The following is a 72,089-nucleotide window of genomic DNA, read 5'->3' as shown; positions in this document are numbered from 1 at the left end:
AGAGTTGGTCTTGAGACCCGACTCAGACAAGTGCAGAAGGTATTCAAGCAGGGTCTGTGTAGGACAAGAGCGAGGATCTAGGGCCTTGCTGTCACACCAGACGGCAAACCTCCTCCATAAAAAGAAGTAACTCCTCTTAGTGGAATCTTTCCTGGAAGCAAGCAAGATGCGGGAGACACCCTCTGGCAGACCCAAAGAGGCAAAGTCTACGCTCTCAACATCCAGGCCGTGAGAGCCAGGGACCGGAGGCTGGGATGCAGAAGCGCCCCTTCGTCCTGCGTGATGAGGGTCGGAAAACACTCCAATCTCCACGGTTCTTCGGAGGATAACTCCAGAAGAAGAGGGAACCAGATCTGACGCGGCCAAAAAGGAGCAATCAGAATCATGGTGCCTCGGTCTTGCTTGAGTTTCAGCAAAGTCTTCCCCACCAGAGGGATGGGAGGATAAGCATACAGCAGGCCCTCCCCCCAATCCAGGAGGAAGGCATCCGGTGCTAGTCTGCCGGGGGCCTGAAGCCTGGAACAGAACTGAGGGACTTTGTGGTTTGCTCGAGATGCGAAGAGATCCACCAAGGGGGTGCCCCACGCTTGGAAGATCTGGCGCACCACTCGGGAGTTGAGCGACCACTCGTGAGGTTGCATAATCCTGCTCAGTCTGTCGGCCAGGCCGTTGTTTACGCCTGCCAGATATGTGGCTTGGAGCACCATGCCTTGACGGCGAGCCCAGAGCCACATGCTGACGGCTTCCTGACACAGGGGGCGAGATCCGGTGCCCCCCTGCTTGTTGACATAGTACATGGCAACCTGGTTGTCTGTCTGAATTTGGATAATTTGGTGGGACAGCCGATCTCTGAAAGCCTTCAGAGCGTTCCAGATCGCTCGCAACTCCAGAAGATTGATCTGCAGATCGCGTTCCTGGAGGGACCAGCTTCCTTGGGTGTGGAGCCCATCGACATGAGCTCCCCATCCCAGGAGAGACGCATCCGTGGTCAGCACTTTTTGTGGCTGAGGAATTTGGAAGGAACGTCCCAGAATCAAATTGGACCAAATCGTCCACCAATACAGGGATTCGAGAAAACTCGTGGACAGGTGGATCACGTCTTCTAGATCCCCAGCAGCCTGAAACCACTGGGAAGCTAGGGTCCATTGAGCAGATCTCATGTGAAGGCGGGCCATGGGAGTCACATGAACTGTGGAGGCCATATGGCCCAGCAATCTCAACATCTGCCGAGCTGTGATCTGCTGGGACGCTCGCACCCGCGAGACGAGGGACAACAAGTTGTTGGCTCTCGCCTCTGGGAGATAGGCGCGAGCCGTCCGAGAATCCAGCAGAGCTCCTATGAATTCGAGTCTCTGCGCTGGGAGAAGATGGGACTTTGGGTAATTTATCACAAACCCCAGTAGCTCCAGGAGGCGAATAGTCATCTGCATGGACTGCAGGGCTCCTGCCTCGGACGTGTTCTTCACCAGCCAATCGTCGAGATATGGGAACACGTGCACCCCCAGCCTGCGAAGTGCTGCTGCTACTACAGCCAAGCACTTTGTGAACACCCTGGGCGCAGAGGCGAGCCCAAAGGGTAGCACACAGTACTGGAAGTGTCGTGTGCCCAGCTGAAATCGCAGATACTGTCTGTGAGCTGGCAGTATCGGGATGTGTGTGTAGGCATCCTTCAAGTCCAGAGAGCATAGCCAGTCGTTTTGCTGAATCATGGGGAGAAGGGTGCCCAGGGAAAGCATCCTGAACTTTTCTTTTACGAGATATTTGTTCAGGGCCCTTAGGTCTAGGATGGGACGCATCCCCCCTGTTTTCTTTTCCACAAGGAAGTACCTGGAATAGAATCCCAGCCCTTCTTGCCCGGATGGCACGGGCTCGACCGCATTGGCGCTGAGAAGGGCGGAGTGTTCCTCTGCAAGTACCTGCTTGTGCTGGAAGCTGTAAGACTGAGCTCCCGGTGGACAATTTGGAGGTTTTGAGGCCAAATTGAGGGTGTATCCTTGCCGGACTATTTGCAGAACCCACTGATCGGAGGTTATGAGAGGCCACCTTTGGTGAAAAGCTTTCAACCTCCCCCCGACCGGCAGGTCGCCCGGCACTGACACTTGGATGTCAGCTATGCTCTGCTAGAGCCAGTCAAAAGCTTGCCCCTTGCTTTTGCTGGGGAGCCGCGGGGCCTTGCTGAGGCGCACGCTGCTGACGAGAGCGAGCGCGCTGGGGCTTAGCCTGGTCCGCAGGCTGTCGAGAAGGAGGATTGTACCTACGCTTGCCAGAAGAGTAGGGAACAGCCCTCCTTCCCCCAAAAAATCTTCTACCTGTAGAGGTAGATGCTGAAGGCTGCCGGCGGGAGAACTTGTCGAATGCGGTATCCCGCTGGTGGAGATGCTCTACCACCTGCTCGACTTTCTCTCCAAAAATATTGTCCGCACGGCAAGGCGAGTCCGCAATCCGCTGCTGGAGTCTATTCTCTAGGTCGGAGGCACGCAGCCATGAGAGCCTGCGCATCACCACACCTTGAGCAGCGGCCCTGGACGCAACATCAAAGGTGTCATACACCCCTCTGGCCAGGAATTTTCTGCACGCCTTCAGCTGCCTGACCACCTCCTGAAAAGGCTTGGCTTGCTCAGGGGGGAGAGCATCAACCAAGCCCGCCAACTGCCGCACATTGTTCCGCATATGTATGCTCGTGTAGAGCTGGTAAGACTGGATTTTGGCCACGAGCATCGAAGAATGGTAGGCCTTCCTCCCAAAGGAGTCCAAGGTTCTAGAGTCCTTGCCCGGGGGCGCCGAAGCATGCTCCCTAGAACTCTTGGCCTTCTTTAGGGCCAAATCCACAACTCCAGAGTCATGAGGCAACTGAGTGCGCATCAGCTCTGGGTCCCCATGGATTCGGTACTGGGACTCAATCTTCTTGGGGATGTGGGGATTACTTAATGGCTTGGTCCAGTTCGCAAGCAATGTCTTTTTCAGGACATGGTGCAAGGGAACAGTGGACGCTTCCTTAGGTGGAGAAGGATAGTCCAGGAGCTCAAACATTTCAGCCCTGGGCTCGTCCTCCACAACCACCGGGAAGGGGATGGCCGTAGACATCTCCCGGACAAAGGAAGCAAAAGACAGACTCTCGGGAGGAGAAAGCTGTCTCTCAGGAGAGGGAGTGGGATCGGAAGGAAGACCCTCAGACTCCTCGTCAGAGAAATATCTGGGATCTTCTTCCTCTTCCCACGAGGCCTCACCCTCGGTGTCAGACACAAGTTCACGGACCTGTGTCTGCAACCGCGCCCGGCTCGACTCCGTGGAGCCACGTCCACGATGGGGGCGTCGAGAGGTAGACTCCCTCGCCCGCATCGGCAAAGCTCCCTCCGCCGACGTAGTCGGGGAGCCCTCCTGGGAGGTGGCCGCAGCCGGCACCGCACGCGGTACCGACGTCGGGGACCTCACCCCGGGCGATGGGCCAGCCGGCGCCACGCTCGACGGTACCGGAGGCACAAGCACCGCCGGTACCGGAGGGGTAGGGCGCAACAGCTCTCCCAGAATCTCTGGGAGAACGGCCCGGAGGCTCTCGTTCAGAGCGGCTGCAGAGAAAGGCAGAGAGGCCGATGCAGGCGTCGACGTCAGAACCTGTTCCGGGCGTGGAGGCTGTTCCGGGCTGTCCAGAGTGGAGCGCATCGACACCTCTTGCACAGAGGGTGAGCGGTCCTCTCGGTGCCGATGCCTGCTGGGTGCCGACTCCCTCGGCGACCCAGAGCTCTCGGTGCCGACGCGGGGAGGAGACCGGTGTCGATGCTTCTTCGACTTCTTCCGAAGCATGTCACCAGAGCTCCCCGGCACCGACGAGGAGGACGTAGAATCCATCCGTCGCTTCCTCGGGGCCGAGGTCGAAGCAGGTCGATCCCGGGGGGGCTGTACCGCAGGAGCCCTCAGGGTAGGGGGAGACCCACCCGAAGGCTCACCGCCACCAGCAGGGGAATGGACAGCCCTCACCTGCACTCCACCCGATGCACCACCGTCCGACGACATCAGGAGACGAGGTCCCGGTACCACCGACGTCTATGCAGCTATCCGATGACTCGGCGCCGATGCAGAGGGTCGATGCCTCGATGCACTCGATGCACTGGCGGCCAAGGATGAAGGTCTGGACGCTGATGACGTCGATGCACGCGATGACCCCGGTGCCGATGCCGACGAAGAGCCCGAGAACAAAACGTTCCACTGGGCCAATCTCGCTACCTGAGTCCGCCTTTGTAACAGGGAACACAGACTACAGTTCTGAGGACAGTGCTCGGCCCCCAGACACTGAAGACACGAAGAGTGCCTATCAGTGAGCGAGATTACCCGGGCGCACTGGGTGCACTTCTTGAAGCCACTGGAAGGCTTCGATGTCATGGGCGGAAAAATCACGCCGGCGAAATCAAAATCCGAAATGACGAATTTGGAGCACCAAAACTTTAAGGGAGAAAATCTCGACCGAGGCCGAAAAGAGGCCTACCCCGACAACGAAAGAAAACTTACCGGGGCAAAAACTGGAAACACGGGAAGGGGTTTTCGGAGCACTTCCCCAACAAGTTTAGAATTTTCCTTAGAAAAAAACACGTCGAATTGAAAAACGGACGTGCGAGGTCGACTCTCCGGGGCTCGACACGACAAAACACAGCCGTACCGAGTGCGGACGAAAGAAGACTGGCCGGCTCGAGCCGGTTTCGGGCGGGAAGACGGCCACGCATGCGCGGTGCGTGCGAGAGCTAGCAAAGGACTTTGCTAGGAAGATTCCGATTGGAGGGGCTGCCGTGGACGTCACCCATCAGTGAGAACAAGCAGCCTGCTTGTCCTCGGAGAATTAAAATTTTGTTCTGGGTGTTCTCAGAGGCAGCACGTGTGTGATTCTCAGAAAAAGAGCATGAGTGCATGTGCAAACACGTGTTTTGGCCCTCCAAATGTTACAAAATATAAAATGTGGTCCACAGTGGAAAAATGTTGGTAAAGCTTGCCATAAAAGAACCTTGGTTGAGGATAGTCTATCAGGAGAGAGAGAAGGTAAAATTATGTCTTACCTGATAATTTTCTTTCCTTTAACACAGCAGATGAATCCAGGAGCTAGTGGGTTAAGTCCGCCTACCAGCAGGTGGAGATAGAGATAAATAAACTAAAGGCAGTGATGCCAGACGGCCAGCTCCTTCCTCAGTTAGTATGTCATTCGTAAGCATTTGCCAAGGCCAAAAATATGAAACCAACTAGTAAAAAAGGCCCGTTTCTGTAGGCAAGGAAACGGGCCTTAGGCAGGCAATCCCCCCCCCCCCCCGTGCTACGGCCCCCTCGAACCCACCCCCTCCTGCGAACCTGTCGATCCCCCCCCCCCACCCCGGAACGTCAGACGCACGGAGTTAAACTTTCTAAGAAGATGATTGAACAACCTACGGGAAGGGAAGGGAAGGTAGCACAACAACGGTGGCGGCAGTTTTCGGCGTTCCGGCGGGGGGGGGGGGATTGACAGGTTCGTGGGAGGGGGTGGGTTTCGAGGGGGCCATAGCACGGGAGGGGGGGTGACAGCTGATTCTGAGGCAGTAGGAGGAGTAGGGAACCCCTTGCCTTGCAATCAGCTGTGTTGACGTCAGTGACGTCCTGCGTGTCTGCCTCGCAGACCACTTGCAGCCAGGGACCCACGGTCCCAAGCATGGAACGTTGGAGGTGAGAATTATTATATAGGATAACAACCAGAAACCATCCTCACTTTTAAAAACAGAGAACCAAATAAGAACTTCGAAATAACTGCAACTTGCTCCAGAAATCGGAATCCTTTCCGTGTTCCCATATCTGTCTGAACTCTGCAAAAGAGAACCCGGAAGGAAAAAATAGCCACACTGCACAGAAAATGAAAAAAACGTCGGCTGAAATAGGGAGGGATCCTGGATTCATCTGCTTTTAAAGGAAAGAAAATGATCAGGTAAGACATAATTTTACTTTCCTTGTCACTTGCAGCAGATGAATCCAGGAACTAGTGGGATGCACCAAAGCATTCCTTAAGTAGGGTGGGAAGCCGACGCTCCCCGCACCAACACTCCTGCCCCAAAACTCGTATCCTCCCGAGCAGACACGTCTAGCCTGTAATGCTTCACAAAAGTATGACGGGACGCCCAAGTAGCCGCCCAACAAATCTCTTCCAGAGATAAGGCCGACGCCTCCACCCAAGAAGCCACCTGTGCCCGAGTAGAATACGCTTTCAGGGCCACTGGAGACGCCCGCCCTTGAAGCAGATATGCCGCTCCAATGGCTTCCCTAATCCAGTGAGCAATGGAAGCCTTAGAAGCCGCCTCACCTCTTTTTGATCCCGACAAGAGCACAAAGAGATGATCCGAGCATCGAAACTCGTTAGAGATCTGCAAGTAATGAAACAAGGCTCTCCGCACGTCCAGGAAAAGAAGCGAGGCAAACTCCCCCAGATAATCCTCTCTTCGAAAAGACGGAAGATAAACCGCCTGATTGACATGGAAAGCCGAAACCACTTTAGGTAGAAACGACGGCACCGTACGGATCGACACCCCTGCTTCAGAAAACTGCAAAAAAGGATCTCTGCAAGACAAAGCCTGAATTTCAGAAATCCTCCTAGCCGAAGCAATGGCCACCAAAAACACTGTCTTAAGTGTTAGATCCTTCTCAGAAACCTTATTCAACGGCTCAAACGGTGGGGGCTTGACGGCTCGCAGTACCACATTCAAATGCCACGCCGGGCACAGCTGCCGCAGAAAAGGCCGAAGCCGAAGAGCCCCGTGTAGGAAACGGACCACATCAGAGTGAGCTGCTAAAGAGGAACCGTCCAGTTTGCCCCTAAAACAAGCTAGCGAGGTCACCTGCACTCGAAGGGAATTATATGCCAATCCATTTTAAAGACCATCCTGAAGGAACTCCAGAATAACCGGAATGTCCGCCCGAAAAGGTGAATCAGCACACAAAGCACACCATGCCGAGAAAGCTTTCCACACTTGCGCATACACTGCTGAAGTAGACTGCTTCCGTGCCCCCAAAAGAGTGGCAATGACTGGTCCTCAGCTGCCGCCTCTCAATAGCCAGGCCGTAAGACCAAAGCAGGAGGGATTTTCCATCTGAACTGGCCCTTGATGCAGCAGATCGGGAGTCACCGGAAGTTGCAATGGTGGCTCAGAGTGCTCGAACGAGATCCGCATACCACGGCCGTCAGGGCCAGTCTGGGGCCACTAGAACGACCGGCCCCCCGATGCCGCCCTATGCAGCAAAGATCTCTCCCTATCAGAGGCCACGGAGGAAAAACATACAGTAGCTGTTGTTCCGGCCATGGCTGGAGAAGAGCGTCCAATCTTGCGGATCATGGCTGCTGTTTGCGGCTAAAGAACTGGGGAACTTTGGCATTGCAAAGGCCATGGCCATGAGATCCATTACTGGTCTTCCCTGAAATGCCGAGTCCGACAGTGCTCATTCCGCTGCGTCCAAAAGAGTCCAGCTTGAACATTGTCTTGACCCGCAATGTGCGCTGCCGACAGACTCTGAAAATGCGCTTCTACCCATACCAGAAGACAAGACGCTTCCACTGCCAAGGGAAGACTGCGAGTGCCCCCCTGCCGATTGATGTAGACCACCGTCGTGGTGTTGTCCGAGAATACACGAACCGCCTGCCCCTGAAGAAGGTCCTGAAAACTCCGCAGAGCATTCACGACTGCTCGCAAGTCCAGATGATTTATTGGCCAAGTCGCTTTGAGAGGGGGCCACGATCCCTGGGCTATTCGATGAAGACAATGGGCTCCCCAGCCCACAAGGCTGGCATCTGTCACGACTACCACCCAATTGGGAGATGCCAGAGAAACACCCTTCTGCAAATCGGCTGACCGGAACCACCACGCGAGACTATCCCTGGCCCAGCTCGACCAAGGAAGGAGTCATTGATAATCCAGCGACGTCGACGACCATCTGCTCAAAAGGAAATTCTGAAGAGGCCACATGTGAGCCCTTGCCCATGGAATGACCTCCAAGGTCGCCGTCATGGAACCGAGGAGCTGAACATAGTCCCACACTCGAGAAGCGCGATGACTCAGATGACTCAATAAGGTCCGTACCAGAGAAAGCAATTTGATCCTTCACCCCTCAGGGAGAAACACCTTCCCCTGCTTCATATGAAATTGCACTCCAAGATACTCCAGACTCTGAGTAGGAACCAGATGACTCTTGTTCATATTGACCACCCAACCTAAGGATTGCAACACCGCAATCACTCGGTCGGTGACCACTTGACTCTCCTCTGCTGTCGTCGCCCGAATCGGCCAGTCATCGAGATATGGATGCACTCGAATCCCCTCCTTCCGCAGGAACGCCGCCACCACCACCACCTCCACCTCCACCATGACATTGGAAAAAGTGTATGGGGCAGTGGCCGTTCCGAAAGGAAGGGCCCGAAACTGGAAGTGCTGACCCAGCACCGCAAATCTGAGAAATCTCTGATGGGGCTGCCAAATGGGAATGTGCAAGTAAGCTTCCCTCAAATTGAGAGCCGTCAAAAACTTGCCTGGTTGAACAGCAGCAATAACTGCCCTTAATGTCTCCATGCGGAAGTGACGAACCCACAAAAACTGGTTTACTTTTCCGAGATCAAGAATAGGCTGAAAAGCCCCTCCCTTCTTTGGAACCACAAAGAAGATGGAGTACCGACCTGTGCACCTTTCAAGAGGAGGAACAGGCACGATAGCCCCTATCCTTAGCAGGTCTCACAAACACTGCAGAACCGCTGTCCTCTTGGCCTGCAATCAGGGCCGTGCCAACCCGGTAAGCGGGGTAAGCACAGCAGGGGGGCGCCTGCCTTCAAGGGTGCCGCCGCCGGCCAAGACAGTGTTGTATTAAAATTTTTTTTAAAAACCTACCGTACCGCGTTGGCGCATTGGTGCCTATGCGCATGTACTGCTGCCTTCCCGTGCGCAGCGCTCGGCTGTTTGGCACCGCCCCCAGCTCTTCCACTCACGCGCCTTGGAGCCTCGCTCGCGGATGCGAAGCACTTTGCCAAGCAGGCAGTCCCAGTCTGAGCCTCCGACCGACCGTTTGATGGTTCCGATCAGAACATTGGTGTTTTCAGAGTCCTGGGCTGGTGCGATGCCGCACTGATGCTAGGCGCGTGCAGGAAACCTGACATCAGCTGTTCTGAACCCAGGCCAATTGAACTGACAGGCAAGGTTAACGTGCTTTGTTTGGGGTAAAATAAAACCGTGTCAAGTTTGGGTGTGGTGTGCAAAACTGATCTGTCATGATTTATATCTGGAAATTGTTGTGCTACACATGGGGCTAGATCTAGCTGAGCTATTTCTCTACAGGCATATAGTGCACTTGGGGCCAACCTCGTGGTACATCTTGTTTCTGAAAACCTGCCAGATGCCAATATGAAAGTCAGTCAGATTCTAATTTGGAAGGTTGAAGGCAGTGGCGTAGCCAGAAGACAATTTTTGGGTGGGCCAGCGGGTTGGATGGGTGGGCACTACAACCCCCCCCCACACACACACACACACACACACAGCGCACAGCACCTTTAAAGTTATCGACGCTGCCTCCACTCACCTTCTCCCACCGTGGCGCTGACTCGTCTCCTGCACTTCATGGTCTCCGTCTCCCACTGCCGCGGCAGCGCTCTATCGGCGCTGCCTGCCTGACAGCTGACAGACGCGGCGCGACGACGTCCTGCTCCGGGACCTTCCCTCTGCCGCGTGCAATCCACCCTGTGTAAACTGATAGTCTGCAGGGGGGCGCCAGAGACCCTAGGCACGGCCCTGCCTGCAATACACAGCGGGACTCCAGAAAAAATGTCTGTCACGGGAGAGAAGAATTCTAGCTTGTAACCTTCTCGCACCACATCGAGGACCCACTGGTCCGAAGTAATTCTTGCCCACTCTAGAAGAAACAGAGAAAGCCAACCACCAATCTGCTCTCCTCCCGAGTGGACCTGCGCCCCATCATTGGGAGGCCCAAGAAGGAGCCTCCTGATGACAGGGGGTCCAGCCGTTCGCCTCTCATTGCGAAAGGAAGAACGCTGCCCAAAATGAGGACGCTGAAAGGCTGCGTTGGACCGCCCCGGGCGATACCGTCGCGTCTCTCTGAAACGTGACCTCGAGGCTCCCTGCCTAGAAGTAGACTTGGGTCTATCCTCCGGAAGACGCTGAGATTTGGAATCCCCCAAATCTTTAACAATCTTTTCTAGGTCTTCCCAAAAAAGCAATTTCCCTCGGAAAGGCAATTTAATGAGCCGTTGCTTAGAGGCCATCTCTGCGGGCCAATGACGGAGCCACAGAAAATGCCGAGAGGAAAAGGTCAAGGCCATGAGTTTGGCTAAAGCACGGTCCAAATCATACAAGGCATCCGCCAAGTACGACACCCCAATATCCATCAGTGACATCTGAGGAGTTCCCGGCATATCAGACTCCGAAATCGAATCCATGACAGAATGTAGCCAACTGAGACAAGCTCTAGCCGCATAAGAACTACAAACAGAAGCTTGACGTGTCAAAGCGGCCACCTCAAAGGCACATTTTAAAAAGGCCTCTAGCCGTCTGTCTTGCATATCCTTAAGTGCCACACCACCTTCCACTGGAAGAGTAATCTTCTTAGTGACCGCCGTCACCAGGGCATCCACCCTAGGTAGAGCAAACTGCTCTAAACGGTCCGCTGAAACCGGATACAGCCTGGCCATAGCCCTGGCTACTTTCAGCCCCCCATCCGGATCCGCCCACTGGGCCGAAATCAACTCTTCAATAGCTTCATGGACCGGAAAGGCCTTAGAAGGTCGTCTGGTACTAGCCATCTTGGGGTTGACCGCCTGAGAAGCCGCAACCTCAGGGTCCTCTATATTCAGGGCTTCCAGCACCTGAGAGATAAAGGCGGACAACTCCTCCTTATTGAAAATCCTCACAGCGGAAGAGTCCTCCGGTTGGTCAGTGAGGACACCGTCCTCCACGTCCTCTACCCCCATCTGCTCCGAGAGAGCTACCACGGAGGAAGCTGCAGGCGACCGTATGCAGGACACCTCCTCAGACCCCAAAGAAAGCCTAGGCTTTTTAAGGGAGGAGAAATCCTCTGGGGAAAACCACAAAATCTCTTGGTTACCCCCAGACCCCCTGAGAGAATCAAAGGCCGAAGCTGTTGCAGCTGTGTGAGGGGGGGGGGGGGCAAGGCTCTTTTCAACAAAAACGCCTGATGGAGTAGCAAAATAAACTCTGGCGAAAACCCCTCCCCCGCAAGAGGTCGCAGCCATGGCATCTGCACCACCGCCGACAGTGCCTGATGGCCCCCCCGACTCCCCTACCAGCGGAGAAGAAGCTTTGCCCAAAACTGCTACCGGAGCCGGCTCTGTGACCGATTGCAAAATGGCACGAGAATCGCCAGGCTCTGAGCAGGAAAGCACGCTCTCGGAGGGGGGGGGGGCAGTGTTCCGTCGAGTCCCGACAAATCAGCGCACCCCGCGCTGCAAAGGCCCGCCGCCGAATGCCGTTTCCCGCATCGAGAACAGCGTTTTACCGCCTCCGCTGCCATTGCCCATCCCCAAACAGGAACCCAGCAAAACTTACCCCAGACCGGGAAAGCACGGGAACTGACAGCTGAGCTAAAAAAAAAAAAAAACGCTCCGACTCCACTTCGAGGCAGGCTCAGACAAGCAGGCAACAGAAAACAGGACTCGGACAGCAGTAACACAAACCTGCTCTCAGCAAAAACACACTTCCCTGTGCTTCTCTGTTTCTCTTTTAAATAAATTCTATGGTTCCTTTTTTTTTTTAGTGAGGAGGCAGAAACAAACAGGGAAGGAAAGGAACAGCAAAAGCCTGTTCAGGGGGGATTTGAGGTGCAGCAGGGACCCAGCAACTGCGTATGCTGGCAAAGGGGACACCACTAGTCCGCCACCCCCTGCTCAAACTGGCCACCAGTCCAGGAGCACCCTCAGAGGCCTTGGGCCCATGAGCTGGAGAAAAAGCCGTCCACCACCTGCTGAGATAGAGACATACTAACTGAGGAAGGAGCTGGCCGTCTGGCATCACTGCCATTAGTTTGTTTATCTCTATCTCCACCTGCTGGTAGAAGGACTTAACCCACTAGTTCCTGGATTCATCTGCTACAAGTGACAAGGAAGGGTTTTTTAATTGTTTTGGCAGTTCCCCAACCCCTCCCCCCCCCAAAAAAAAAAAAAAAATTCTTACGTGGAAACCTTCCCCTTCTCTGTTGGGAAGTCTACTGAAGTGGCTTTTTTCTCAACCTTGCGCTTTTTAATTTTAAGCCTCTATAACAGTGATGGCAAACCTATGGCACGCATGCCAGAGAGGGCACGCAGAGCCCTCTCCCTTGGCACGCGCACCGTCGCTGGTCCGCCCACTCTCCCTCCCTCCGAGTACCAAGCCGGCCTCCCTCCCTCATAGGCGAGACCAGAGCTTGAGAGAAAGAAGGGAAGGCGCGCCGAACGAAGAACATGCTTTTCGTTGCTGCTGCCACTGCCGACGCCGCCTTAACCCGGTACGCTTTTTAAATTTCAGAGGAGGAGGGGGGCCCTGGTGCTGGGAGGGAGGGAGGACGAGCGGGCGGCCTGATGCTTGTTTGGTTGGAGGGAGGGCTGGAGGTAGGCCTGGTGCTGGGTGCTGCTGGCTGGGAGGGAGGCCTGATGCTGGGTGCTGCTGCGTGCTGGGTGGTGGGAGGAAGGGAGGCCTGATGCTGGGTGGGAGGGAGGGAGGCTTGGTGATGGGTGCAGCTGGGTGCTGGGTGGGAGGGAGGGAGACCTGATGCTGGGTGCTGGGAGGGAGGGAGGCCTGGTGCTGGGTGCTGCTGGGTGCTGGGTGGGAGGGAGGGAGGCCTGATGCTGGGTGTTGGGTGGGAGGGAGGCCTGGTGCTGCTGGGTGCTGCTGGGTGCTGGGTGGGAGGGAGGGAGGGAGCCTGGTGCTGGGTGGGAGGGAGGCCTGGTGCTGGGTGGGAGGCCTGATGCTGGGTGGGAGGAAGGGAGGCCTGGTGCTGGGAGGGCGGGCGGGAGGGCAGGGGGGAGAGGAGGGTGGCTGGACATGTGTGGCTGGAGAGGAGGGTGGCTGGACATTTGTGGCTGGAGGGGAGAGGAGGGTTGCTGGACATGGATGGAGGACAAGAAATGAAGAAGAAAGGAGGAAAGTAAAGAAATAAATGAAGGCAAGAAATGAAGAAGAAAGGAGGAAAGTAAAGAAATAAATGGAAAGGAAGCCCTGGACACGGAGTTAAGAGAACAGCAGAATAAGCGACTAGGACCAATATGGATAGAAAAACAAAATCACCAGACAACAAAGGTAGAAAAAATCATTGTATTTTCATTTTAGTGTTTGGAATATGTCCAATTTGAGAATTTACATCTGCTGTCTTATTTTGCACTGGGTATACTGGAGCTGTAACAGCTTATAGAAATGATTTATAATGAAAGCAAATCATGTTATTTTTTTCTCCTATACTAGTATAATATTTTCAATGATGTCTGTTTATATGCGCCATGGCTGGTGTAAGGGGTGTGGCTATCATAGGGGTGGAGTCATATGTGGTGACCCCGCCCATAATGAGTACCGGCACTTTGCGATAAATAATTAGATTTTGGGTTGCTGTTTGGGCACTCGCTCTGAAAGGTTCGCCATCACTGCTCTATAACATCAGCAAAATCCGTCCCTTCCTCTCTGAGCACTCTACCATAACCCTTATCCACATTCTTATCACCTCTCGCCTAGATTATTGCAACCTGCTTCTCACCGGCCTCCCACTTAGCCACCTCTCTCCTCTTCAATCAGTCCAAAACTCTGCTGCGCGACACATTTTCATTTTCCGCCAGAGTCGCTATGCTCACATTAGCCCTCTCCTCAAGTCACTTCACTGCAGTGGCATAGCCACAGGTGGGCCTGGGTGGGCCAGGGCCCACCCACTTTGGACTCAGACCCACCCAAAATTGAGACACTCTAGCTATGGCTGGTGGGTATTCCCAAACCTTGCCAGCTGAAGATTTTCTGTCCTTGGACAGCCAGCGCTCTTCCAAATGTCAGCCGGTAGCAGCATCAGTTTGAGGTAAATGCTGCCGTCTGCCATTTGGAAGAGTGCTGGCTGCTCGAGTATTAGGAGGAAATCTTCAGCTGGCAGAGTTTAGGGACCCCACCAGCTCAAGTATTTAATATTTGGGGTTTGTGGGCAGGGAGGGGTGGAGAGAAGAGCAAACTGGAGGGGTAGCGGGGGGGGGGGGGGGGGGGGGGGAATTCCATGCTCACCCACCTTGGGCTCAGGCCCACCCAAAATTGGCTATCTGGCTACGCCCCTGCTTCACTGGCTCCCTATCCGTTTCCGCATTCAATTCCAACGTCTGTTACTGACCTATAAGTGCATTCACTCTGCCGCTCCCCAGTACCTCTCCACTCTTGTCTCTCCCTACGCCCCCCCCTCGGGTTCTCCGTTCTGTGGATAAATCTCTCTTGTCTGTCCCCTTCTCCTCTATTGCTAATTCCAGACTCCGTTCCTTTTATCTCGCTGCACCTCACGCCTGGAATAGACTTCCCGAGCTTGTGCGTCTAGCCCCATCTTTGGCCGTTTTCAAATCCAGGCTAAAAGCCCACCTCTTTAATGCTGCTTTTGACTCCTAACCACTACTCACTTGCCCTGTACCCTTTTGTCCCCACCTCTTTAATTCCCTTACCTCTTAATTCTTCTGTTTGTCTGTCCTATTTAGATTGTGAGCTCTCTGAGCAGGGACTGTCTTTTTATGTATGGTGTACAGCGCTGCATATGCCTTGTAGCGCTATAGAAGTGATAAGTAGTAGTAGTCAGGGGTGTGCTGGCAAATTTTTAACAACAGGCTCTTTCTCCGGACGTAGCCAGCTCTGCAGTTGGAAGGGCCAGGGGTAGCCGGGGGGGTGGGGGAGCAACACTTGCCTCTCTCTCCTCCCTCCCTTCGTGCGGGCACGCTAGGCATACCTTTGCTGGCAGCCAATAAATGGACTGCCACCACTCCCAACGTCTTGCTCTGAGCAGCATGCTGGAACATCTCTCACATGCTCGAGAAGTCCCAGCCTGCTGCCCAGAGCTGGAAACAAGGAGCTGGGAGCAGCAGTAGTCTATTTACTTGGCTGGCAGGGCTCAGCATCCCCACCAGCAAAGTAAAAGATAATTCAGCAGGGGGCCCAAGCCCACATTTTGGGATCCAGTTGTTAAAGTAGCCATGGAGGGCCCTACTTTAACAACCGGCTCCCAAAATTCTTAAAAACAACAACCGGCTCTTGCGAGCCTGTGAGAGCCTGCTCCAGCACACCACTGGTAGTAGTTATATGGAGACCTCTGGAACAGGAAAAACGCTACGAGACACTTTTCAAGTGATGAGCTAAGCAGAAGAAATACACCATGAAGACAGTAACATGGACGACCAACACGGAAAACCCCACACCTGTTCACGAGTCTGCAAAAGCTTGTATAATTGCAAGAAAGCAATCATCTAGCATGGGCTCTGTCCAGAGAACAGCACCACAAGCACTCCGGCACTTTTCTGTTTGTCAACAGAGAGACCCTAGAAATGCTAGTTAGTAGTAGTAGTAGTAGAACGAAGACAGGATCTGGGGCATTCTGGAGGTGACATCAATTAAATATACAATTTATATATCTAAGTGGCAATATTTGGCTGCTAAACATATACGAGTTGATATTCAAAATTTAAACTTAAATCATCTATGTGGGGCTAGCTGACCTCTAAAATGCAAGTCGGCTATTTTTTGGGTAGTCTAGGGCTAGAGTCAGCACTTATGCAGTTAAGTGTCGATATTCAGCACTTAACTACTTAAGTGACCAAAAGCAATCACATAAAACTGAGTTCTACCTTTATGAAGTCACTTAGGCAGTTTAGTGCCAAATATCGCACTTAAACGCATAAACAATAGCTGGCTACATAAAACCTAGATATATAATGCCAGTGCCAGATCATGGTCCAGCATTGAACATCCAGGGGTAACACCAGTGGCAGCTAAAAAAAAAAAAACCTCACCACCACTGCCTGATTATTTACCCCATAAGTTATATGGTTAGGTGGGCCACCCAAATAGAAAGTATAACTTGAAACATATGACTTAGAGGTTCAGAGTAATGCATGGCATCACTGAATATAAGTAAGATTTTAAACTGTATGAATTAGATGTTTGAAATCATACTCAAATCACATTGATGACTACTGATCTCTAAACAGATTTAGATAAAATATATTTTAAAAAGAGCTAATTTACCAGGACTGTCACATGACTGTCACATGAAGAACAACATCTTTTGTTTAAGTAAATCATAAAGGCACTGAGGCAGAGATACTTGCCAAATTCAAACAGAGTTAGTCTGTGGCAGAGCAATATTAGAAATAAGGTACACGGAGGTATGATGTAGTCACTCATCCCATAGGCGCCCGGTATAAGAGGCTTGGAGAGGCTAAGCCTCCCCTGCTGTGCTCTGAGGGGTTTAAATTGTTGATTTACCTCCATCGTCACAGCAGGAGCTGCAGTGAAAGCCCTCTAGCCTTGTGTAACCAGTTGTAGAAATTGGTTTATGGTTTGTTTACCTTACTGCTGGGAGAGCAAGGAGGGTTGGCTGGAGGTGTCCTGGGTTGCCAGGGAGATATTTAACGAGGATGACTTCCTGACCTGCACTGAGGACAGATAGCAGCAGAATCGCATACTGGGCCAGCATGATCAGAAAAAGTCACCAGACAACAAAGGTAGAAAAGATCATTTTATTTTCATTATAGTGTTTGGAATATGTCCACTTTGAGAATCAGGTGCTCAACATTAAAAGTTTATATTTTTTTTACTTATTTATGGCATTCTATCCCACATTAAACATGAATTAGGGTGTTTTGTGGCTCTACATGAGAATTGTGATGATATGATCCCTTGTTTCATATTGTTGACGGTCTGCATTTTCCGTATGGGTGGTATATTGGTGTATTAGGTTCTGCCCAGTGTAATATTTATGGTACAGCAAGGTTCTGAGTGTGTTTTTGCACAAAGTTGTGCATAGTGTTTTGCAGTTGAGCGATTGTGCTTAGAATATGCTTTGAGCAACCACTTTATTCTTTGACATATGATACATATCTAATATCTAAATTTAATAAAAAAGTATTAATTGTGACTTTTATTTTTTTTTTTCTGTGTTATCAGACAATTATGGATTTAAGCTCCACCCCTGGCCTCACCCCTAACCCCGCCCCCTTTAGCCTCCCCAAACAGTTGGGCCACCGACCGCCTATGACTCATCCTAAAAGTTCTGCCCCTTTATGATGATATGTCCGACTTCCTCTTGCCTGCCCCCCCCTCAATCCTCTCTCCTCTTCTGGTCCCTACCTTCTCTTTTCTTCATTCTCTTTCCACAGTAGAAAGCAGACAGGATAGTGCAGGATATGAAAATGATACTCCCAATGATAATAAAAGTCAAAATCTCAATTTCCGACTGTCCGAAAGCTGCAAGAAAAAAAAAAAAGGAGAGTTAATATCCAAGTTCCTCAGTACCATAGGCCCCATAACCCACTTCCTAAGAGTATCTGTCACATTTCCTTTTCATAGTAGAGGACATGGCACAGCACTTTGTCCAAAACCTCTATTAAAAGTGGATAGAGCTGTGTGTAATTTCTATTTCCACACACTGCTCAGTTCCCCATACAGGGAGCTTTTCTAATCTCCATCTGCCCTCCCATTTTTAAGAACTCCTCCCCTTCCTGTATCAGGTTTTCTGCATTAAATATTATACGAACAGTCATATACAACACTTTTAATGAAATAATTGATGCAAAGCACATTACATGTCTTGATTGTGATCTCTTTATTTCCATTTATGCAATGGATATCAATGGTGCTGGCCTTGCTATCTTGAAGGGTAAGTGTGCTTTTTGCTCTATGTCCGTAAGCATCAGAAAACACCTGAATGGTTTGGTTACTGAAATTTCCAGTGACAAGCTCCCCATTAATCAGCCACCATAACACTGGAGGAGGGTCGGATCGGATCCAACAGGTGCAGCTAATCCCTTGATGTTGCTCTTTACAGTTTGATTTCAGCCAGTCTCCAAAATCGGGCCAATCTTCAGGCTTGGACACAGGGCTAATGGTAGTAGGTGTAGTGGTAGTGGTAGTGGTAGTGGTAATAGTAGTAGTAGGGGGATCTGAAATAAAACACATTAGAAAAGTAAAATAAAACAGAATTCTGAGGATTTTCATTTTGAAACCAAATTATCTTAAATTTAAACCATATTTCTGCTGTATATCATATTACTGGATTATTACTGTCCTTATATTTTACAGTCCTTATATTCTCAATGGATCACAAAAACATTTAGAATATTTAAAAAACAAAACATACCAATTAAAAATGGCAAAAACAAACACATCTCATCCAAAAAATATTTTATCTGATAGTCCAGCTGTACATAAATAACTCAGATTAAGTTCTTTGTACCCAAAAGCTTAGTTAAAATATTATGCTTTAACCCTTTTGTAAAGGTGAGGATATTCTTCTCCTATTGAACATCATAGGGCAATTCAGTTTAAATCACTGGAGCTGTAATAGAAAAGGTACTCATTGCATTCCTGCAAATCAAGTGTCTTTAGGTGGAGGAAAATGTCACCAAATGCTTATCCACCGGACATAATAAGTAAACTGGAATATATATTTATTTTGTTTTATTGCATTTCATATACCGCCAATCATCATACAGCAGCTAAGCGGTTAACAATAAAAGTTCAGAGGAGCAGAGAGAAAATAAAACTAAAAACTGGGGAGAAAAGAGACAGAGTAAATAGTGTTTGGGGAGAAGAAAAACAAGGAGTAAAGTTAACATGGAAAAGCTTGGTTAAAGAGCCAGGATTTCAGAAGTTTTTCAAGGTGGGGGAGGAGTTCTGTTTTGATATGGTGAGGGAGTGTATTCCAAAGTTCAGGGCCTATGGAAGCAAAGGCAGAGGCACAAGTGCTGTCAAGACAGATAACTGACGGTGATGGAACTGCTGGGAGAAACAAAGAGAGCAGAAGGAAGAATAAGGAATAAAGTGCTTGGAGATATAATCTGGAGATGATTGTAGTAAGACTTTGTACACCAGAAGGAGAAGTTTGTAAATAATTTGATATGACATGGGAAGCCAGTGTTCTTACTTCAAAAGGGGTGTAACGTGGTTTGTGAGCACTATTGAGCAGTTTAATAGCAGTAGACTGTACAAGCTGTAAGCGTTTTAATGAGGATAATGGTAAAACCAGCAAATAGGACACTGCAGTAGTCTAAGGGCCCTGTTTACAAAGGCGCGCTAGTATTTTAAGCACACACTAACCGTCTACAGGCCCATATGAATGATGTGGAGGGGCATAATCGAACGCGAACGCCCATCTCCGAGAACGGGTCCATGAAGGGGCGGTCCGAACTGTATTTTCGAAAAAGATGGATGACCATCTTTAGTTTCGATAATACGGTTTGTGCCAGGCAAATGCATTGGATTTGGGCGTTTTTGAGCTGGGTGGTTTCGTTTTTCAGCGATAATGGAAACCGAAGCGGCCCAGCTCAAAAACAAACAAATCCAAGGCTTTGGGTCGTGGGAGGGGCCAGGATTCGTAGTGCACTGGTCCCCCTCACATGCCAGGACACCAACCGGGCACCCTAGGGGGCACTTTTAAAAAATAAAAAAAAAACATTAAACTACCTCTCAGCTCCCTTACATTGGGTGCTGAGACCCCCAAATCCCACCAAAACCCACTCCCCACAACTCTACACCATTACCATAGCACTTATGGGTGAAGGGGGGCACCTACATGTGGGTACAGTGGGTTTTTTGGGGGGGGGGGGTTGAAGGGCTCCCATTTACCACCACAAGTGTAACAGGTAGGGGGGGATGGGCCTGAAGTCCACTGCACCCACTAACAACTGCTCCAGGGACCTGCATACTGCTTTGATGGAGCTGGGGGTGACATTTGAGGCTGGCATACAAGCTGGCAAAAAAAAGTTTTTAAAGTTCTTTTTTTTTGGTGGGAGGGGGTTAGTGACCACTGGGGGAGTCAGGGGAGGTCATCCCTGATTCCCTCCGGTGGTCATCTGGTCATTTTGGGCACTTTTTGGGACCTGTTCGTGAAAAAAAAGGGTCCAAAAAAAGTGCCCTAAATTCTCGCTAAAAACGCTTTTCTTTTTTCCATTATCGGCCGAGCGTGCCCATCTCTCCTCGGCCGATAACCACGCCCCAGTCCCGCCTTCACCATGCCTCCGACACGCCCCGTCAACATTATTCGTTCCTGTGACAGACTGCAGTTGGAGGCGCCCAAAATCGGCTTTTGATTATACCGATTTGGGCGCCCGAGAGAAAGACGTCCATCTCCCGATTTGGGTCGGAATATGGGCACCTTTCTCTTTCGAAAATGAGCTGGATTGGCATCTACACGGTTAGCACGCACTAAAAACGCTAGTGCGCATTTCTAAACAGGGCACTAAGTGTATTTTCAAAGGGAAAGAAGAGTATGTATGCATGAAGAAGGCAAAAATGGTTTTACCGAATGGATCCGTAGCATTGCAAAAAAGGAGGATTGGATAAGCTTATTAATGTGATGTTTGAAAGAGAGGTGGGGGTCAAAGATAACACTTGATGCGTAGTTTTTCAACAAATATTACAGTATGACCTTGAAAAGATGGGGGTATGCGATATAGGAAAGTAGGGATTGGGAAAATGCATAGTAACAGTTTAGAGACATTAAGAGAAAGCTGGTGATCATGCAGCCATCTAGCAACCTGTGCAAGACAGGAATTTAGAGTGGAAGAGTCTTTACTGTCAGCAGAATAGGAGTACATGATTTGAAGATCAACAATATAACAACATTGGGTACATCCTTAGGACTGAATGAGCAAGATTAAGGATGAGATGAACAGGTTAAAGAGCAGTGGGGCCAGAATGGAACCTTGGGGAACACCTAGGTTATAAGGATGGGTACCAGAAGAAAGTGGACCGGATATTAATTTGTAGGAACGCTGATGTAGATAGGAAGAAAAACAGGCTAAGACAGAACCAGAAATGCCTAAAAGAGACAAATGGTGCAGTAATAGCTTGTGATCTACCATGTCAAATACAGATGGCAGATCTAAAGATGCAATGACAATTGATGATTTTTGATCCGATGATGTCTGAAGTTCACTATGAAGAGCTGAAAGAAGAGTTTCTGTACTGTGAGTTATCTGAAACCCTGCCTGCCTAGGATGCAAGGCCAGAGTTTTATCAGAAAAAGATGTTAATCGTTTCAACACAACTTTCTCAAGTACCTTTGAGAATAAAGGCAGGTTTGAGACTGAGCGATAATTTAGTGGAGGAGAAGATGGATCTAGGTGAGGATGTTTAAGAATAGGCATGATAATAGCAGATTTCCAAATCTGAGGAACAGAGCCAGTTTCTAAGCTCTGCACGATGAAGGAGTGAAAAAAAGAAGTAGATTAAGGAAAAGTTGCTTGACTAGGAAAGTTGGCCAGGGATCAACAGCTAAGGATGTTAGATGGCTACTTATAATAGATCTAAAATACACAGGACCAATATTTTGAAAAGTCTTAAAAAATAAAACAAATCTGAAATTTGGATTGCCAGCTAACTAGCAGCTAATGTTGTGCAAACAATCAGAGAATAATATGCTCATAACGATGACAATCCATAATAAGTCTAGCAGCAGCAGCACTTTCGGATGAGCTCTATAGGTTTTGGTCTACTCCGGGTACAAACAGATAGCCCTTTTACAGCACAAAGTAAACAACACTCATTCACCTTAATGAAGAATCGGCTTGGGAAAAAAAATTGTTCTGTTACAATATTTTTCACTTCATATTCTAAAATATTTTCCCCACAGAACTAAGCTACTTACCAAGCACTGTTAAGCTGTGAGCTTTCAGCACATTCAGATGCTTAGATGGATAAAACACCTCACATATCAGTGTTCTGCCAGTTTGCCTTGTAGATGCGTTAAAGGTAATATTGGACATATAAGTATTAGTAAGTGTTACTGTTCTATTTTCAATTACGAAGTTCTTTGTGGTGTTAGCTACTTCTAAAGTTCCTTTCCAAGTGATGACAGGAGCGGTTCCTCTACAATTCCCTGGAGCTGTGCAGTTAATTGTCACGTTTCTCCCTCCATATATCACTGGAGGATATTGGATCAAAGGTTTCTGTCTGAGATCTAAACAAAACAGACAAAGAAATTGCCACAACCCAGACCTCTTGCAGTTAACACCCCCCATCAACTATAAGCAAGTGCCAAGCAGGAGCATAGTTCCAGAGGATCTGAGCGGGCCTGGGTCCTTCCACTTTTGTCATAGCCCCCCGCCCCCCAAGCAGACAGGTGAACTATTGATCACCAAGCCCTGCCAGTCGAAAAAATCCAGAGCCTGAGTTAGCTGAGAAGCACAGCAGTCAGTGGCGGCACTTCCCACGGATGCCAGCAGTGCGAGTACATTTAGTTCTTGCAGGAGCACTTCCTGATGCTGGTACTGCGAGATCAGCACAGAGCAGTACTAGCCTGCCAGTACTCAATGCTTGTGGTGCTGGCATCATCGGTACAAAGTGCTGCTGTTGACTATTGGCTTCTTCACCATACTGCACAGTTGGACGTGGAATGGGCTCTGAATTTCTTCAGCTGGCAGGGCTTAGGAATTCCCACCAGCTAAGGTATTTTTAATTTGAATTTTGATGAGGGGACAGGAAGGGATGAGGAAATAGAAAGCAAGGGGAGGAAGAGAAATGGGGTGCTCAGTGCCTAGTGCCCACCCACATTAACTAGTGCCCTCATCCCCAAAATATAATTGTTGACTAAACCACTGATGCCAATGGAAAGTGCAATGATGTGTAAAAGTTACCTCCTCTCTCCCCACTGATTTCCCATATTATTGCATATATGTCACACTGAATGATTTCTGATCTTAAACAAAATGTAATATTAGCCAAAGACAACCTGAGTAAACACATAATACAGTTTTTAAATTATAAATATATTTATTTAAAGAAAAAGTTATCCAAAACCCATATTACCCATGTGAAAAATTAATTGCCCCCTTAGTTACTCTATCAACCATTTGACCAACATTTGACCAAACTTAACTGATAATTATACATTCAGCTGATTGAACGCAGTCAGATTTGATTGAAGTCAGCCCTTCTGAATCGAAACCTAAGGGGCCCTTTTACTTAAGCCGCGTAGGCATCTAAAAGCGCCCAACGTGCGTCAATTTAGAATTACCACCCGAATACTGCGTGAATGAAAACTCTGGAATGAGAGGGCATATGATAAAGGTGAAACGGGACAGACTCTGGATGAAGAGTGTGAATGTGTAAGGTTGTGAAAGAGGGTATGTAAGATTTGTGGAAGAGGGTATGTAAGATTTGTGGATGAGTAAAATAAAAGAACTTGGTATATAATTTTGAAGTATGTGAAAAGTTTTAACAATTTTGATACTAATAAAGAATTGATAGAAATTTATGGTAGTTACTTTGTATGAAGAGATAAACAATGAATATGCATGAGATTTATTTGCATACAATGGAGGCTAATATTGCTTAGCAACCATGTGAAAAACTGATATCAAATTATAGGAAGCATTTGGTTTCAATTACTGCTGCTAAATTTGTGCAACTTGTAATTTTAAGTTTAGGGGCAGTTACTTTGGGTGTTAGATAACTTTGTTCCTTAAATAAATGTGTTTAACACAGGTTCCCTTTCTTTAATATTTCATTTTGTTTAAAGCCTAAGAAACCATTCAGTGTAACTTATGAGCAATAACATAGGAGATCAGGAGGAAGGGAATTTCTTTACATCACTATACACAAACTTACTGCCATGTTTTCCAAAGTATCCCAACATGAATGACATTTGTTTCATCTAACAGAAATACAGCTAATTGTTTTAAAAAGTCACAAAAGCATAAAATACTTACCAATTACCTGTATTAATATTGGGTACCATTGGTAGGTATAAGTATAGCCTCCAGTGAAAGTAAAATAATAGGTTGACCCATCATTATAATCGAGGTCATCAATCCTGAAGCTGCACTCCCTGTTCCTAACGTTTCCCACATACTTGAAGCGATGTCTGTATTTTACATCTATGTGGTCGCCTGCAAAACTACTTGCCACCAAAAACCGGTGCTCCCTCTTCCAAGTTCCTACTGGATTATTTCCCAACTCTTCATAACTTCTGTGAAAAAACTGACAATAGACGAAGGCACACAATCCCCGTTCTGCTGTTACTCCACCGCTGTTTAAGGAATAATCATCCTGCCCTACCACATAGAGGAAACCTGCAGGGACAGATAAACCAACAGCACTGCAGACGAAATTCTAGTTTTAATACAGGGTTTATTTAAGAAATGTTTATTCCACATGATCTAAACAATGCAAAGCAGATAACAAAATAAAACATACATAATAATAAAATCAAACCAAAAATCAATTTACAACATCATACTTAAAAATATACCAGTCAAACATTTCCAAAAAACTCTACTTCTCCCCTAATATAAACATTCATCTTCTCTAAATATCAGAATCACTGTTTAAATGGCCAGAAGAGGCTTATGACCATTTAAACCTCCTGTCCAGGACTAACCGGACATTGTCAGCAGCACTTAACCGGATAATACCACTGAAAATGCCCGGTTAGCACACAAACCAACACTGGCTGTTTTGGGGGCATTCTAGGGGTGGAGTTGACACATAGAGGGGCATAATCGAATGCGAACGCCCATCTCCATGGGCGTCTATCTCCGAAAACAAGTACATGAAGGGGCGAGGCAAACCGTATTTTCAAAAAAAATGGGCGTCCATCTTTTTTCCGATAATACGGTTTGTGCCAGCCAAATGCATCGGATTTGTGCGGATTTGAGCTGGGCGGTATCGTTTTTCAACGATAATGGAAACTGAAGGCGTCCCTCAAAAACAAACAAATCCAAGGCATTTGGTCGTGGGACGGGCCAGGATTCGTAGTGCACTGCCCCCCCCCCCCCCCCCCACATGCCAGGACACCAACCGGGCACCCTAGGGGGCACTTGTAACAATTTTAAAAAAAGTTAACTACCTTTGAAGTCCATAGCTCCCTTCCTTTGGGTGCTGAGCCCCCCAAATCCCCTCCAAAACCCACTGCCCACAACTCTACACCATTACCATAGCACTTATGGCTGAAGGGGGGCACCTAGATATGGGTACAGTGGGTTTTGGGGGCGGTTTGGAGCGCTCCCATTTACCACCACAAGTGTGACAGGTAAGGGGGGTATGGGCCTGGGTCCACCTGGCTGAAGTCCACTGCACCCACTAACAACTGCTCCAGGGACCTGCATACTGCTGTGATGGAGCTGGGTATAACATTTGAGGCTGGCATACAGGCTGGAAAAAAAGTTTTTAAAGTTTTTTTTGGGTGGGAGGGGGTTAGTGACCACTGGGGAAGTCAGGGGTGGTCATCCCCGATTCCGTCCGGTGGTCATCTGGTCATTTAGGGCACTTTTTTGGGACTTGTTCGTGAAAAAAAAAGGGTCCAAAAAAAGGTGACCTAAATTTTCGCTAAAAACAGCTATTTTTTTTCCATTATCGGCGAAAGCCGCCCATTTCTGTTCGGCCGATAACCACGCCCCAGTCCCACCTTCACAACGTCTCCGACACGCCCCCATCAACTTTGGCTGTTTCCGCGACAGAGTGCAGTTGAAGACGCCCAAAATCGGCTTTCGATTATACTGATTTGGCCGCCCACGGGAGAAAGATGCCCATCTCCCAATTTGGGTCGAAATATGGGCGTCTTTCTCTTTTGAAAATAAGCTGGATAACAGCTTAAATGCTGTATTTGGTTAAGATAGCCACATAAATATGAAGAATCATATAAAGATAGGACTGCCTAACTGGTTAAGTGACAATCATCACACTTAACCTGCTATGTTTTAGCTGGCTCGGTATACTTGGAAATTCAATGCCGGAGCAGAACATGGCCTGGCACTGAATTTCTGGATATAACGCCAGTGACAGTCCACTGGCAATCAGCACAACACTGATCACCGTGGGCTAAATATCGGTCCCAAACATTTCAAGTTCTTTAAAAACACTCTTTCAAACAGACTTTCTTTTAGGTGGAGATCCATAATCCCCAGGGTATGACCCTCAAGGCGTGCCTTCTGTATCTGATCTGAGACAGTTCCAGCCCAAAGCAAAAGGTAAAAAACGGATACAGCGGGATCCTCGGGATCTTCCCGGATTCGAGCACAAAAACTTTAAATTAAATTTTTCTTTTGGCAGTCTTTTAGATATGGATATTTTACATATATCCTCCGAAATTTTTTTTTGTTTTCTCTGTTGATGGTATTTAACGCTGCAGATTATTGATTATTCTCCCAGACCCTCCTATTTGCGCACAATCTCGTCCACCTTAAAAGGGGCGAGCCCCCATCCTGACGTAAATTTGACTGGTTCCTCTCCACAGGAAGGTAACGTCACATCACAGGGGGCATGACTTACGCTTCTTTGTTTTGATGGCCGCCTGCTTCTTATAGTGTGCAGCGATCACCAGTCATAACCCCATCGCTGCGTTTCTCTGCTCCTCTCTTTCCGGGTTCTCCTTGTCCCTTTGTCGTGCACTATGAAGGAGGTTTAATAGACTGGAGTGGAAATGAGCCTATCTAGTCCACTGTAAGCAAGGAAGCCATTTGGTTAATCTCTGTTTCCACTCCCCCGAGCTGTCATTGCCATACACTCAATACAAAGCAAGCAAACAAATGAGTTGCTGGATCCCCATTGCCGTTCTTTATTGTTGGTCCAACTGTAACAAGTCTAAAGCAGTTTCAGTTGGATAGGCAGGCCTTACAAGGTGGAGGAAAAAATACATAATTGAATATCACTAAAAAAGCTTCAAAAATTATTGTAGCTTGCAGAAGGTAAAATTATGTATCATACCTGATAATTTTCTTTCCATTAATCATAGCTGATCAATCCATAGACTGGTGGGTTGTGTCTATCTACCAGCAGGTGGAGATAGAGAGCAAACTTTTGCCTCCCTATATGTGGTCATGTGCTGCCGGAAACTCCTCAGTATGTCGATATCCAAGCTCCATCCGCAGGACTCAGCACTTAGAGAATTACACCCACAAAGGGACACTCTGCCCAGCTCACCACCGCCGAAACGGGGAGGGGAAATAACCCAGCTCATCCCCACACAAGTGGGGGAGGGGAATCCGTCCAGCTCATCCCCGCGGAGCGGGGGAGGGACACCACACCCGCCGATGCGGGGGGATCTGGCTTATCCTGCAACCGCAACCGCGGGAGGAGCTGATTGACCCAAACACCGCCGAAGCGGGAGGGGTACAAAGCTGCCCTACAGCCGCACGAAGCGGGAGGGAGTGCCGGCAGAATTTATGTCTCAATCCAGCCCCGTAAAACGGAGGAGAGAGGAATGCAGCAGCTCACTGTAACACAAACTCGTCTCAACTCTTGAAGAATCCAATTGAAAAAACTTGAACACGAAGTCTTCCTGAACAGGAACTGAAGACTAAACTTGAATCTAAAATGCAACCAGAATATAAACAGTACAGATATCTGGGAGGAGCTATGGATTGATCAGCTATGATTAATGGAAAGAAAATTATCAGGTATGATACATAATTTTACCTTCCATATCATCAAGCTGATCAATCCATAGACTGGTGGGATGTACCGAAGCAGTACTCACCAGGGCGGGACATTGAAATCCCTGACCGCAACACTGAAGCTCCAAACCGGCCTCCGCCCGAGCAGCCACAGTCAAGCGGTAATGCCTGGAGAAGGTATGGGCCGATGCCCAAGTTGCCGCCTTGCATATCTCTTCCAAGGAGACGGACCCGGCCTCTGCCATTGAGGCCGCCTGAGCTCTAGTGGCGTGAGCCTTCAGCTGGATAGGCGGCACCTTCCCCGCGGTCACATAAGCCGCTGCAATGGCTTCCTTGACCCATCTTGCCACTGTAGGCTTAGCAGCCTGCAGACCCTTACGAGGACCTGCAAACAGGACAAACAGATGATCCGACTTCCGGAAATCATTGGTCACTTCCAAGTATCTGATGATGACTCGTCTCACATCCAGATATTTGAGAGCAGAGTATTCCTCTGGGTAGTCCTCCCTACGAAAGGAAGGGAGACAGAGCTGCTGATTCACATGGAAGCGAGAAACAATCTTGGGCAGGAAGGAAGGCACTGTGCGAATAGTCACTCCTGCCTCAGTGAACTGCAGAAAAGGCTCTCGACATGAGAGTGCCTGGAGCTCGGAAACTCTTCTGGCTGAAGTGATAGCCACCAAAAAGACTGCTTTCAACGTCAGGTCTTTCAGAGATGCCCTCGACAAGGGTTCAAAAGGCGGCTTCTGCAAGGCTCTTAGCACCAGGTTGAGATTCCACGCAGGCACCACTGAGTGCAGAGGAGGGCGCAGGTGATTAACTCCCTTGAGAAAACGCACCACATCTGGCTGCGAAGCCAGGGAAGCACCCTTCAGGCGGCCCCTGAAGCAAGCCAGAGCCGCTACCTGGACTTTAAGGGAACTGAGCGACAGGCCTTTCTCCAGACCTTCTTGCAGGAACGCCAACACTGAAGAAATTGGAGCAGTGAAGGGAGAAAGTGAGCCTGCTTCACACCATGCTGCAAAGGTACGCCAAACCCTGGCGTAAGCAGTAGAAGTAGAGCGCTTCCTCGCTCTCAGCATAGTGGCGATGACCTTGTCTGAGAAGCCCTTCTTCCTCAGACGCTGCCGTTCAATAGCCAGGCCGTAAGACCAAAGGGGGAGGGATCCTCCATCACCACGGGACCTTGATGCAACAGGCCCTGCTCCACTGGCAGTCGCAGAGGGTCGTCCACTGAGAGCCTGATCAAGTCCGCATACCAGGGACGTCTGGGCCAGTCCGGACCCACCAGGATTATCCGGCCCGGATGCTTTGCCACTCGGTCTAACACCCTGCCCAACATGGGCCAGGGCGGGAACACATAGAGAAGCTCTTGTATCGGCCACTGTTGGAGAAGAGCATCTACTCCCAGAGATCGAGGGTCCCGTCCTCTGCTGAAAAAGCGCGGGACTTGGCAATTGACCGATGACGCCATCAGATCTAGGCTCGGCTGGCCCCAGCGCTTTGTGATGTCCAAGAACGCCTGAGCCGATAACTGCCACTCTCTGGGATCCAAGGAATGGCGACTGAGAAAGTCCGCCTGGATATTCAAGACTCCGGCAATGTGGGCAGCTGACAGCTGTTCCAGGTTCGCTTCCGCCCACTGGCATATATTCATGGCTTCCTTGGCTAGAGGGGCGCTCTTGGTACCTCCCTGGCGGTTGACATAGGCCACAGCCGTGGCATTGTCCGACAGGACCCGTACTGGCTTCAACGCCAGTACCGGGAGGAACTCCAAAAGCGCCAACCGAATGGCTCTGAGTTCCAGGAGGTTGATAAACCACTTTGCCTCTGCAGGAGACCAGAGCCCCTGCGCTGTCCTTCCCAAGCAGTGGGCTCCCCAGCCCGTCAAAGAGGCGTCCGTCGTGACGACAATCCACTCCGGGGTCACAAGAGGCATCCCTGCAGACAACTTGTCTGTCTTCAGCCACCAGCTCAGCGCCTTGCGCACTGCTGGGTCCAAGGGAAGGCGCACAGCATAATCCTCCGACACCGGAGTCCAGTGCTGCAGCAGAGAGTGTTGTAGTGGTCTCATATGAGCCCTGGCCCAGGGCACTACTTCCATCGTGGCCGTCATAGAGCCCAACAGCTGCACATAGTCCCAAGCCCGAAGCGGAGAGGCTACTAGGAACTGGTCCACCTGAGCCTGAAGTTTGACAATCCGATTGTCTGGCAGGAACACTCTGCTCACTTGGGTGTCGAAACGAACTCCCAGATACTCCAGGGACTGAGTCGGGCGCAGCTGACTTTTCTCCCAGTTGATGATCCATCCCAGGGAGCTCAAAAGAGCAACCACCCGGTCCACAGCTTTGCCGCACTCTGCATAAGAGGGGGCTCGGATCAACCAGTCGTCCAGATAAGGACGGACTTGTACTCCTTCCTTTCGCAGGAAGGCCGCGATGACCACCATTACTTTGGAGAAGGTCCGCGGAGCAGTAGCCAACACCTAACGGGAGGGCTCTGAACTGGAAGTGTCGGCCCAGTACTGCAAAACGCATGAAGCGTTGATGAGGAGGCCAGATGGGAATATGCAAGTACGCTTCCTTGATGTCCAAGGATGCCAGGAACTCCCTGCCTTCACTGCCGCTATAACAGAGCGGAGAGTCTCCATGCGAAAGTGCCGAACTTTCAAGGCCCGATTGACCCCTTTGAGGTCGAGGATAGGCCATACAGAACCTCCTTTCTTTGGTACCACAAAGTAAATGGAGTACATCCCTTGCCAAGCTGATTTTCTGGCACCGGAACGACCGCACCCAGGCGGATCAGATTTTCCAAGGTCTGCTGCACTGCCACAGCTTTGACCGAGACTTGCAGGGAGAGAGTACAAACCCGTCTCTTAAGGGTCGGCAGAACTCTAGCTTGTAGCCGTCTCTGATGACTTCCAGCACCCCAAGCGTCTGAAGTTACTCTGGTCCACTCGCCCAGAAACGAGGACAGGCGTCCTCCAATCTGCACTGGGCCATGGACCAAGACCCCGTCATTGGGTACGAGACCCTGGGGGAGGACCGAAGGACGCACCTCCGGGACGGCGGTCTCTGCGAAAGGAATGCTGCTTGGGGGAGAAGTTCCTCTTGAAGGAAGAAGAGGCAGAGGAGCCCGACTTGCCCGGGCGGTACCGACGGACCTCTTGAAACCGTCCTCTGGAGTTACCGGGGCGAGCACTGGGCCGAGCCCTGGCCTCTGGTAACCTCTTGCCCTTAGACGTGCGAGATCGGTCACAATTTTGTCCAGCTCGACCCCAAAGAGCAGCTTGCCTTTAAAAGGCAACTTAGCCAGGCGGACTTAGAGGCGTGGTCCGCAGACCAATGCTTCAGCCATAGCCACCGCCGCGGCAGAGACTGTCTGAGCCATACCTTTAGCTGAGGCTCTCAAGACATCATACAGTAAGTCTGCCAAATAAGCCAAGCCCGACTCCAGGGCCGGCCAATCAGCCCTCAAGGAAGGATCCGAGGGGGAAGCCCGCTGCACAATCGTCAGGCACGCCCTGGCCACATAGGAGCCGCAAACTGAGGCCTGCAAACTTAAAGCAGCCGCCTCGAAGGACGACCTTAAGGCCGCCTCCAATCTTCTGTCTTGGGCGTCCTTTAGGGCCGTGCCACCTTCCACCGGCAACGCCGTTTTCTTAGTCACCGCAGTGATTAAAGAATCCACGGTAGGCCAAAGAAAGGCTTCCCGTTCACTTTCAGGCAAAGGATAGAGGCGGGACATAGCCCTAGCCACTTTGAGGCTCGCTCCAGGACATCCTCATTGAGCCGAAATTAAGGTGTGCATGGCATCATGCACGTGGAAGGTTCTAGGCGGGCGCTTCATCCCCAGCATAATGGCGGAGCCACAGGGGCTGAGGGAGAGACGTCCTCTGGAGAGGAAATCTTCAAATGCTCATGGCCTGCAGTAACAGGTTGGGCAAATCCTCTGAGCGAAAGATCCGCGCTGCAGAGGGGTCATCCGCTCCATCCGAGCGGGAATCCGTCTCCTCCAAGGAATCCGCAAAGGACCGTTGGGAGATCTCAGATACGCTGCCCTCATCTACATCCGAGGAGACAAAATCCTCTAAGGCCTGGGAATCCACCCGAGGGCGTTTACTTCCGGGGGCCTCAACCTCGTTATTCGGACAAGGAGAAGGGGCAGCGTTCTGCATTAGGAAAGCCTGATGCAGCAGCAAAATAAACTCGGGGGAGAAACCCCTCAGACTGGCACTTCGGCCGCCTGGGCCACAGCCCTATACGCACCCTCAACCGGCGCTCGCAAGAGCGGGGGGAGAAACATGCTGCTCATCCAAGATGGCGTCCGGCGCGACACTCCGCGAAGGAGCTGCGCGGGAAGAACGGCGCTTAACTTAGCCGCTTTTTTGCCGTCGCCCAAATCAAGGGGCGTCCATGGCATTAACGTTTCCCAGCTCAAGGGCGGCCCAAGAAGAAGCCGTCCGAGCAGCGTGGCCGTACCAAGATGGCGTAAGGCGAGCAGCGGGGGATGGGCGTTTATTGCGGGAAAAAACCGCCGCACCAGAGGAAGACCCGGGACACTGACGGCCTCCGAACTGACACCCGACAGGGCGAGTCAGACTTTAATACCCCCGCATCCCCGCTAGAAGCGCACATGGTCCGGGGAGCGATTCTTCGCAGCCTCTCAGCCCTCCGACGCCATAGGCCCGTAGAAATCGATCGGGGAACCCCCTGCCCGCTATAAAAAGGTAAAAATTACCTGCTTCTCGCTCCGAGCTGTAACGACTGGTGTCCCAGTGAGTAGCTGCAATAAACGTTGGACGTCCAAAATTTATTTTTTTTTAAACGGAGTCCAGCGGGAGGGGGAGAAAAGGAGGACCTGGCGCCACCAGGTTTGCACTTGCTGAAGAAGAGCCCTCAACCCCAGGCACTCAACAAAACCTAAAAATTAGGCTTGGAGGCCTAGCCAGAGTCTGCTGCTGTTGTGACCACCACCTGCTGAGATAGAGAACATACTGGGAAGTTTCCGGCAGCACATGACCACAATAGGGAGGCAAAAGTTTGCTCTCTATCTACACCTGCTTGGTAGATGGACACAACCCCACAGTCTATGAATTGATCAGCTTGATGATATGGAATCAGCAATTATAAACTCTGTAGTTTGTAGTCATTTTTCTTCACTGTCCCTGTACATAGGACATGTCCTCTTTTTGAGGACATGCAGTGGCCGCCAAGAGACTGGGCCAGGCCCGGGGTAAGGCCGCCCCCAGGGCCCCGCCCATGCCGACCCTCACCGCCCCACCCCCGAGGTCGTCGCTGCCGCCGCTCCCCCTCCACCCCCCCCCCAGGGTCACCGCCGCTCCCCCCCTCCGTCTGCCACTGGGCCGGGCCCCCTGCATTGAAATCGCAGTCTCACCCTCCATGAAAGCAGCGCTGCAGGCAGCAGAAACCTCCTCCTTGTGTCCCGCCCTCTCGAGAAGTTATTGGTGGGCCAAAGGGAGGCTTCTACTGCCTGCAGCGCTGCTTTCACGGAGGTGAGACTGCAATTTTAATGCAGGGACTGACGGTCGACGGAGGGCGGGTGGGACTGCGGCGCCGGGCCCACTTGGAGCCTGGGCCCGAGGAATTTGTTCCCCCCTGCCCACCCTCTCAGCGGCTATGAGGACATGTCTAGGCGGGCTTTTGCCAGTCTGCCCCGTTTGTCCGGATTTCTGGACAAACGGTGAGCGGTGGGCCTATCCTAGCCTCCCCTCCCCTTACTATCGTCTGCCCTGGTGGTCAAGTGACCTCTTCGGGGCAGGAAAGAGCCCCCTCTTCCTGGCCGGAGCGCTGCCCTTGCCATGCACCCTGTTGCTGTTGATGGTCTCGGGATTTAAAATGGATGCCAAGAGTTCAAGCGGACTCGCGAGACTTCAACTCTCAGTGGCCATTTGAATCCCGAGACCGTCACAGCAACAGGATGCAGGGCAAGGGCAGCGCACCGGGGGCTCTTTCCTGCCTTGAAGAAGTCACCGGGGGCTCTTTCCTGCCCCGAAAGGTCACTAGACCATCAGGGCAGTAGATAGTAAGTGGTGGGGAGGGGAGGTGACGGGGGAGGGGAGGGGAATATGTGACCCGGGGAGGGGAGGTGACAGGGGGGGGGTAGGGGAGGGAAATATGTGACAGGGGGCAGGTGAGGGCAAGAAAGGGGCGGGGTTGAGGATGCAAAATGGGTGTGGCATGGTGGCGGGCAGGGGCGCAACATGTGTCCTCTTTTCAGAGGACAAAATATGGTAACCCTACTGTACAACACCGATGACCAGATTTCAGTGATGGATGGGTTCATCTTAACTGTTGTTGCAGGATCCTGGTGTATTTTCGAGCGAAGTAACGAATACACCATGATCCTGGTGTATTTTCGATCAGAATTCCCAAATACACAAGGATCCTGTGTATTTACGATCAGAAGTCCCGAATACACCAGGATCCTGGTGAATTCGGCCCTTCTGACTGAAAATATTCAGCACAGTCCTATGAGGGTAAATTCTATCAAAGAGTGTCTCTTTTTAGTGGAAGAGTAGCTTAGTGGCCTGAGAACCACGGGAACTGGGTTGATTCCCACTGCAGCTCCTTGTGACTCTGGGCAGTCACTTAGGCGGCCCTTTTACTAAAGGATGGCATGCAACAACGCACCAATCCAGAACTACTGCTGGTACCGCAGGATCCTGGCGGTACCCCCCAGCATGTGCAATTTCCGGTTGCTACCAAAATGTTTTTATTTTTGTAGTGCTTACCCAGCATAATTGGGCCAGCACTGCATGTTGCCTGGTTACCCCCAGGTTAGCATGGGAGCCCTTAATGCACATCAATGGGTGGCGGGTAAGTGTTCCCCCCCCCCCCCCACCCTGAAATGTCCGGGCGGCAAAGTGGTTCAATTATCATATGCCATTTCTTGTCCTTATAAAAAAATAGCCTTTTACCCCTGTGGTAAAAGAGGGCCTCAGCGACACATCAAAAACACATGCTAATGCTAGCGCAGGACCCTTTTACTGCAGCTTAGTAAAAGACCCCTCAATCCCGTTCAAACATGATATAAGGAAATCACCAACAATATCAACCAAAGCTTCCTAATCATGAACTCTTGGTGGATGCATTTCAGCTGAAACTTAATGCAGAAAAACACAATGCCTTATACTTACTTCACAACATAACACACATAAATTCACCACTATAACGACACCAAACTTTTCCCTTCCCATTGCTGACACTTTGAAAATTCTTGGAGTTACCATTGATCGCAATCCCACATTGGAAAATCAAGTGAAGAATACAACTAAGAAGATGTTCCATTCAATGTGGAAACTTAAAAGAGTAAAACCCTTCTTCCCAAGGGCTATTTTCCGCAACCTGATGCAGTCATTGGTGCTGAGTCACCTAGACTACTGCAATGCACTCTATGCTGGCTGTAAAGAATATATTCTCAAAAAACTTCAGACAGGCCAGAACACTGCAGCCAGACTCATATATGAAAAAACAAAATACGAAAGTGCAAAACACCTAAGAGAAAAACTACACTGGCTTCCAATTAAAGAACGAATCGCGTTCAAGGTCTGCACTCTAGTTCAAAAATCAGTCACAGAGATGCCCCGACATACATGATAGACCTTGTTGACTTACCACCCAGGAATGCTAAAAGATCGGCCCGCACATTCCTTAATCTACACTTCCCCAGCTACAAGGGACTAAAATACAGACTAACACACGCGTCCAGCTTTTCCTACATGAGCACGCACTCTGGAATGCATTACCACTTACTTAAAAACAAATTACAAATTAATCAACTTCCGTAAATCTCTGAAGACCTATTTATTCAACAAGGCTTACCACAACGAGCAATAATTTAATGAAAACACAATACCACTCCAACTATACTCTTTACACTCTCTCGCTATACCTGTATGCTTAATTCTATATTGCTATCCATGGTACTCATGCAACTCCAATGTATCACTTACTCCAGAATGGCGATTGCAATAACGGAACTTGTAAGTTAATTCGATATTGTCATCCATTGTATTTCATGTCAACACCAATTGTTTCACTCTGGAATGGCGAATGCCATAACGGAATATGTAAGCCACATTGAGCCTGCAAATAGGTGGGAAAATGTGGGATACAAATACAACAAATAAATAAAATACACCAGGATCCTGGTGTATTTGGACTTCTGATCGAAAATACACCAGGATCCTGGTCTATTTTCGATCAGAAAGGCCGAATACACCAAGGATCCTGGTATTCGGGACTTCTGATCGAAAATACTACTACTACTACTATTAAACATTTCTATAGCGCTACTAGACTATGCAGCACTGTACAACATTAACATGAAAAAGACAGTCCCTGCTCAACAGAACTTACAATCTAAATTGGACAGACGAACAGACAGCTATGGGTGGGGAAATTGCAGTGGTAGGGGTGATAAGTGAGGTGTTGAGTAAGAGAGTCCTGGTTAGGGAGTCGAAAGCAGTAGCAAAGAGGTGGGCTTTAAGCCTAGACTTGAAGACAGCCAGAGACTGAGCCTGACGTACTGGCTCAGGGAGTCTATTCCAGGCATAGGGTGCAGCGAGATAGAAGGAACGGAGCCGGGAGGTTAGCAGTGGGGGAGAAGGGGGACGACAGAAGGACATTTACCCCAGCGAACGGAGTTCACGGGGAGGAGTGTAGGGAGAGATGAGAGCGGAAAGGTACTGAGGAGCTGTGGAGTGGATGCACTTGTAGGTCAAAGCAGAAGTTTGAACCGTATGCGGAAGCGGATAGGGAGCCAGTGAAGCGACTTGAAGAGAGGGCTAACGTGAGTATAGCGACTCTGGCGGAATATAAGACGCGCCAGCAGAATTTTGGACAGATTGAAGAGGAGATAGATGGCTGAGCGGGAAACCAGTGAGAAGCAAATTGCAGTAGTCTAGGCGAGAGGTGATACGGGTGTGGGTAAGGGTTTTGGTAGCGTCCTCGGGAGAGGAAAGGGCGAATTTTGTTAATATTATAGAGAAAGAAACGACAGGTTTGGCAATCTGCTGAATATGAGCAGAGAAGGAGAGAGCAGGAGTCAAAGATGACTCCAAGGTTGCGCGCAGATGGGACAGGGAGGATGAGAGTGTTATCTACCGAAATAGAGAATGGGGGAGAGGAGAGGCAGGTTTAGGGGGAAAGAGGAGAAGCTCGGTTTTGGTCATGTTTAGTTTCAGGTGGCGGCGAGACATCCAGCAGCGATGTCAGACAGGCAGGCCGATACTTTGGTCTGGATTTCAGCTGAGATATCCAGTGCGGAGAGGTAAATCTGGGTATCATCAGCGTAAAGGTGGTATTGAAAGCCATGGGATGAGATCAGAGCACCAAGGGAAGAGGAATAGATGGAGAAGAGGAGAGGTCCTAGGACAGATCCTTGGGGTACACCGACTGTTAGCGGGATAGATGTGGAGGAGGAACCACCAGAGTATACGCTAACAGTACGTTGGGAGAGATAGGAAGAGAACCAGGAAAGAACAGGGCCCCGGAATCCAAGAGAGGATAATGTATCAAGGAGTAGGTGTGATCAACAGTATCAAAAGCAGCAGATAGGTCGAGGAGTGATGAGAATAGAGTAGAGACCTTTAGATTTGGCCAGTAACAGGTCATTAGAGACTTAGGCAAGTGCTGTTTCAGTCGAGTGAAGAGAGCGAAAGCCAGATTGGAGCGGGTCAAGAATAGCTCGAGATGAAGGAAGTCAAGGCAGCGGCGGTGAACAGCACGTTCAAGTATCTTGGAGAGGAAAGGGGAGAGGAGGGAGATGGGCCGATAGCTAGAGGGGCAGGTAGGGTCCAGTGAAGGTTTTTTAAGGAGCGGGTGTGACTACAGCATGTTTGAAGGCATCAGGAACAATCACAGTGGAAAGCGAAAGATTGAGGATATGACGGATAAAAGGGATGACAGTGGGGGAGATAGGTGTTAAGTAGGGTGATGTGGAATGGATTAGAGGGGCCAAGTGGTACATTTGGACGAGGAACGAAGAAGTGCAGTTTCCTCATCAGTGACATCAGAGAAGGTGGAAAAGGAGGGGAGGGGTTGGGAGAGTTGGGGGAATGGACTAGGGGAGGGAGGGGGGAGGGTGGAGGTGGTTTGATTGAGAATTCAAGGTTAATCTTTTGAACCTTGTCATGAAAGTACTCGGCTAGAGTCTGAGAAGAAAGCGAAGGGGGAGTAGGGGGCGAAGGCACTTTAAGGAGGGAGTTCAGCGTGGCAAAGAGAAGGCGAGGGTTAGAGCCAAGAGAGTTGGTCAGCTGGATGTAGTAGTCCTGTTTGGCAAGTGAAAGGGCAGATCGGAAGGAGGTCAGCATGAACTCGGCAAGGGTACGGGATTTCAGCCAGAGGCGTTCGGCAGCGCGGTACAGGAACGTAAATCTCCTCCTGTTTGAGTTTAGAGCTGATTCTCTAAATCACCAGGATCCTGGTCTATTTTTGATCAGAAGGGCCACATGCAGAAGGATCCTGGTCTATTTGGATCAGAAGGGTCAAATACACCAGGATCTTGATCTATTTTCGATCAGAAGGGCCACATACAGCAGGATCCTGGTGTATTTGGCCCTTCTGATCGAAAATAGACCAGGACCCTGGTGTATTTGGCCCTTCTGATGGAAAATACACCAGAATCCTGCATCATTTCACATGTGAAGGGTTGAAAACACCAGGGTCCTTTAATTATTTCACGTGTGAAGCCGGGATCCTGCAACATTTCATATGTGAAGGGATGAAAACACTAGATCCTGTAACATTTCACATGTAAAGGGTTCAAAACACCAGGGATCCATTATTTCACATGTGAAGCCATGATCCTGCAACATTTTACATGTGAAGGGTTGAAAACACCAGGATCCTGCAACATTTCACATGTGAAGGGTTCAAACACCAGGAACCTGCATTAAAAACTAAATAAAAAAAGGGTGGTCAAAAACATATAGATACATACCACAAATTAAGAGAACAAGGGAGAAAATGCAGACTGTTGAGTGTGAAATTAAAAAAATATAAATGTGTTAGGTCCCCTTTTACTAAGCCGCTGAGGCTTTCTTTCACTTTGTCTATATTTATTTCTATTTTTTTTCTTCATTGAGAGTGGAATGCCTATGTTGGAAGTGGCTTTACATCAAATTAAAAACTGCATTCTTCTGCACTTGAGCTTCCATGGTTCTGAAATCTGGGTCTGTTTTGGTGAGGGACCTATGCTACACCAATAAAACTTTTTTTTTCCATGGTTTAATTCCAACACTACCCATATATGTTTATTAGCTTGTGGAAATTTTGAAAAATATGAAGGACACACTCATTGAAGTAACCAGTTTTATTCGTTTTTATGATTATTAACACAAGTGTTTTGAACAAGCTGTCTCCACTTATGAAACTTTGTTTTAAACCACCTTGTTGAAATAAAGCTATGGAAGGGTTAGAAGGGTTGATTTTTTCCCCCTTTTAATAGTATTTGTCATCTAATCATCTATACAGTTATAATGGACTGTCATGTCTCCTATTTTAACTGGAAGGAACAAGGATGATATCAGCTCAGGTAGAATTTCAGGATTTGGTGCTTCACCCGTGGTCTGGCAACCATAGTCTGGCACCAGTGTTTCACACCTATCTGATAGCTTTCCTTAGCTTCTTAACTCATCCAAGCACAGTGATGATTCCTGTAACTTTTTTCTTTGTCCTGTTATCAAGTAAGCAAACATCTGCCTGCATCTGGTGTCAGCTTGGCTCCAATGCAGTTTACCTATCTCATCAGCCACAGTCTTAGAGTGGGGGTTTGAGGATTACTGAAGTCCTCAATGTAAAACTGTGCAATAGTTCTTGAGAATAGTCTCTGGAGGACTTTGTTGGATAGAGGAGATCCTATTGCATTGCACATGTTCAATAGGTTAAATAACCTACATTGATTGATTGAAAATGTATTAGAAGTTGTTCCAATCACCTGTACTTTGCAGAACCCAAACTTTGTACTGCTACATCCATTGGGAACACTGGCAAACTGTTTGGTACTTGATTTAGGAGTTTATTCAGAAGGGTGAGTTACTGCACATTACTAATTGATATGCATATCTGACATGTGGTTCTATGTTCTGAATCCACCTGACAGCTGTAACAAACTTGACTAAGAGAATATTCATATTGTCTTCGGACTTTTCCAATATGGCACATGTTTGTTTGTCACCGTTACAGCTCTGCAAGATGTGCCACTGCTGGCTGAGTGGAAAACATTCTAAGGAAAATATATATTTCCTTTTTCTCAGAGCACTAATACTTTAAAGATTACATTGCCTGCTTTGGGACTTAAAATATGAGTGCTATGAAAATAATCAGCAATATGTAATGGGACTATAGGTTAACCTATTTTAAGTTTTTTATGCATTTTCAATTGTTGAAGATATAAGAAGATTTCAGTCTATCAATCAAATTTTTTTGTTGTTGTGGAAGGTGATAGGTGTTAACATTTTAGTCTTGTGGGAGGTGAAAATTAATTCCTACACATTATTTATGCTGCACGGAGACTACAACATGTTACAACTGTTAAACCCAAATTTTTTAAAGATTGAAGGAGATTTTTACATTATTATACAATACTACACATTAATGATATTTATGTCTTCTGTCTAGAAATTAAAAATTGGAAGGGAAGGGAATTTGGACCTGATATATGGCCGCGTGTGTGTCTGTGTGTGTGTGTTGCAACTACATCAAAAACTGTTTTAAAACATGGTACATATAGGTACCTATTTGTACCCTGGGCAATGTTGGTTTAAGAGACTAGCCCTGAGTCAAGAAGAACTGCAGTGGGACTTGATCCCAGTTACCTAGGTTCAAAGTCTATAGCACTAACCACTACCCTACTCCTTCACACCTCTGTATAATCTTTGTTGTGTAAGGATTGTATTGGAGATCACCTGGAACTGTTTCTTTCCTGTGACAAAAACCAATTGGGCTTGGATTGTTTCTTTTTTATTTTGTTGAAAAAGGTTATTCCATGTAGCAGATTTAGGATAACATTTTAACAATTTCATAACGGCATGATGAATTATTATTTTAAGCTGGTGTTCTGTACTGTGAGACATTTCTTATATGAGAAAGTTCTTTACAAGATTTATTTTCCTGTGCAATGTGATACAAAATGCATGGACTAGATAAACCAGAATACAACACTCAATTTACCATGGATTAATCTTCCATTAGCCCATACAGACATATCCTTTAGAAATATAACTGAAACAGTCAATGAGCCCATTTGAGAACACCTTTACCTTTTCTTAATGTTTCCCCCCCCCCCCTTTCCTTCCCCCCTCCCCCACCCCCGCCAGGACCGGTGATAAATTCCATTGCCTTCCACCCTTCCCTCCTGTACTCTCCCTTCTACCCTTCCCGATTAGCTCAAAGTGTTACTCTGTCCCCCCCTTACACTTTAGTGTCCAGTCAACCTTTTTCTCCACCACATTTAGTATCAAACTACGCTCCCTATGAGGCAGCATAGCCCAATAAGGCTCCCATATGCTCTGGAAAGATTTCCACTGATTCTCTGCTGTATTTCCCACCATTCTGTGCTCCAAAAGTGCCAACTCAAACATCATCAATTTCCACATTGTAAACTTTGGAACTTTTCGCATGCGTCAGTGAATCAGAATTACCTTCTTGGCTATCAACAGTGCCTTTGCCAAAAACAAGTTCTTCGCCCCTTGCACCCCCTGCAACTGTATCCCCTCCAAAAATAGAAAATCCAGTGGTCTACCTACCCCCTCCGTCCCCACACAGCGAAACAGAAATGCGCCCACCTTATTCCAAAAACGTTGCGTCCTCTTACACACCCAAAACATATGTCCCAACGTAGCAATGTCTATCCCACACTTTGGACAACCCCCCTCCTGTGCAAACCCCGCCCTGAATACCCTCCACAGTGCCACAAACATCCGTAAGAGAAGCTTATACTCCTGCTCTCTGTGCATCTCGTTACTTGAGATTTTAGGTATAATTCCCAAAAACCTCTGAAGCACTGCCACTTCCATCCGAATCTGCAACTCCCTCTCCCACGCCTCCGCCACCCCCACTAACGAGATATCTAGCAGCCCCTCACCCAACACCCTCACATAAGAACACAACCTCGGCCTTTCCCTATCCTCTGACCTCAAACTCTCCCGTACTTTATGAGCGAAATTAGCATTTAGGTGTACCAGCGGCAGGGAAGACACATAGAGGCATATTTTCAAAGCACTTTGGGAGGCTAAGTTCCATAGGTTTCTATGGAACTTTGGGAGGCTAAGTGCTTTGAAAATATGCCTCATAATGTCTCATCTGCAAAAACACAAAATAATCCGACGTCCCTAACCCATACCTGCTACTTAGGGCCTCAAAAGAAACTATTTTCCCCTCCTCCTCTAAAAGATTCCCCACCCACTTTATGTCCTCACATTTGCCTAAACCAAACAACTTGCCTTTCCCCATTCCTGGGCTAAAATCAAAATTCCCCCTCAAAAAGGAGACACGAACCTATTCCCACCAAATACCCTACCCAATGTTTTCCACATGCACCTCATGTAATTCCAAATCACATGCCTCTTCATGTCCTCTGGCAATTGTGCCCCTTTAGCATGCAACATAAAAGAAGCTGATAAAGGCTGCAAAAAACATATTTCCACCTCCATAGGTGTAAACCCAGAAGTTCCCAAAAGCCAATCTCTGATATCCTAAATTATATCTCTGCACAGCGAGAAGTCCCAGTCCTCCCTTGCCTCTCGGAAGCATGAGCGTATCTAAGGAAATCCTACCGCGCTTGCCCTTTGTCAGGTTTTCCAGGCAGGAACTAGGATCGTGAGCCCTTGGGCCACTGCCAAGGAGCGGCAGTGGCAGGCAAAACCACCCCACACAGGGATGACAGAACTCTGACAGGGACGGCTAGACTTCACCTGCACTTGGCCGCCCTTCCCCGGGAGTTGAGCCCCTGGGTGCAGGCGGCCGGCAGGACAGGGCAGGAACTGGATACACACAGGGTCTAGAATATACAGGGAGGCTAGGCAGAATACTAGACTAGGCCTCTCAGACAGACAATACCACACTAGGTAGAAAGCAGAAAGGCTCAAGGACAAGGACTGAAAACTGAAAGCAGCCACTGAAACAGGGAACAAACACTGACAGACAAGAGACAGAACTGAAAGCTGCAAAGCAGCCATTAAGCAAGCACACCGACAACCAAGAACTAGACAAAGACATACAAACAAGAAACAAGACTGGGAAACAAGCAATACAGTACAAGAAACTACACAAAGACTAAACTAGAATCAGGCAAGAATTACAGACTATAAACTGGACTAGGCAGAAGTGCACAAGCACCCCAACATACCAGGGCCTTAGGCGATGCAAAGGCAAAGCAGAGAGTTTCCAAATGGCTAATAAGCCAGCTGCAGCAATCACAAGGCAGCTACGGGTGCTGTGCAGGCTCAAACAAGACAAGCAAGTCTGGCAGCCCGGAAGATCCGGACTGGACTAGGCTGGTCTGGAACGGGTGACAGTCCATAGCAGCCACCTGTTCAGGCCACCAGAGGGCGAGGTAAGCACAGACGTGACACCCCTCCACAAAAACACCCTCAAAGCTGCATGCAACTTCTGTATATCCTGCTCCCGCAACCAAATGGGCAACGTTTGCAGCAGGTACAGCCATCTCGGCACTATGATCATATTGTATAAGAAAATTCGTCCCGAGAGTCCCAGCGGCAACCCCGCCCACATGCTCAAACAGTCCTTTGTCTTACGGAGTAACGGTCCAACATTCAGCTCATACAATGTGCTAGAATCCACTGGAATAACCACCCCCAAGTACTTAAGAGAACCCGCTGCTTTTTTTAATGGAAAACCTGTCCCCATATCCTCAATTTTCAGATTAATAGGAAGCGCCTCTGACTTGGAAACATTAAGTTTGAGCCCCGAAAGCTGCCCAAAATTACGAAACACCTTCAAAACTTTCTGCCAAGCTGTATCTGGGTCCGTCACCAAAAGCATAATGTCATCCGCAAAGGCCATACATTTCAAAGAGGCATGCTGAGGCGATACCCGAACCCCCGGAATCATCCTGTCTCCTCTCAGTTGCTCCAGTAATGGTTCCAAAAATAAGATATATAAGAGGGGCGACAGGGGGCACCCTTGCCTTGTACCCCTCCCCAATGGGAAGACTTCCGATGATATCCCATTCACCAATACCGCAGATGACGGGTTTGCATACAATGTCTGAATGGCCTGAACAAAAAGACCCTCCATACCATAAAATCCCAAAAGAGTAAATAAAAAAGACCACTCAACTCTATCGAAGGCCTTCTCTGAGTCAAAACTTATGGCCAAAGCCGGGGTATTCAATTGCACACATCTCTCTAGCTTCCTAACATTCACTCCCGCATACCTGCTCTTCACAAAACCCACTTGATCCGGCTTTACTAACTTGGGAATCGCCAAACGCTCCGCCAATATTTTTGCTAACAACTTCAAATCCACATTTATTAAAGAGATGGGTCTATAAGACCCCGGTTGCAGTGGGTCTTTACCCGGCTTAGGAAGGACTGTAATCAGGGCTTGGTTAGCCCCCTGTGAAAAATGCCCTCTCTTTATAGTAGCCTCAAAGTAGTCTCCCAGGATCCCCACTACCTTTTCATTTAGGATTTTATAAAATTCACCACTAAACCCATCCGGTCCCGGGGATTTATGCAGTTTTAAGCCCTTTATTGCTCTCTGCAGCTCTTCCCCACTTATTGGCTCATTCAACCTGTTTTTCTCTGCCTCCAACAATCTAGGCAATTTGCACTCCCTAAGGAAGGCCTCAACTTGTCCTCTCTGCCCACCCCCCTCCGCTGTGTACAGACCTTTATAAAACTGGGCAAAAATCTGTTCCAACTGCTGTTGCTCTGTAACCACCCTTCCCCCTGGCTCACACAACGCCGACATCATTGACTGACCCGACCAATTTTTGACCATGCTCGCTAACAATTTGCCAGGCTTATTCCCAAACCTAAATAAACAATATTTATAGTAAAAAGCATTTTTCTGTGCCTGCTCTTGAAGCATGTTATTCAGCGCTCCTTGTACCCTCTCCAGAGCATGTCTGCCAGCCTCAGTAGGGTGCGAGTTCCACTGCCTTTTCAACAATCTAATCTTCCTTTCCATATCCACCATCCTACTAGCCTGCTGTCTCTTGCTCTTCACCACGTACGCTATTATGTCTCCCCTGATAACAGCCTTCCCCGCGTCCCACATCAGTATTGGATTGCTTATATGGTCCTTGTTGTTAGTGAGATGCCCTTCCCATTTATTCCTAAGATAGTGCTGGAAACCCTGATCTGTATACATATGAACCAGAAATTTCCATCGCCCCTTACCCTGTACTCCCACTCCCCCTAACTGCAATTGTACCAAAATAGGCGTATGGTCAGAAATCACTAAAGGCCCTACTTCTGCCCTCAACACCGTGTGGAACAGGTCCCGAGTTACAAAAATATAGTCAATTCTTGACTTTGACATATGAGCCCTAGAAATGTGGGTGAAGTCCCGCTCCCGTGGGTGTAGCATTCTCCAGGGATCCACAAGATCTAGGCTCCTCAGCATGATTGTTATGCTCTGCTACACTCCTCCAGAGGTGCAGCCTGCTCACGCAGGGTATGGGCATTCGAGGATGCGGCGGCCATCTTGGATGTGGTATCTCCAGGATAGGACGGCCATCTTGGAGTTGGCATCTCAGCTTGTGGCAGCCATCTTGGAGTTGAGCAGCTTCAGGAAGGAAGCCCATATTTGGGCGTAGAGCATCTCCTCTGATGGGGGCGGTCATCTTGGAACAGCTGCACATGGTTGAGCCTAATCCCTGGACTATTTAAAGCCCTGTTTCCAGTCCTTCCATGCTTCGGCTTCTATTCGCGTAGAGGTTGTGGTCTTCATCTGTTCCAGTGTTTTCCTGTGTTCCTGACCTTGGATTGTTTACTGATCACGCGCTGTGTTGCTGCCTGCCCAGACCTTCGGACTGATTCTTGACTACATGCTGTATTGCTGCCGGTCAAGACTTCAGACTGTTTTCTGTTTTGCTGCTTCGTTGACTCCTTGCTCCAGGACTGTGTCTGCGCTCCCGCTTGTCTGGTCAGTGGTCACGCAACCCCCGCTGGCTCCAGAAGTCCTGCCGGCCGCTTGAACCCAGGGGCTCAACTCCTGAGGGACAGTGGCTAAGTGCAGGTGAAGCTTGGGGTTGTCTGGCTGCCTGACCGAGCGCGGTGGCACTCCATCTTCGCCGTGCTCAGTCGGGGCACAAGGGCTCACATTCCCAATCATAACAGTAAGCCGAAGCCATGAGCTCGCCAGACAGGTCCGACCTGTCTCACCTGGCTCAGGTTCTCCACCAGCCTGTCCAGCGCCTTGCAGGAGGTCTGCAGTCAGCTACCAGGGCTCCAGCAGCAGGTGGCCGCGGGCTCTCCAGTCCCTAGAACGGAGACTTCCGCCGCACGTCTGCGACTTCCAGAACCTCCTCGCTTTGAAGGTACTCCCGCAGCTTACCGGGGGTTCCTGAACCAGTGTCAGATCCTGTTCGAGCTGCAACCGGAGGCTTTCCCATCTGACAAAATAAAGGTGACCTACATCATCTCCCTGCTTTCCGGTGCCGTGCTGGCTTGGGCGTCCCCGCTGTGGGAACAGCGGAGTCCGGTTCTGGCAAACCTGGAGGAGTTCTTGCGGCAGGTCTGGATGGTATTCGACGTTCCTGGCTGACCTTCTTCTGCCTCAGGGGAGCTGCTGCGGATCCAGCAGGGCTCCGGGTCAGTCGGGGTGTATGCTGTCCGGTTCCATACCTTGGCCGCGGAACTCAGGTGGAACCAGGAGGCCTTAACGGCCATTTTCTGGCAGGGTCTGGATGGCCAGATAAAAGATGAATTGGCCGGCAGAGAGATTCCCACTACTTTGGACGCCCTTATTGCACTCTGCAAAAGAATCGATATCCGGTTCCAGGAGCGAGCCCAGGAGAGGGCCACGCAGCCAGCAGCGCAGAGATCCAGAGGCCTTCCCCGTCACCCTGAGACGCCCAGGTCCTTCGAAGAGGGTTCGGAAGGAACCAAGGAGGAACTCATGGTAATGGGGCGGCATCGCCTGTCCGAGAAGGAGACGGCCCATCGTCTCCAGAATCATCTATGCCTGTACTGTGAGCAGGCCGGGCTCTTCACGGGTTCCTGTCCAAACAAGCCTGGAAGATCGGGAAACGCTCCGGCCCGATCCCTATGAAGGGGGTGGCTCTGGGCCGGCTGTCTGCCCTTCCGGACAACTTGCTCTCTGTTTCCATACTGCTCCAAGGTGAGAGTTTCCAGGCTCATACTAGGGCCTTGCTAGACTCCGAGGCCAGAGGGAACTTCATCGATGCCGAATTCCTGTCGCAGCTAGGTGGCTCCACGGCACCCTGTCAACCAGAGCTCAGGGTCACCTCCATCCAGGGGGATAGCCTTCCTCGAACCATCACCTGGATCACCTCGCCCCTGTGTCTACAGGTGAGGGCGTTACATCAGGAGAAGATCCAGTTCCTGGTTCTTGCCCGAGCCATTCACCCGGTGATCTTTGGACTGCCTTGGCTCCGACTACACGCTCCTGTTATCGACTGGGCCACTGCGGAGATCAGGCTATGGGGTTTCTGGTGTGTCGAGCACTGTCACCAGAAGGTCAAGCCTCCTCTGCCGCTCTGCTCAGCTAAGCTTCAGACTCCACAGGAAGGATCGCCCGGGCTGCCGGAGGACTACCAGGATTTCCGTGATGTGTTCAGTGCTCGGGCGGCTGACACGCTGCCTCCCCATCGGTCCTTCGACTGCGCCATAGACCTGCTGCCAGGAACCAACCCACCCAGGGGGCGCCTTTACACCTTGTCCCGGGAGGAGTCCCGAGCCATGAGGGAATATATCCAGGACAATCTTCACAAAGGGTTCATCCGAGCCTCCACTTCCCCTGCAGGGGCCGGATTTTTCTTCGTTTCGTCCATGCATTGATTACCAAGGGTTGAATAAAATTACCATTAAAAACCGGTATCCGCTTCCACTCATCCCGGAGCTGTTTGACCGTCTTCAAGGAGCCAAGATCTTCACCAAGTTGGACCTGCGCGGGGCCTACAACCTGGTACGGATCCGGGAGGGAGATGAGTGGAAGACTGCTTTCAACACACATGAAGGACACTTTGAATATCGGGTGATGCCGTTCGGCCTCTGTAATGCTCCAGCAATGTTTCAGAATTTTGTTAATTTTATATTCCAGGACCTGCTTTACTCCTCAGTAATCGTGTACCTGGATGACATCCTGATTTTTTCCTCCTCATTGTCACAACATGTTACTCATGTTTAAACCTCCTCGTTTAAACTTGTTTACTGAGTATCCTCATCAAAAAAGAATAAAGAATAAAATAAAGAAATGAAAGCAAAAAGTCTGTACAATTTTTTCTTTTTATTCAACTGCCATTTGGATGACAGGGCTATGCAAGAATATTACATAGGAAGCAAGTATAGGAACAATCTCATCAAATACAGAGATGAAGTTGCCTGTTAAGAAGTTGCTTGCTTATACAAATGTCTCCTTTCATATATACACATAATTCTGGCATCATCACACATTCCTTGCATTTCATTTAGCTCGTTACTAGTTTATCTCAAACCTTCTGGCGTCTAACTTTCTCTCCCCTTTTTTTCCCTTCTGCAGTACTATCAGACACCTGTTTCACATGTCTTGCCAACCTCTGTTCTTACTTTCATCTCATGGTCATGCTGTAGACATCCTGCCTCTACTCCCTTTTTACTCAGGGTTCTCAGTACATTCTTTTATTCTTGATAAAGGTTATTATAATGTCAGTTTTTCAGTGTCAGCTATTCCAGCTGCACTTCTGGAGTCCATTTATATTTGTGACTCCATTTTGTCAGTTTTAATATATACACTCACGTCCGCACAGTGCTCCAGAGCCTCCGGGAACATTGGCTGTATGCCAAGTTGGAGAAATGCTCATTCCACCAACAGAGTCTGCCTTTCCTGGGATATATCATTTCCTCCACCGGGTTACAGATGGATCCCAGTAAATTGACAGCGATCCGAGACTGGCCGGTGCCCCAGGGTCTGCTGGCTTTGCAGAGGTTCCTGGGGTTCGCGAACTACTACCGGCAGTTCATCCAGGATTACTCTCTCATCACGGCTCCTCTGACGGCCCTCACGAGGAAGGGGGCCGATGCGAAGAACTGGACGTCGGAGGTGTTTTCTGCATTCACCACAATGAAGAAGGCCTTCCTCTCTGCCCTGATACTCCGCAGTCCGGATCCTACGCAGCCTTTCCTGGTGGAAGTTGACGCTTCATCCCTGGGAGTCCTCTCTCAGACATCGGCATCCGGGAAAAAACATCCCTGTTTCTTCTTCTCCCGTAAGTTCACCCCCGTGGAGCGAAACTATACGGTGGGGGATCGGGAGCTTCTGGCGCTCAAACTAGCTTTTGAGGAATGGCGATACTTACTGGAGGAAGCAGCACATCCAGCGACTGAAATAACCGACCACAAGAACCTGCTCTATTTGCAAAATGCCACCAGACTGAATCCTCGCCAGGCCCGGTGGTCTCTGTTCTTTGCCCGGTTTGACTTCCGTCTGATCTTCAGACCAGGGGAAAAGAATGTCTAGGCGGATGCCCTGTCCCGCAGCTTCGAGGCTCCGAGGACCAGGAGGAGCCCTACCCAATGTTGAACCCGGCATGCAGTCCCTCCATGCCCGGGGCCAGTGCCACTTGCCAGAAGGCCGTTCCAGTGGGTCTTTGTAGGAAGGTGCTGTGCTGGGGGCACGCTTCCGAATTTGCTAAACACTTCGGTTTCCACAAGATCCTACATCTGATCTCCCGATCGTATTGGTGGCCCCGGATGGCGCAGGATGTTCTACAATACGTATCTACCTGTCCGGTGTGCGCCCGAACTAAGTCTTCATGTCAGAAGCATTGGGGGCTGATGCAGCCTATGCTGGTACCACAGCAGTCATGGGAGGACCTGTCCATGGATTTCATCACCGACCTGCCACCCTCGCAGGGCAACACGGTCATTTGGGTGGTGATCGACCGATTCTCCAAGATGGCCCACTTCATTCCTATGAAGGCTTTACCCACTGCCGCTACCCTTGCCGCAAACTTCATCACACACATCTTCCAGCTCCATGGACTGCCACAGAGGATCATTAGTGACCGAGGCTCGCAGTTTACCTCGCGCTTCTGGAAAGCTTTGTGTTCAGTTTTTGGGGTTACCACTTTATTCTCATCTGCATATCACCCCAGACCAATGCTATGGTGGAGCGGGTCAACCAGACTATGAAGGCGTTCCTCCGGGCATACTCTAACCAGCGCCAGGATGACTGGTCTACTCTGCTACCCTGGGCTGAGTTTACCTATAATAACATTCTGCATTTGGCCTCCCGGACGACACCTTTCAGCACCATCTATGGACGCCATCCGCATCTACCTCCGCCAATTTCCCCCGCAGAAGTTCCACCTCAGGTGCAGTCCACCGTCTGTTCCTTTCAGGAAGCTTGGAAGAAGGTCCAGGAACAGTTACGATGAGCAGCGGTCAAGGCCAAGAAGACCTATGACCGTAGAAGACAAGCGGCTCCCACATTCCTGCCAGGAGAAAAGGTATGGTTGAGCACCCGATACCTGAAACTACGGCTCCCATCTCTGAAGTTTGCTCCCCGGTTCATTGGACCTTTTGCTGTACAATCCAGGACAGGAGCAAGTGACTTACCGATTGCACCTACCCAGCCAACTCCGGGTGCACAATGCCTTTGATGTGTCCCTCCTGAAACCTTTCCGCAGGTCCAAGTGGCATCCTGAACCCAAGAAGGTGGCCGTGCCTGAGAGTGATCCAGATCCAGAGTATGAGGTGGATCGCATCCTGGATTCCAAGCGTCGTGGAAGGAAGCTGTACTATCTCCTCGCCTGGAAGCATTTTGGACCGGAGGATAACTCCTGGGAGCCAGCGGACAATGTGCATGCTCCAGATCTGATCCGGGAGTTCCACGCTCATCATCCTGCTAAGCCCAGACCGAACCGGTGAGGGGGAGATCTTTCCAGAGGGGGTACTGTTACGCTCTGCTACACTCCTCCAGAGGTGCAGCCTGCTCAAGGATGCGGCGGCCATCTTGGATGTGGTATCTCCAGGATAGGACGGCCATCTTGGAGTTGGCATCTCAGCTTGTGGCAGCCATCTTGGAGTTGAGCAGCTTCAGGAAGGAAGCCCATATTTGGGCGAAGAGCATCTCCTCTGATGGGAGCGGCCATCTTGGAACAGCTGCACATGGTTGAGCCTAATCCCTGGACTATTTAAAGCCCTGTTTCCAGTCCTTCCATGCTTCGGCTTCTATTTGCGTAAGGTTGTGGTCTTCATCTGTTCCAGTGTTTTCCTGTGTTCCTGACCTTGGATTGTTTACTGGCCATGCGCTGTGTTGCTGCCTGCCCAGACCTTCGGACTGATTCTTGACTACACACTGTATTGCTGCCAGCCCAGACTTCAGACTGTTTTCTGTTTTGCTGCTTCGTTGACTCCTTGCTCCGGGACTGTGTCTGCGCTCCCGCTTGTCTGGTCAGTGGTCACGCAACCCCGCTGATTCCAGAAGTCCTGCCGGCCGCTTGAACCCAGGGGCTCAACTCCTGGGGGACAGTGGCTAAGTGCAAGTGAAGCTTGGGGTTGTCTGGCTGCCTGACCGAGCGTGGTGGCACTCCATCTTCGCCGTGCTCAGTCGGGGCACAAGGGCTCAAATTCCCAATCATAACAATGACTCCCAACCCCTCTTGAAATCGGGGCCTAGAGCGCTGCGGCCCAGCTGTGGTATCCATTTACATTCGGAGCATATACTGATATCAAGGTAAGTGGTGCCTGATGCATCCTACCCACCACAATTACAAACCTCCCACTTTCATCCTTTGTAACCCTGTTGTGTGTAAAGGGAATCTCTTTGCGTATCAGAAGAGCCACCCCTGCTTTACTCTTAGACGCTGACATGTAATAACACTGCCCCACCCAAGAGCGCGTCAGCTTCTGGTGTTCTGTGTCACTCAGTTTTGTTTCCTGTAGTCCCACCACATCAGCTTTATGCGAGCCCAAATACTGTAAAATTTTGGCTTTCTTAATTGGCAAATTTACACCCGCTACATTCCAGGACATACAAGTTAACCCCCAATCTGTCCCCCCTCTCCCCACTCTCTTCTACCCCTCCCCTACTCATAAAGGTCTTATTTGTAATGCATCCCGACCCCCCGACCCCTATCGTTACCCTTCAGTCACCCTGATCCAATCGCATTATTACCCACTCACTCCTATCCCGCATCCTTCCGCCACAAACTGCCCTTTCAGCAAACACCCTGTCCCAAACATTCACCAAACTGTCCTCAACTTCCCAGCCCAAACATGAACCCAAAAACTTGTAAATGCATCAAAGATCCCATCTCTCCACTTCCCGTCTCATACCAGTCTCTTCAAAATAAAGGTATGTCTACTCCATTCAAAACTAACAACACAAACACAATGTCCAGTCTCTTCAGTTGGGGAACCACTGCTGCAGCTGCTTCTTCGCCGCCTCACTGGATTCGAAAACATGATTTTTCCCTTCTCTCACCACATGCAACCTCGCCAGAAATTGTAGGGTAAATCTCAGCTGCTTCTCCACCAGCTTCTGACAGACTTCTGAAAAGCTTTTCCGCAATTGCGCTATCACTATAGAATAGTCCTGGAAAAGCAGAATCCTAGAATTTTGATATGTCACTGCTTTTAGTGATCTATATTTCCGCATCACTTGCTTTTTCTGTGCAAAATTCAAAAAGCGAACTATCGCCACTCTCGGCCTCGTTGCTCCCTCTTGCCAGCGCCCCACTCGATGCGCACGCTCGATTTGTATAGGGCTCACACCAGCCTCAGATTCTGTAAGCTCCGCAAGCCATTTCTCCAATGCTTGCTTCAGATCTTTTTCATTTGGTGCTTCTGGCATCCCTACGAGTTGCAGATTGTTCCTCCTCGACCTATTTTCGAGGTCGTCTAACTTAGTGGTACAGCCTGCCACCTCCTTCTTCAAACTCGCCAGCTCTTCCAAAACCTCGTGTAAGCCATCCTCCGCAGGTCCCACTCTCATCTCCAACTCTGTGACTTGGCTATTAAAGTCCGTAACCGCCTGAATGAGACCTTGGACACTGGCTTGAATCCCATCCAAACGCTCGCTGAGCGCCGTTATCACTGCCGCCGAGAGCTTCGCTATCATCTCATCTGATACTGCCAGGGTGTCTTCTGCTTCCTTCGCCATTTTGTTATCCGTTACAGCTCCCATGCGGCTTTTAGCACTTTCTCTTTTAGCCCCTTTAGCAGCCGTATCCGCTCCCCCTTTCCAAATATATTTGTCCATAAAGGTAGGAGCTTTTGATCCATATTCCAAAAAGGGTTAAGTCCAGCGAAATTTGCTCAAAGTCTTTAGTCCAGGAGAAGCTCGAGGAACACACAACCTCTTAGCTCTGACGCATCACGTGACCCCCGCACACATGAATTTAATAGCATTCTTATATTGGACAACCAGTATTGAACCATCACTGTCTATTCTCTGGTTTGTTATCTGTCTTCATGCAACAACCACAATTTCTTTATAGGATACAGTTATTTTTTCTTTCTTGACACTAATCTCTCAGCACTGATAAAGGGTGTGCATCAATGCCATGATGCCATTAAAAATGTCCCTGTGAAACAGCTAACATTGTTCATATTGTTCTCATTTCCAATTCTGTCTCTGTTCTTCATCAATAAGGATCCTGGTGTTTTGAACCCTTCACATGTGAAATGTTGCAGGATCCCGGCTTCACACGTGAAGTAATTAAAGGATCCTGGTGTTTTCAACCCTTCACATGCAAAATGTTGCAGGATCCTGGTGTTTTCAACCCTTCACATGTAAAATGTTGCAGGATCCTGGTGTTTTCAACCCTTCAGATGTGAAATGTTGCAGGATCCTGGCTTCACACGTGAAATAATTAAAGGATCCTGGTGTTTTTAACCCTTCAGATATGAAATGTTGCAGGATCCTGGCTTTACACGTGAAATAATTAAAGGATCCTGGTGTTTTGAACCCTTCACATGTGAAATGTTGCAGGATCCCGGCTTCACACGTGAAATAATTAAAGGATCCTGGTGTTTTGAACCCTTCACATGTGAAATGTTGCAGGATCCCGACTTCATACGTGAAATAATTTTCAACCCTTCACATGTGAAATGTTGCAGGATCCTGGTGTTTTCAACCCTTCACATGTGAAATGTTGCAGGATCCTGGCTTCACACGTGAAATAATTTTCAACCCTTCACATGTGAAATGTTGCAGGATCCTGGTGTTTTCAACCCTTCACAAATGAAATGTTGCAAGCTCCTGGTATATGCAACCCTTCTGATGAGAAATACATTACTGCTGGATGCAAGTGTATACGGCCCTTTGGGTAAGAAACTGAGATGGATCCAGGTGTATGAAGCCTGTCTGGGAAGACATGCAGCTAGATCCAGGTATTTGCAGCCCTTCCTTCAAGATTTGGACATGTATTACTGCATTGTATACAACCAGTGCGTTTTATCTAGCGAGAAAGGTACCGGTACTCAAATGCCAGGCCACCCTTCAGGGGTGGGGTGATCACTGAGGGACCCTCCCCACAATAGCCAGGCCCCCTGCAACCACGCACAGAATCTATGATAAGGCAGAATTGTTGTGTAGAGCCTGAGCTCTTTCATTAAAACTTGGAGACCATGGGTCAATTTTAGCAGACAATGGAAAAGGTGCCGGTACTCAGTACCCCCAAGTACCCCCTCAAAAAGAGCAAAATATGCAAAAGAGAGTTTCTGCTGTTTCTACTAGGTGCAATAATTTTTAATGCTGTTTTTCTGATTTCAAAGTTTATGTTATATGTTCTTATTGGAATTTTTCATATACACGAGATTTCTGTCATAGAAAACAATATTTCACACCCATAAGCATAAACATTTGCAAGTACTTTTATCGAGAACTATCTTTATTGTCATCATAAAGAAAAAAACAGGCATCTAGGCTCCAATAAAAACCACAATACAGCATTGGAAATAACAAAGCAGCTTCTGGAGCACTGACAAATACATTTTGAAAATAACCCTCCCCCCCTCACAGGCCCTTGGAAATTCCACCAGCCCCCACAACTCCTCTTAGATCTTCTCCCCCCCCCCCCCCCCCACAGGCCCTTGGAAATTCCACCAGCCCCCACAACTCCTCTTAGATCTTCTCCCCCCCCCCCCCCATCCATCCCATCCCCTAATAAGAGAGAAGGCAAATCTACTTTGCTATTGTTTTTGACAAATGGAGATGGCTGTTGCAGGGGGACCTACTTCAACTTTATAGTCATACTGTCTCCTGTGGACCAGATAAGCTCATCCCATGTCCCCGCATTTAACCTCAAGGAGATAGCAATAAGAGTTTTCATTTTGGCACAGTATAAGTCATCACAAGAACAAAATATAAGAAAACCAAAGGATTGCATAAGGAGCTTATAGCCCATGTAGTTATGTTTAAACAAAAGAGATCTGCATGAAACAAAATATTTATTTTTATTTGGACTTATAAAACCACTTGCCCCTGAAACATGTTCAAAACAGAATAATCCATTTGTGTATCTAAAAGGTAAACTGTTACAAAACAGATTTCATGTGCCCCAATGAAAGGAGAGTTTAATTGTACTTCCATTTAATTTCAATATATTCCATCGTCATTATAAACACCAGGCTTCTCAAAGCAGATTACAACAACAGTTAAGATGAACCCATCAGGAAACAGGATATTCTCACTGAAATCTGGCCATCTGAATTGTATAGAACAGTGAACAAAAATGAGCACAAACTACAGAATTCATAATTTCTGTTTCTACTAGCTACAATAATGTTTGAAGTTGTTTTAGTGATATTCAATTATGTAGTAGTAGTAGTCTTTTCTCTTCCACCTTGTAAGGCACTGCCTATCCAACAAAAACACTGACCAACAATAAAGAACGACAAGCAGCTCATAGGTTTGCTTGTTGAATGACAGCTGATGTAGTTAACGCTGAGGATTATTCTCCCGGGATCTTCCTATTTCCTTACCAATCTTGTCATGTAAGCAGCAGTGGCCGTGGCGTCAAAACCAGTGGCGTAGGTACGTGGGGCCAGGGGGGCCTGGGCCCCCGTAGATTTGGCCCTGGACCCCCCTGCTGACGACCCTCTCTACCCCCCTCCCGCCGCCAACCCACCGTCGCCTGCCTTTGCTGGCGGGGGACCCCAACCCCCGCCAGCCGAGGTCCGGGGAAGAGGGGTTGGTGGTTGGGAGGCGAGGATAGTGGAGGGCAGACTTATACGGTCTGTGCCAGAGCCAATGATGGGAGGCGGGACTGGTGGTTGGGAGGCGGGAAATACTGCTGGGCAGACTTGTACGGTCTGTGCCCTGAAAAAAGGCAGGTACAAATCAAGGTAAGGTATACACATATGAGTTTATCTTGTTGGGCAGACTGGATGGACCGTGCAGGTCTTTTTCTGCCATCATCTACTATGTTACTATGTTCTGTTTTTGACGTCCGACGTCAGACTCACAAAACGAAGCCTTGTAGATCAGCTGATCTGCAAGGCTTCGTTCTGTGAGTCTGACGTCCTGCACGTACAACATGCAGGACGTCAGAAACAGAAGGAAGCCTTGCGCGGGAAGAAGAGGACCTCAGCTGGCGGGGGTTGGGGTCCCCCGCCAGCAAAGGTAGGCGACGGCGGGTTGGTAGCGGGAGGGGGGTCGAGAAGTTCGTCGGGGGGGAAAAGTTGGTGGTGGTGGCGACAGCGGGGTCGGCAATGGCAGGGGGCGGCGCCGCCAGGGGGGGGCTAAAATGTGCCCCCGCACCTCGGGCTCTGGACCCCCCTCCTGCCGAAGTCTGGCTACGCCCCTGGTCAAAACAAAGACGCTCCTGTCTTAAGATTGTACTTTGATCCAGAAGATCACAGGGATCCCGCAGATCTGGATTTTACACCGTCCCCCTGCCCAAGACACAAGAGATTTCTTTCCATCAATAGAAAAGAGTGAAAAGGAACCTTGCAGCAATCTTTTCTATTCATTATTATCGGCTCCACTGCGTATCTTTCACTTACCACTGCCACAGCATGTGAGCCTCATACTTACCTCTCCATATCACGATCAGTACAAGGAGCCCTGCACTTGGCATGCTCGGCAAGAAACCGACTGCTCTGAAACTGATAAAAAGAGAATATAAGGGCGGCTGTCTCTCAGCACAAGGAACATAGAGAGCGGCTGTCTATCGCCAGCCTCTCCTAGACCTGGATACGCTGGACAGCACCGCCAGGAATTGAAGGAAACAGAATCAAAACCGCCCCAGGTCAGGCTCTAAGAAGGAAAATTCAGCGCAGGCACAGGGCCAACCGGCAAACAGATCTACTCGGCCCCGCCCTTCGCTCCGGTTCCCTTGGTAACAGGAAGCTCGTGAAGAAGGAGGGGGTGGGGTCCTAGGTTTCTGCAGGGTCTGTGACTGTAAGAGTGGTTGCAGACGAAAAGGTTATATAACCTCCTTGGCTGGAGGTTTAATAAGAGAGGAGACGGCATGAGCATATCTAGTCTATTCTGTGGGTTGAAGCCACTAAGCGGAGCTTGCCGCCATATTGAGTGACCCAAAACATTCGCAGACGCTATTGAAAACAATAGCAATCTTGTGAGGTTTATATTGTTTTATTAAAGTTTATAAATTTTGTATGCTTTATTTTAGGAATGGATATGGATGGGGGGTTGGGGAGTTTTCGAGGGGTCTGGGAAGTGGGGAGGGTTATGTTCAAATGTTTTTCCTCAGTGCTCCAGAGTTTGCTTTGTTACTTGCAATGCTGTATATTGGGGATTTCAGTGCTGTGCTATATTTCTTTATGTTTGCTTGTGATGACAATAACTGTATTTCTATATAAAAGCAATAGCAAACGCTTATGACTGCCTATGTGTGGATTTTTTTAAAATTTGACAGCTATTTATTTGAAAGCTTTTCATATGTTGATATGTATCATGAAATAATATTGAAAATCACTAAGGTCCCCTTTTAGAAAGCCGATGGCGATGTGGTAATGCCCACACAGCCCTTTGAATGGACTGTGTTGGCATTGCCACACTGTAACGGGTCCGAAAATCAGGAGGCGAAAGACAAATTGGTTCCAAAACAAAGCAGCTTTTTTATTGCTAGCAATTGTACAGCACTTTTGAACTTAACTGTTGCATCATGTTAGAAGTTATTATAAGATACTAGGAAAGAATGCCCGTTTCTGAGTGCAATGAAACGGACGCTAGCAAGGGGCCCCCTCCCTCCGTCCCTCGGAGCTACTTGCGTTACTTGTTCGGGGTTCGCGTTTGCCTCGCATTTCGGCCCTCGAGTGTTATAGCTCCGCCCTCGACGTCATGACGTTTTGACGTGTTGTTTTTTTACATAGAGAGATAAGATTTTGTTTCTCTGGAACAGGAGAACTATGTATTCTACAGCAGACGGTGCAAGCTTTGTATAGGCAGCACCAGGATTTCGTTGCTGGGGATAATGTTGTTTATCTTTCTTGAATCTGGTTGTTAAAAAGGGTATGACAATTCATGCTTTTCTTTAAGTCTTATGGGTATAGTATTACGGAGGTTAAATATAAAGCCTCCCTTCAGGAATGCAGCCTTGATTTTCCTCCAGCTGTTTTTGTCACGCTATGTTAACTTTCAACTTTGTGATTTACTGAAAGGTGCATGATGGCATTTTCTGAGGTTTAAAATAAATAAATAAATAAATAAATAGGAATTATTTAGCTGAGTTTTGGATTGTGTAGTTATTACAAATTTTCCTTCAGCCCACAGGAGGGCTTTGGTGAGGGCGATCAGCTCCGCTTTCTGGGCTGACGTTCCGGGCGGCAGGGCCATAGCCTCGATCACATGGTCCTCAGACACGACAGCATAGCCAGCTCTTCGAATTCCCTCTATCACCTGGCTGCTTCTATCGGTGAAAAGGGTGATGCCCCCTTGCCAGGGTTGGTCCTTGAGGTCAGGTCAGGTCTGCTAGAATGCACAGTGGCCATTACCTCTTCACAACACGATTTGTAAAAGGGGCCTAAAACAGCATTAAACATTTTTGTAGCTGATATAAACAACAATAACACTGTATTTTATGCTCATATTTCTACACTGTTCTATAGTAAACAGTAATGCTTGGCCAAATTTCAGTGAGGATATCCTATTCCCTGATGGGTTCATCTTAACTTTTATTGTAATCTGCTATGGGAAGCCTGATGTTTTAAAGATGGAATATATTGAAATTAAATGGAAGTGTAATTAAACTCTCCTTTCATTGGAGAACATGGAATCACTTCTTCACTTCATTTCTTTTGTAGACATTTATATATTAGATGCACAAATGGATTCTGTTTTGAGCATGTTTCAGGGACAAGTGGTTTATAAGTCAAAATAATAAAATTAAATATTTGTTTTATGTAGATCTCTCATTTGTGTAAATATAGCTAAATGGGCTATAAACCCCTAATGCAGTCTGTTGGTTTTCACATATTGTGTTCTTGTGATGATTTATACTGTGCCAAAACTCTAAACTCTATCTCTTCTTTCTGGTCAATAATAAAGGAGCTCACTGTTAACACTATCTACCCTAAAAGATTGTTTTGTAGCTGTACACAAGGAATTGTAATATTGCATAAAGAAGTGTGGTTTGTGTTCCTAGTCATGCACCCAAAGGTTATGTAATCCTTTTAAGAAATGTGGAAAACAAACCAGCAGATCAATATAGCATTACTAGCAGAGCGTCTCTAGATGATCAGACACACGATTGGACTTTCTGGATGTGCTGGTTTTTCTTTTATGAGCATTGCAGTTGTTCTTATCGGAAGGTTTCTATTTTAGCCCCTGACGCAGCCCTTTTGGGCGAAACATGGCCTGTGTCAGGCATTTCTCTGATATAGTATCCTATATAATAACTAGAAAAAAAAGCCTGTTTCTGAAAGAAATGAAACCGGCGCTAGCAGGGTTGTCCTCTAATGGCAATTGTGTTTTTAAGGGAACTGTCAGGAGAGAGTATGTGTGAGAGAGAGTGAGTGAGTAAGTATGTGTGAGAGAGTGAATGAGTATGTGTGAGAGAGAAAGAGTGTGTGTCAGAGAGAGAGAGAGAGAGAGAGACAGAGTGTGTGTGTCCCGTGTGCACCAATTATGCTCTCTCCCCTGCATTCATCCATATGCAGCAAACATCCTCTGTGCCCTGCCTCCTTCATCCATCCATGTGCAGCATCTCTCCCCTGCCCCCTCCATCCATCGTGGTGCAGCAATTCTCCTCTGTCCCTTGCCCTCCCCCCCTACATGTGCATCAACTCTGCATTCTCCCCTGGCCTGTCCTCCATCCACCCATATCCTGGAACCCCCTCCCCCCATCTTTCTCCCCTCCGAGTTCCATGACCCCCATTCTCGTTTTCCCACACCCCCGCGCCTCCCTCCCTCCGAGGTCCACACACACCCCCCCCCCCCTCCGTCCTCCGATTTTCACACCTCCCTCCCTCCCTCTCTCTCTCTGCCCTCCAAGCACGACCTGTCTGGCAGCCCCTCGCCTTCCTAAGTGCTGGCTGCCTCTGGTCCCGCTCTCATTTCCTGTTTCCGGAAGGGCGGGACCAGAGGCAGAGCTGAGACACATGCGAAGGCAGTTTGAAGCGCTGCTCGCCTTCACTGTGGACTCCGCTCCCCAAGGTAAGAATTTTTAAAATACAGCCAGCACTTAGGAAGGCAAGGGGCTGCCGGAGGACAGTTCGTGCTTGGCAGAGAGAGAGAGGGAGGCGGGGGGGCTCAGAGTTCCCTTGAGGGTGGGGCGATTACGAACACTACATGGCTTCACGGCTATGCTGCCACAGAGTCAGCTTCAGAACGTTGGAGGTGCAAATTATTATATTAGATTCTCACCTCCAACGTTCTAATGTGCCTGGTACCGTGGCTCCCTCGGAGGTGGTCTGCTAGGCAGTTTAGAATGCACTGATGTCAGTGATGGCACTGACAGCTGATTCCAAGGCAAGGGGAGGAGTAGCGCGTGTTTCCCTACTCCTCCCCCTGCCTGGGAAACAGCTGTCAGTGCCCCCCTCCTCGGCGCAACACCCAAGCCCCTGCCCTGCAAAACCGCAAGCCAGGCAGGGGCAGGAGTAGGGAAACGCGCAGAGCGTGTTTCCCTACTCCTCCCCCTGCCTACCAATCAGCTCTCAGTGCAACACCCAAGCCCCTCCGCCCCGGCGCGGCACCCAAGCCCCTACCACCCCCCCCGACACATCACCCAAGACCCCCCCCCCGGCGCATCACCAAAGCCCCTCCCCCCCCCCCTCTCGGGCACATCAACTCCCTCGCCACCTGCAGCCGCCAATACTAATGCTGTCCGGCCGCTGCTGCTTCTCCTGTGGAGCAGCAGCGGCGGTACAAAAAGAAAAAAGCCAAAAAAAATTTTTTAACCTGAAACGCGGCTCCGTAGACAGCCATCTGGCTCCTCCTCTCCCCTCCACATCACTTCCCCTGCAGGAAGACCCCGGAGGAGCGGCTGCAGAGATGACAGCCAATGCCAGATGTCTGTCTACAGAGCCGTGTTTCAGGTTTAAAATCTTTCTTTGGCTTTTTTCTTTTTGTACCGGCCTCTGCTGCTCAACAGGAGACGCAGCAGCGGCCGGACAGCGTTAGTATTGGCGGCTGCGGGTGGCGAGGGGGTTGATGTGCCCAAGGGGGGGGGGGTAGGGGCTTGGGTGATGCGCTGGGGGGGTAGGGGTTTGGGTGATGGTCCGAGGGGGGAGAGGAGGGTCGCTGGACATGGGTGGCTGGAGGGGGGCAGGGGGAGGGGAGGGTCGCTGGACATGGGTGGCTGCATGGGGAGAGGAAGGTCACTGGACATGGATGGCTGTGGGGGGCAGGGAAGAGGGAGGTGGGGAGGGGGTCCTGAGACCAGATGGGTGGCTGCAGGGGAGACAGAAGGGATGCTGCAGGGGGGGCCAGGGGGAGAGGAGGGTCACTGGACATGGGTGGCTGCAGGGGGGGCAGGGGGAGAGGAGGGTCACTTGACATGGGTGGCTGCAGGGGGCAGGGGAGAGAAGTGGGTCACTGGACATGGGTGGCTGCAGGGGGGCAGGGGAGAGAAGGGTCGCTGGACATGGGTAGCTGCAGGGGGAGAGGAGGGTTGCTGGACATGGGTGGCTGCAGGGGGAGAGGAGAGTCGCTGGACATGGGTGGCTGCAGGGGGAGCAGGGGAGAGAGGAGGGCCGCTGCACATGCGTGGCTGCAGGGGCAGAGGAGGGTTGGTGGGGAGGAGGTCCTGAGACCAGATGGGTGGCTGCAGGGGAGACAGGAAGGACACTGCGGGGGGTGGATTACCTTGCTAGCGCCCGTTTCATTGCCTACCGAAACGGGCCTTTTATACTAGTATTCATATAACAGGCAACCAACAGATTTATTTTCCCTGAAAATAATTAACTTTATATGAACTTGGTGGGTAATAGTGTGGTGATTGCATTTACATCCAAACAGTCTTTAAGTAGAAATAAACATATACAACAGAACTGGCACATTTATACTGATTCTGGACATCTGCATGAAGGCATGGCTTCCCTCATTATTCCAACACCAGATCACCACTGCTAGCACCAAAGATAATCTCATAACCCCAGTAAGCAGTGTTTATGTGTAAACGAGGGAAAAGTCTCAACTGCTACGCCAATATTCAAAAATCGTATTCGTTTAATTGCACGTAGAAAAAGTCATCACTGACTGAAAAACCCTCGATTTTTTTCAATTTTTCCAATTAATATTTTTTGACATTTTTATTAATACTTGCAGTTTGAGGGTTCATATCCCTTTAAAACACGAAACATTCAATGTCCTAAAAAAACAGAGTACATCAATTGCACTTATCTCGCCATGTTGTCCTCCTAATAATGCGCTGATTCCTATGGTCCCGTTTCGGTTGTCTTCATCAGGGAACCAAGCAGCACAGAGGTCTCAACAACGTAGATACTTTGTCTTTATCACAAACGTTCCTCAAAAATTGGCGCCAATTTTGAGGAACATTTTTGAGGAACGTTTATGATAAAGACAAAGTATCTATGTTGTTGAGACCTCTGTGCTGCTTGGTTCCCTGATGAAGACAACCGAAACGGGACCATAGGAATCAGCGCATTATTAGGAGGACAACATGGCGAGATAAGTGCAATTGATGTACTCTGTGTTTTTTTAGGACATTGAATGTTTCGTGTTTTAAAGGGATATGAACCCTCAAACTGCAAGTATTAATAAAAAATTCAAAAAATATTAATTTGAAAAATTGACAAAAATCATCGAGGGTTTTTCAGTCAGTGATGACATTTTCTACGTGCAATTAAACGAATACGATTTTTGAATATTGCCGTAGCAGTTGAGACTTTTCCCTCGTTTACACATAAACACTGCTTATTGGGGTTATTAGATTCCCTCATTATTCAAAACCTGTCTTTTAAATAGTAGTAATAAAAAATATCAAGTGCATTTTTTATAATATACCACTGCATTCCACCAAACAAAACAATCATGTTCCCACATACCATCTTTCCCTTTTGATCTACATACTGGAAAAAAAAATATTTTAAATGCTCCCAAGGTTCGACCTAATTAAGGTTTAAAAAATACCTTTGTAGTTAAAAATAAAAACTCTGAATATTGAGCACCTTATTCTGTTTTGGTGGCCCTTTGCTAGGTGAAAAAATCTCAGCACCAATACAATGTTTGCTAAGGGTCCCTATAACCAGCCCCTCAAAATAACACACTGATTACGATATGGAACTAATTACCACTCTAACCGATGAAAGGTTATTGTGTTCTGATGGTTCCTCTGTGTACATCCATACTTGCACAAGCCAGCATGTTTCTATAACTGTGATTGAAAAAAAATGCTTCCAATAAAGATGCGCAGCTGAGTTTACTTTGGGTACACCAATATGGCAGCTGCACGGTGGGAGATGGCTTTGGCTTTTTGACATCATGCTATCTTCTGACTTATTAAACCTCCTTGGTTGGATGCATCAGAAATTTGTGAAATGAGGGAGTAGGTGCAGCAGTTTCCCTGTTCCCGCTGTCCCAGTCACAACATAGAGCTTAAGCTGCTGCTGCTGTCACTGTAAATGGTCTTAGACTTCTCCTTATAGATTGCCTTAGCCTGAGTAGCCAGGCGTCTCTATCTCCTTGGGCTTAGATGGCTAAATCCTTTGGATTAGATGTCTTTCCTTTTACATGCAGGCCATTTGGCTGGGGAGGCAAAGAGCCAAACACAAGAATTTGAATTGAGCTTAGGGCCTTATACCCCTGGTAATTTCCCTCCAAAACAAATCTCCTATCATTATAATACTAGTAAAAAAAGGCCTGTTTCGGAGAAAAATGAAACGGGCGCTAGAAAGGTTTTCCTGGGTGTGTGCCCCACCCCCCCCCCCCCCCCCGAGGTCACACCAGCCACTGATGCACCGTGGCCCCCCCCCAAGGTGGCAGCAGCCAGTGCAACACTGTCCACCCCCCCCCCCCCAAACAGGTCGCCGGCGCTTCCCCCCCGGGGTTCCTACATCAGCTGAGCGCCGCTTCCACCCCCCCCCCCCCCCGTCTCCATCAAATAGAGAAACAATTTAAAAAATGAACCTGCGAAAATGGTTTAACGAAGGAATCGGAGCCCCGCAGCCAGCCATGGGTTGTGAGCTGTGCATCTGCTCCTCCTCTCAGTGTTGACGTCAGTGCCCCTGGACTGGAGGTGTACCCCGTAGGGACGTGAGAGGTTGGCTGGGTTAAGGAAGAAGGGGAGGAACTACCAGTCCCAGAATCCTTCTCTTCCCCACCCGGCTGTGCAAGAGTTAGGAGAGGATTTTCTATTTGGACCTTGCATTCACATTTGCAAGGTCCAAATAGAAAATCCTGTTAGAACAAAAGTTCACAAAAGTCCAGTAGTTATTCAAATGTGGAGCATGCCACAGGTAAGGCAAAAGTTCATAAGTGTTATGCACAAGGGCGAAGGTCATCTTGGCAGTCCCGCAGATGCTACATTACAGAGTCGTCCACTCCTACAATTCCCCCCTTTTGATACTTGAACATCCGGTCCGGTGGAGAGTATCACCTCCAAGAATCCTGAAAGGAAGAGAAAGAGACAAGAAAAGTTAGCGTAAGGAGGCAATAAGTGGGCCCTAGGTCCTTGCGCAGCCGTTGGGTACTTCGCCGGGTTTGAGACGGAGGGTCCCTAATGGTGCCCCCCCCCCCCCCCCTTTGTAGCCGGACTTTGCTGTCACAAGGAGGGCAGCCCATCGATCACCTCAGGAAAAGAGAGGTCAGCTTCAACGTCATCAACCTCGGATTGCGATAGGGGAGAGTACCGCTGTAGGGCCAGAATCTGAGCGGCCACACACCGATCAGCAATGGTTTTCTATTTGGACCTTGCATTCACATTTGCACTTTTGCTTTGTATCAAGATCTCAGTTTCCATATAATGAGCCTAGATTAAGACCTGAACCTGTGCAGTTTGAACTTTTACTAGTAGTGTGTATTTGTTAACTAGCAGCTAGATAACAAATTGTAGTAGTCAGCAAGTTAGGAGTGTAGGGAAGGCAGCAGGCTCTGCCAAAGCAGTCTCGTGATCTATGCATAGAGGCTGTATTGTGCAAACGTGCTGGAACACTGCAATAAGTTACATTTTCTTGCAAAGTAACAATTTCTGTGAAAGCTATGAAACTGACATATCTTTTCTCTGTGAGAACTACAGAACTACTAATGTACTGCGCATGTGCAATTACTGCGCATGTGTATGTGTGACGTATGGTGTGTTTTATGCGCATGATCACTAATTTGTATAAGACCGAATGTCAGATGACGCTCAGGAGGCAGTATCCTGAGACTGAACTCAGTACTGTTCATTGCTAGCAAATAAAGGTGTCCTGCTTTCGGAATCATTTGCCTCTTGTCTCCTGATTTACTAGCCGAGGGCCTGTTTCATTTCCTGAGTCTATCCAACATCTCTCCCTCTCACCTTGCTTCCCCCCCCCCCCCCCCCCCCCCCACTCCACCCCCGGGTCCTGAAATGAGCCTAGACTGATGACTGGCAGCTGCAGCAAACCGGGTAAGCATCTTCTGACCCAATCCAAGGTGTTCTCTTGACCACATCCCACCTCCTATGTTGCAACTTCCTGTTGCTGTGCTGGAGGAATATGGCCAAGGGAAAGCTCTGGATCTGGGCAGAAGATGCTTGCCTGAATCACTGTGGCAGATGATCATCAGTCAGGACCTGGGGGTTACAGGAAAAGAGAGAGAGACACTGGATCAATACAGCAGAGGAAGAGGGAGGGACAAGAGCTACTAAACTCATCGGGGTGGGGAGTAGAGGAGGAGAAAGTGAAAGTGAGGCAGTGAGCAAAAGAAATTGAATAATTCTGAGAAATCATATGAAGGGTTAATTTTGTTTAAAGGTGCTCAGATATTATTTTAAATTCTCAGTTCTGCTAGCAAGTGAAGGAATGTCATCTGGTTTAGGTTATTTACGTTTGCCGGGCTGGGTTAGAAAGGTCAGAGACAGGAATTTCTTTCACCCTTGTGAGTGATGGATTGCTAAGCAAACACATGTATTCTATTATGAGCCGGTATATAGCAGGCTGTTTGTTTAGGATTAGTTTAAAATGCTTAGAAGAAATACTGTTTAGAGAGAGGCAATAGATTAGTATTTACAAGTTTTTGATATTTAGAATATGTCTTATAAGAAATACTGATTCTGTGTAGTTAAATGTAGAATACCTTTTTAAATCTAATGTTACTCTCTGCTGTATTTTCTAAGCAAGGACTGCAGTGAAGAGGTCAAACATGTGTTTTGACTTATCTGCAGTTCTGGCTGGTTCAATGTATAAGCTGATAGGTGAACGAGGTCAGGGCTAGTTAGCTCTCTTCTCCTTGATTAATTATAAGCTAAGTGTAGGACTGGCCTCCTGAAAGAAATAACAGACCATAGCCGTATGCTATTAAATAAGATTAGCCTTTGACCCCTTTAATGAATGCCAGAGTCCAGTAAGCAATTTAAGCTATAGATGAGAAATCAATCATGATGAGAAGATAAGAGTTCTAGTGCCATATTGTCTGGCTTGAGGGGCCCCAGGTTAGAGGTCAGTTTGAGGAATACCAAACCTATGTAACTGATATTTCAAAAGTAATGATTGGTTGAGGCAAGGTGACCAATCTATTCCTTAACCAATTGGGAGTAAAGGGGGCTAGGCTAGGAGGAGGGCTTAGGACCCTATTTAAGTAGGAGCAGAAGCAGTTTATGTCAGAAGGAGCTCAGAAGAAAGGAAGAAAGCTGGAAGACAACAGGAGAGACAGCAGAAGAGAAGCAGCTGAGGCAAAAGCCATAATATACAGAGAGCTGAGACAGAGGAGAAGAGAGCTAGAACTGATGTCCTGCTTTGTTTGCTGGCAAATAAAGAAGATTACTCTCTCATTCTGGTGTGTGCTGTCTGACTCCTGAAGTATCACAAATTCCTATCTCAACTCCTGCAACAAAAGAAAGACACTGGATCTGCTGGGGAAGGGGAGTAAGAGAGAAGGAGAAATGCAGTATCTGTTGGGGAAGGGACTCAAGAAATTCTGGACTCACCCATAGATGGAGGGATGCTGGAGCTATGGGGGAAGGGGAGGAAAAGAAAGAGAGAGATGCTGAGTCTGCTAGGTTGGGGGGGGAGGTGCAGAAGAGTGAGAGATGCTGGATTCACAGGAGAGAAGGTGAGAGATGCTGCACCCAGGGTGATGATGGGATTTGATATATTGCGTTTTTGTGGTTACAATCAAAGAGGTTTGCATGTTATATTCAGGTACTTCCTTGTCATCAAGCAGATGAAGCCATTATGTATGGGTTGTGTCCATCAACCAGCAGGGGGTGATAGAGAGCACTCAACTTTTCACAGTGCCTCATGGCCAGCCAGCTCCACTGCCTCTCCAGTATTCTCTATCTCCCCAAGCAGGGTGACTGCAGCTTCTTCGAGCTCCATCAAAAATCTGCCTGGGGGTGGCTCCTGGCTTGCCAGTTGTTAGCCGGGGTGTTAGAGGCTATAGCAGCTTCACTTTGAAGGCACATAGGTTAGCCCTTTCCCTGCCTTACCCATGCCCCCGTGGATGTGGACATATTAGCTTGCTTTTCCCTGTCCTTTCCCACTCAGTTGATGCAGGCACATTGGTTCGCCTTTCCCTGCCTTTCCCACTCATCTGAGCCTCCGGAGTTCTTATTACCTCTGCTTTCCTCACAGCGTTAAAAAAAAAAAAAATGGAACAGAGGTTTTCCTTTGATTCTTCTATGGGACCGGAGCTGTGATACTCGGTCCGGTGAGATAAAAGTGTTTTCTAACTCCTCCGGGGTGGGCCCGCGATCGGGGCGTTTTTGGCGCAAAACTGCCATTTTGAATTTTCCCGCCGTTTTCGGCGATGGCTGCAGAGAATGTAAAGCGCTGTTCCCGGTGTGGCAAGCGCAAATCAGCAGCAGGGCTCTGTAAATCGTGCTGTACAGGTGTAAGAGCCGGCCCGAGCATGGTGAGCGATGATTCTTCCCGCTCAGAGCTGGCAGCAGATGCCATTTTGAATTCTCCGCATGGCGCAGCCTCCGTAGAGATGGAGAGCCCTGGGGGGGGGGGGGGGGAACCTCAAATTGAGGCTATTCAGGGAGCGGCTAGCCCCGGACGGGATCTGGGTGCCCAGGGTGAGTTTTTCTCCCCTGATTTTGTGTTATTATTGCATAAAGCATACATGCTGAAAAGAGCTCTCCATCAAGGGTCGTCTGAGGCCCCTTGCCCGCTGAGGCTATTTTCCCTGATAATTGGCATAAAGAAAAGTGTAGAAGGGCTAATTCCCCTTCAGATTGTGGTGCACCCCCTTCCCCCCCCCCCCCCCCCCCCCCCCCCCCCCCCCCCCCCCCCGTGGTCGGGCTGTGAGGATTTGGAGAGTTCTGGCAGGCCTTCGTGGTCTGAGGAGCCAGAGTCAGGTGCAGAATTACCACAGGATCTGGATGATCCCTCCGCAGTGAGGATTTTCCACCGTGATGAGCTGCCAGCGCTTATTTCAGATGCCCTACAGGTCCTTTCTATTGAAGAGCCTGACAGTGGCACGGCCTCCTCTGTGAATCCTAGGATGGCTAGTACCAAAAAGCCTGCTCGAGCCTTTCCTTTGCATGACTCCATCCAAGAGCTCATTTCCGCTCAATGATTGGTTGAGGCAAGGTGACCAATCTATTCCTTAACCAATTGGGAGTAAAGGGGGCTAGGCTAGGAGGAGGGCTTAGGACCCTATTTAAGTAGGAGCAGAAGCAGTTTATGTCAGAAGGAGCTCAGAAGAAAGGAAGAAAGCTGGAAGACAACAGGAGAGACAGCAGAAGAGAAGCAGCTGAGGCAAAAGCCATAATATACAGAGAGCTGAGACAGAGGAGAAGAGAGCTAGAACTGATGTCCTGCTTTGTTTGCTGGCAAATAAAGAAGATTACTCTCTCATTCTGGTGTGTGCTGTCTGACTCCTGAAGTATCACAAATTCCTATCTCAACTCCTGCAACAATTCTTGGTGGCAGCAGTGGGATAAATCCTGCATTAATCCCAGCACCCAACTGACTGGAGAACATTCGCCGGGTATGTATTCTGTATTTTGTATTGTAATCCTAGCTAGGAAGTTGTAAACCAGCCCCTCAAGAAGGAGGGAAGGAGAATCTGATCAATTCTCAGCGAAGGCCCTAGTACCTTCTAGTCGCGGGGACTAGAAGCGAAAACGCTTGAGCTTATCTGTATCTGAGAAATTTGAAATTGTTGGGTGGGATTTTCTGTATGGAATGTGTGATGCTTGAATGTTAGAAGAGTGCAGACCCCTTACTGCATTCTCAAAAACTCCTTCCCTCTTTGTGTGTTGTAACTGTAAGCATTATGGGTGGGACATCATCTAGAACAATTGCTACCCCCCTAGATTGTATGCTTAGAAATTTCAAAAAAGGCTTTTTAATTAATGATTATGGACAGACTTTAAGCTCAAGTACTTTAAGAACCTTGTGTGAAGTTGAGTGGCCATCTATGGGAGTGGGGTGGCCCCCTAGTGGCAGCTTAGATATTGAAGTAATCCGGAAGGTCTACAGCATAGTTGTAGGAGAACCAGAATATTCTGAACAACTCCCTTATATAGATTCCTGGGACAGCCTTGTGACTGACCCTCCCTCGTGGTTGAAAACTTATATGGGATCCCCAGTAAAATTCATGTTAGGCCGTGTTCAAAGAAAGATTAGAAAATCTAAACTAGAAGAGGGAAAGAGCCCTAGGAAGCCTACCACCCAATCGGTGGCTTCCGCCCCTACCCTGTCTGAGAAACCCATACTCTCTGATGACCCCTCAGACCTTGAGCCGCCACCTTATGGCCCATTGTTGGGGTTCCGTGCCGCCCCCAGAGATCCACGCCGCCCAGCCCAAGCCTCTCCAGCACAGGCTTCTCCGGATAGTTCTTCCCCTCCTGTGCCAAACCTGCCACACCCTAGGTTGGACTTTTCACCTGGCCTCTACCCTTCTGTGCCAAATCCTCTCCTGTTAACCTCTGAAGACCCGTTTTGGGTTCCACTCCCTGACTCCTCAACTCCCGACAGCCCAGCCTCTCCTTCTAATACCCCTACCCACTCATCAGGGGCCCGGCATCCCTTTCAATGGACTGACTCACCTGTGACCACCTCTCAGTCTATGAGTACCCCTCCCCATCCCTCAGGATTTCAACCTACCTCTACTGAATGGGTTAGACCCGCTGCAATTACCTTTGAGCATGATAGGAGGGTAGCTCCTAGCTCTACCTCAGGTTCCATTCCCACCTCCTCGAGAGTTCTGCCACTTCGTCAGGTAACTACCACTCGACCGGATCCTAATAATCAGGGTCAGGTTATACAGGCACAGGCCTATCAGTATGTACCCTTCACAACCACCGATCTCCTGAATTGGAAGACGCATTATCCCTCTTATACTGAAAAGCCTCAGGCAGTGGTGGACCTAGTGACTAGCATTATGGCCACCCATAACCCAACCTGGACTGATTGTCAACAACTTCTCCTGACCCTCTTCACAACTGAGGAGAGGCGGAAGATTTTGCAAAATGCTGAGGCCATCACGCGAGAGCGTGTCCCCGGGGGGATACAGGACCCAGAGGGATGGGTTAGAGCTCGGTTTCCTCGCGCAGCTCCAGATTGGGATCCAAATGATGGGCAGCACTATGAACTGTTGTCTGGCTATTGCCGGGACTTACTGGAAGGTATGAGGAAAGGCATAAAGAGGCCCATTAATCTGGCAAAGGTCTCTGAAATTCTCCAAGGGGCAACTGAATCCCCTGGGGCCTTTTTAGAGCGACTAATTGAAGCCTACAGAACATACACCCCATTTGACCCTGAAGCCCAAGAAAACCAGAGAATGGTGAATAGCGCATTGGTGGCCCAGAGTATGCCAGATATCCGGAAGAAGTTGCAGCGTCAGGAGGGATTCGCAGGGATGAATACCACCCAGCTAATTGAGATCGCAACCAAGGTTTTCATTAATAGAGATCAGGAGGTGCGCCGAGAGGCTGACCGGAAGATGCAGAAGAAGGCCGACCTTTTAGCGGCAGCCATTACTAATTCCACTCTTAATCGAGGTCGACCTCTAGCTAATGGGAAGCCAAAGTGGGACCCCGGACCACCAGCCAGGCCTCGAGATTCCTTCAATCAATCCCGGCCAAGGGGGGAGAATCCCAGACCAAGATTGGAGAAGGATCAGTGTGCCTATTGTAAGGAAAGAGGGCACTGGAAAGATGAATGCCCCCAGAGGCGCCAGGGACTGAGAAGGGGACCAGGAGATCGAGGAAGCCGAGGCCGAGTTCGAGAGGGAAGATATGAGCCTCCTGAATCTGACATCATCGGGATAGCCGAGATGGCAGAATGGGACGAATAGGACAGACCGGGTTCCTACAAACTGGGCTCCCAGGAACCTATGGTCAAGTTAACTATAGGGAGCCGCTCAATTCCATTCATGATTGATACAGGAGCTGAACATTCTGTTGTGACGGAGCGATTAGCGCCTGTGTCTGGAAAAACTGTCCGAGTGGTGGGTGCCACGGGGTGCAGAACCGGAGGCCCTTCCTGACAACCCGTAGATGCCAATTGGGCTCACACATAGTCACTCATGAATTCTTGTATATGCCAGACTGTCCAATCCCTTTGTTAGGTCGGGACCTGCTGTCCAAGCTTAGGGCCCAAATTTCCTTTGACTCTGATGGCCAGACTTCAGTCTCCTTTCGGCCCCCAACATCCAGCCCTAAGGGTATACTGAGTTTCTGTTGCCCTCTTGAAGAAGAATGGCGGCTGCATCAGTCGCAGGGCCAAGTTGACCTACCCCTGGCAGACAGCTTTCAGGTCAGTGGGGTATGG

Source organism: Microcaecilia unicolor, chromosome 8, assembly GCF_901765095.1.
Source record: "Microcaecilia unicolor chromosome 8, aMicUni1.1, whole genome shotgun sequence".
Classification (NCBI taxonomy): Eukaryota; Metazoa; Chordata; class Amphibia; order Gymnophiona; family Siphonopidae; genus Microcaecilia; species Microcaecilia unicolor.
This window is presented reverse-complemented; position numbering follows the sequence as displayed.